Source organism: Nicotiana attenuata, unplaced genomic scaffold (genome assembly GCF_001879085.1).
Source record: "Nicotiana attenuata strain UT unplaced genomic scaffold, NIATTr2, whole genome shotgun sequence".
In the NCBI taxonomy this organism is placed as follows: Eukaryota; Viridiplantae; Streptophyta; class Magnoliopsida; order Solanales; family Solanaceae; genus Nicotiana; species Nicotiana attenuata.
The window spans coordinates 53,418-120,441 of record NW_017671434.1 but is presented as its reverse complement, the minus strand read 5'-3'; the positions used below and the strand labels follow the sequence as shown (position 1 = coordinate 120,441).

At 39.7% G+C, this 67,024-nt stretch overlaps 3 protein-coding genes across 4 annotated transcripts in view; 2 read left to right on the top strand and 1 right to left on the bottom strand.

Moving 5' to 3' along the window:
• The window catches only part of LOC109208269, a 9,976-nt gene extending 584 nt beyond the window's left edge, over positions 1-9,392 (top strand). Inside the window, exons 3-6 of one of the 2 annotated variants that reach the window (XM_019371350.1) lie at positions 1-117; positions 1,054-1,110; positions 2,236-2,311; positions 6,522-9,392. In XM_019371350.1, the coding sequence (XP_019226895.1) occupies positions 1-117; positions 1,054-1,110; positions 2,236-2,311; positions 6,522-8,623 (2,352 nt within the window). In that variant the 3' untranslated portion in view covers positions 8,624-9,392. The remainder of the gene's footprint in view (positions 118-1,053; positions 1,111-2,235; positions 2,312-6,521) is intronic. The other variant, XM_019371349.1, reaches the window with a different exon arrangement.
• A 28,912-nt stretch (positions 9,393-38,304) lies between these two features.
• On the top strand, positions 38,305-43,331 carry LOC109208268 (probable UDP-arabinose 4-epimerase 2). Its single transcript, XM_019371348.1, has 10 exons — positions 38,305-38,566; positions 40,134-40,258; positions 40,372-40,485; positions 40,564-40,671; positions 40,806-40,897; positions 41,125-41,266; positions 41,494-41,588; positions 42,001-42,130; positions 42,319-42,463; positions 42,772-43,331. Exons 1-10 carry the CDS (start codon positions 38,320-38,322, stop codon positions 42,987-42,989), a joined length of 1,416 nt encoding a protein of 471 aa, XP_019226893.1. The 5' UTR covers positions 38,305-38,319; the 3' UTR covers positions 42,990-43,331.
• A 1,403-nt stretch (positions 43,332-44,734) lies between these two features.
• Positions 44,735-53,861, bottom strand: LOC109208267 (heat shock 70 kDa protein 17). Its single transcript, XM_019371347.1, has 14 exons — positions 53,003-53,861; positions 52,333-52,565; positions 51,064-51,223; positions 50,420-50,665; positions 50,174-50,310; positions 49,763-50,099; positions 49,448-49,609; positions 48,821-48,892; positions 48,639-48,739; positions 48,492-48,561; positions 47,853-47,909; positions 47,679-47,740; positions 45,431-45,503; positions 44,735-45,305 (listed from the first exon to the last, which is right to left on the bottom strand). Exons 1-14 carry the CDS (start codon positions 53,756-53,758, stop codon positions 45,084-45,086), a joined length of 2,688 nt encoding a protein of 895 aa, XP_019226892.1. The 5' UTR covers positions 53,759-53,861; the 3' UTR covers positions 44,735-45,083.
• Positions 53,862-67,024: the final 13,163 nt, after the last annotated feature.

The window sequence follows — 67,024 nt, the reverse complement described above, 5'->3', positions numbered from 1 at the left end:
GGGGAAGACGTTGAATTGAGGGGTTTAGAGGAGGATGACAATAATGGTGTTCCTTTGTTGGGAGGTGGATTTGGTGATGATGAGTTACCGGAGTACCATCTGTTTGAGAAAGATGAGGTACATACTCCCTTCGTCCCAATTTGTGTTTCGCTGTTTGACTGGGCATGGAATCAAAAAAAGAAAGTAACTTTCGGAACTTGTGGTCTAAATCGTCTCAAAATGAGAAGTTTAAAATTAAATTGTTTCTAAATCTAGAAAGATGTCATTATTTCTGGGACAGACTAAAGAGGAATTAATGTCACATAAATTGGAATAGATGGAATATATGTTTTATAATTGTGGTAGGATATGGCCTCTCTACTCCTCCGGGGTAGGGGTAAGGTATGCTTAAGCTCTATCCTCCCCAGACTTCACTTGTGTGATTTTACTAGGTTGTTGTTGTTGTAATTGTAGTAGGATATGGACCCTCTTTTTAATATATGGTGAGTTATGTGTTATCAACTTGAGAAAGGAAAATACGAAAGAGATTTAACTTATATGCTAAAAGATTGAGTCTTTCTACCTAATTGTTGATCTTGTGATTAGAAAGATTTGGCATGTGAAAATCCACTGTATCGTCTATTTGGCTATAACACATATGAGTTGTTATTTTTCAATAAAACAGTAATTTGTGGGTCTTGTAAATGGCGAGAGAGTAGCCAGTAATATTTTCTTAACTACTCCTAGTTGCTAGTCAAACATTTTGGGCACTTTACAATCCTTATTTTGACTAGGCGTAATTGCGCATAGCACATTTGCCTTTCAATCAATTAAGAAACGAGGTTGGTGCATCTTTCTACTGGGGAGTCAATACGATAATGTGAAAATACTGCAGTTCCGCATCCCAGAACTTACCCTACTGTGCCTATTACCTTGATTTGATACTGTCTTATGAACTTGTACGTGCTCTTTTGAATATGATACTGTGCTTATTAGCTTGATAAGTTGCTGATAACTTGTAGAGCTTGTTATATAGTTTGCTACCACTAATTAATTCAATGCTTTTGTTTCCAGGGATCAGCTTTTGGGTCTTTATCTGACTTAGATGATCTAGCAACTACATTTTCAAAGGTCAGCCATGCTGCACTGGTTTGAGTGATGGTTATTATTCTCTATTACCGTCATATTTCTTATGTTTAGGGTTTGATGTTTATAACGTTCTCTAATTTTCTATCTTCCTAGCATTGTGGGTCTGTTTATTTTCATTCTACAAAGTAGGGAGATATCTTGCAGCGAGATCCCTAATAGATGAAATTTTTTTACATATTGTTTTTTTTGATAATGGTAACAAATTTTATAAATGAGTAAAATATTTACAAGAGATTTTGTGAGCCACAATCAGACCCCAAAAGATCACTGCCTAGCCTATTCTGTTCGATTACATTTCTTCTAGCAAATCTAGTAAAGAATGTACATCCTCTCTATAGCTCTCTTTGCACCAAAAATGAAATAACAAAAAACACTTAATTTTCTGGTAAGAGCTAGGCCTGTCTTCAAAAACTCTGGCATTCCTTTCCTTCCATATGACCCACCAAATGCAAGCAGGAACTACTTTCCACCATTTTTTCTCTTTAACTTCTTACATATTTTTTATTGTCTTCCATCAAAGGCTCCTGGAACTAGGGGTTCTAAACTATATGCCAGTATCTCTTTGTAAATTCTTCGAGATATTTTCTGTAATTTCAGGAGGTGCTTAGTACTAGTTCTCTCTGTCTCCCCATTTATTAGAGATAGTTTGCTTTTCTTAAGAAGTAACACCTGGGACTTTTAAGAGCATTCTATATGAATGCTTTCACAACATTCTGTGATTTCTGTAGTATGTCTGTTCAGTTGTATTCTCTAAATGTGCTTTTATCGTATTGGTACCTTCTGTGTTTATATGACTTCTTAGGATGAAACACTAACTCAATATAATTCATTCTTTTGATCTGTACCTCTCGTAAGAGACAACAGATCCTGATGTTACATGGGCTTACTGCTTTGGATTTACTTTTTTATCCTTTATATTATGCAGTTAAATGCAATTTAATTCTTGATCATCACTAATTAAAATAATACCATAACAACTTACTTGTACTCAATCAAAGAGAATGGTTGGTATTGAGATGCTCCCTTCTTCTTTTTTCCTGATAAGTAAGGGTATTGAGATGTTCTTTCTTGAGACTTACGTGAATGCTTTTCATTTGTCTCTTCTAGTTGAACAGAAATGTCACTGGGCCTAGGCATCCTGGAGTTATTGGCGACCGTGGATCAGGATCTTTTTCCCGGGAAAGTAAGTGCAGGCATTGATTCATCATTCCTAAATGTTTTAATTGTATTTGCTGAATCTATTTTGGGATTTTTTGGTGCATATATGTGAAAAGAGAATCCATATTGAATTAAGTTGTCCACAAAACATAGGAGGTTTCTTTTTTAGGAGTTTGTGCTACATGATAAAAAGAATTTAATCTTTCTGGATTCCTACTTATGGCCTCCGAATTATCAAAATTCCTGACTATGAATACCATCTTTAAGAATATTCTATATGCTTAACCTTGGGATATAATAAATTTAGTCCATTCAACATATAACTTAAATAATTCTCCTGACATTCAACAACGCCTCAAATTCAAAGAGGTAAAGCAATTTGAGTTTGTAAATTGAATTGGGAAGTCAAATCAAGTATGTAGGAGAATGTTACTGCTGAAGGAACAATGTGTATTTTCATCATAATAGTGTTGGGGAAATTTACTTGCCATTGCCAGGAGACAGAACTTATTGGGCCATGGTACTACAGTGAATGCATAGACATGGCTGATTTGAGGACATGCATGCTGCCAGCTTGACTTGATCTCTGGCAAAGCAAGCATGACCATCACAATCTTTCCCCTTGTCTTCCAAATTGGAGTTGGATACTCCAATTGAAAAGCAGAAGATGTCTCTGTATTGCAGCAAGCATGACCATCACAATCTTTCCCCTTGTCTTCCAAATTGGAGTTGGATACTCCAATTGAAAAGCAGAAGATGTCTCTGTATTGCATTGATGAGTGTGTTTACTTGTGGAAGTTCTTTCAATATTGATCTGTTTTTCCTCAATGCCACATTTCAACTTTATGTCCTTTTCTCTACACTGTTGCTGTCCAATACCTATACTGTCACTACCCTTCCCAGACCCCGCTTATCGGATTACACTGGATATGTTGTTGTTGTTGTTCACTAAAAGATCATTTTTGGAGAGGCTTGTTTGGCATAATTACCTCTGGAGAGATCCATGCGACACAACAGTTAGGTTTTAGAGTGGAAAATTGTTGTTGTTCTTTGACAAGCGAGCAACAGTTGTGGCAACTTGGCAAGACAACTCCACCTCTGACCAAGAGGTTGTGAATTCGAGTCTCCAAGGGAGCAAAGTGGGGAAGGGTCACTGTTGACCTCTAGGAAGGGGTCCTTTTTTCGGGGGAGGGGGGGGGGTAGGGGGGAGGGGGTAAGGATTTACCATATCCCTCACTGGCTGTCCAGCTAAACCCTATTCTGGAAAGAAATTGACCATAAAGCATAAAGTATCTTTTCCCTTTTGTCTTGGTCGTTATTTTATGTGGGATTGCTATACATTATGTGATCTAGCAGCATCTGAGCTGGGATCTTCTGAACATATATGTTGTTCACTCTGGGTATCTGGGCAAACCTGTAGTTTCTTCTTTACCAATTACAAATTATTTTTAGAAAAAAGTCTTTACCAATTAATTGTTTGATTTGATTGGTTTGTGGGGTTCAAAGGAGCTGTTGACTCGCGTTTGCCTTCAGCTCCCTACATCTTCCATGTTCTCGAGGCCCCTGTTTCTCCTTTTATCCATATCTTGTGTATTGAAACAATGATATATCACACATACAATGCACCTATGGATTTGCATGCTATTAGAGGGCGGCTTTAAGAGATCTGTGTATGTGAACATTCTTTTGGTTATCACTATCTCTTCGGAATGTTGACTAGATTAAATATTCTGTTCACAATAGTGTTAATAAAGGATCGCGTAATGCACGCTTAAGCTCTGAAGCTCAAGCTGTGCGCTTCCCCTCGCTTAGTTGGTGCTTTGGTTTAGGCGCCAAGGTGATAAGGGCGCACCTTTGTGATGATGGTCACTGACTTTAAGAGCATAATACTAGACAAATAAAGATAGTTGACAAAGTGATACATTAATTGTTAATAGAACATCATGACTGAACTTTTCAGCGATTAGATAACAACAACCAGTGTTATAAATAGCGCTCACCTCAGCGCTAATAGCGTGAGGCGAGGCGAGCAGCCTGCGCTATTTTGGCTCTGTTGCATTGCAATTGTAAAAGGCGAGCGTCTCTGCCTGTGTAGCGAGAGGCGCTGTGTAGCGGGAGGCTAGCTGTGGCGTCGCTTTTTGAAAAAAAAGAAAGAAAAAGGCACAGGCATTAAAAGAAAAGACCAGCGACTTAAAACATTAGGGCTTGCAGTAATTTCATGTTTCTTTCTTCTTCAACCTTCAAACAACAGAGCAGCCAAGTCCACCCAGCCCAGGTGAGCTTCACTTCTTTGATTTCCTTTCTTCTTCTTCCTCCTTTCTTCTTTCTTCTTTCTCCTTTCTTTCTTTCTTTCTTCCTTTTCCTTCTTTCTATTTTTTTGCCCTGTTTTTTGTCAAGCAACAGTGCAGAACAGAGAGTCTGTTGCTCTGTTTTTTTTTCTTTCGTTTTTCTACTCCTCCTTATCTTCTTCTTTCTATTTTTTTTTTTGCTCTGTTTTTTGTCGAGCAACAGTGCAGCAAAAAACCGAACAGAGAGTCTGTTTATGCTCTGTTTTTTTTTTCGTTTTTTTGTACTTCTTCTGATCTTTTTTTTTGTTGCTCTGTTTTTGATTGAGTAGCAGTACTGCACCCTGTTTTTGCAGAGGCAGAGACAGAGGCAGAGAACTTCAAAACTTCAAACCTGAAACTTCCTCCTTTTTCAGTTATAGAGTAGAATTAATTGCATATTGTGAATTGATATATTTATTAATATATTATTATTATTATTGAGTTTTTAGTTATACATATAATATTTTATTTTATTTTGGTATAATTTGTCGCTTCACATCAAAAAGGCGAGCGCTTCGCTGCGCGCCTCTTGCCTCAGTTAAGCGGACCCTCGTCGCTATTTGTCGCCGCACACTATCCAAAACACTGACAACAACAATAACAACCCTGTAGAGTCTCACAAGTGGGGTCTGGGGAGGGTAGTCAGTAGTGTGTACGCAGACCTTACCCCTATCCTGGGATAGAGAGGCTTTTTCCGATAGACCCTCTACTTAAGCAGATGAAAAGAAACAATAGAAACAAGCAGTAACAACAATAAAAGCCAGAAAGATAGTACCAACAACTTAAGCAACAACAAACCCAGTTTGATCCCATAAATGGGGTCTGGGAGTACCAACAACTTAAGAGCCAGAAAAATAGATGGAAGAAAACAATAGCAACAAGCAGTAACAACGGCGAGATACTAGGAAAGCGAAGCGGAAAATGTATGAAAATAACATGTAGTACTAGCAATCTAAGATAAGACGCTATTGGACTAGTCCTACACCCGGTACGGAATAGAAAAACGCTCGACTACCCACTAGATTTCAACCCTAATTCTCGACCTCCACATCTTCTTATCAAGGTCCATGTTCTCGGTAAGCTGAAGTTGCGCCATGTCCTGTCTTATCACCTCTTCCCCACCTCTTCTCATACCCGCCAAAGCTAACCGCTCACACTTCCTTACGGGGACATCTAGGCTTCTCCTTTGCACATGCCCGAACCATCTAAGCTTTCGCTTCCCCCATCTTGTCCTCCATGCGGGCCACACCCACCTTCGAATATTTACATTCCTAATCTTATCCAACTTAGTATGTCCGCCCATCCATCTCAACATCCTCGTTTCTGCTGCTTTCATCTTCTGGATATGGGAGTTCTTGAGCGCCCAACACTCTGCCCTATACAACATGGCTGGTCTAACCACCATCTATAGAACTTACTTTTAAGTTTTAGTGGCACATTCTTGTCACACGAGACACCGGATGCTAACCTCCATTTCATCCATCCCGCCCCTATACGGTTTGTGACATCCTCGTCAATCTTCCTGTCCCTTTGAAATTTAGGAATTAGGATTAAGAAAATTGAAACTTAGTATTAGAAGATTTGCCACTAAGAACTTAACATCTTTTCAGCTAAATTAGAAATTTAAAATGGTTTTTGAACTTAATTATAGCTTTTACCTCTCTTTTTTCCAAAATAATTATTGTTTGCTTTTATATTTACATTTTTTATATTATTTTTTAATTTTAAACTTTGCTTCATTAGCTTATTTTTCACCAAACCGCACACTTTAATTGCATTTTGTACTTGAAGCCTCAGCAGACTTTCATGGTATTTTCGCTTTTTGCTTTTTACCTCTCTGGTTCATGATTTTCATTCTTGTGATGGCTTGCCGTGCGTGTCTTTTTGATTGATGAAAGTTATTTGCAGGTTCATCTGCAGCTGAATGGACAAAGGAGGCAGATTTTCCTGATTGGTTTGGTCAGAATTTTTCTGACAGTGAATGTTACCAGGAAAGCAAAAGATGGTCTTCACAGCCACATCTCTCTGCTGTGCATCTTGCAGAGTCAAAACCATTGTATAGAACATCCTCATACCCTCAGCAACCCCAACAACTTCAGCACTTCTTAAGTGAACCCATTTTAGTACCAAAGTCATCGTTCAGTTCTTTTCCTCCTCCAGGTGGCCAGTCTCAACAATCCTCACCTTGCAGCCATTTACGTCAGCAAAACATATCATCTCTTGCTGCTGGACCTCAGTCTCACTATTTCACTGCTAATCTCTCTTCTTTGTCAAACTCTAATATGCATTTGGCAGGCTTGCCTCATGGGCTCCATTATGGTGGAAACATGTCACAGTTGCACACCACTGGCCTTTCACTTAATAACCGGCTGCAAAATCAGTGGACCAGTCATACAGGACTCATCCATGGGGACCATTCTAGTCTCTTAAACGGTATCTTACCACATCAGTTTCCTCATCAAAACGGGCTATTATCCCCTCAGATAATGTCCCCTCAGCAGCTGCAGCAGCAGAGACTGCATCTTGCAGTCCAGCCGTCTTTAGGTCATTTTTCAGCACTACAATCTCAATTATTTAATTCCTACCCTTCACCATCGCATCTGAGCAAATATGGATTGGCGGATTTCAGAAATCCAAGATCTAAGTCATCACATAAAGGTAGACAGAGTGAGTATTCATCCAAACAAGTTACTGACGGTAGTAACCACAAAAGGGAGACTAATGTGTCACAGTTCAGATCTAAGTACATGACTAGTGATGAAATAGAGAGCATTCTGAAAATGCAGCATTCTGCAACACATCGGAATGATCCATATGTAGACGATTATTATCACCAAGCTCGGCTTGCAAAGAAAGCAGCTGAGTCAAGATCAATGCGCCGGTTCTGTCCAAACAAGGAGCAATCTTCACGGTCGCGCAATAGCACAGAAACACAGCCTCATCTCCATGTTGATGCTCAGGGGCGGGTTTCATTTTCTTCTATCCGCAGGCCTCGTCCTCTTCTTGAATCTGATCCACCAGGCCTTGTTTCTAATGATGGAAGTGGTGAACAGAAGATATCTGAGAAACCTTTGGAGCAGGAACCAACATTTGCAGCTAGAATTACCATAGAAGATGGTTTCTATCTTCTGCTTGAGGTTGATGACATTGACCGGCTACTTCTGTTTAGTCAGCCCCAAGATGGTGGTGCTCAACTCAGGCGGAAACGGCAAATCCTGTTAGAAGGCATGGCGACCTCGCTTCAGCTTGTTGACCCTCTTGGAAAAAGTGGCAGTTCTGTAGGGCTTACCCCTAAAGATGACATTGTATTTTTATGGTTGGTATCTCTTCCTAAAGGCCGAAAGCTCATCTCGAGGTATCTTCAGCTTCTTATTCCTGGAGGTGAGCTTGCCAGAATAGTTTGTATGGCAATTTTTCGACATTTAAGGGTCTTGTTTGGTGGCCTTCCACCTGATGTGGAAGCAGCAGAGACCATTACCAATCTTGCAAAAACAGTCTCTGCATGCGTCAGTGGCATGGACCTCAATTCGCTCAGTGCTTGTCTAGCTGCTATTGTTTGTTCGTCAGAGCAGCCTCCTCTCCGCCCACTTGGAAGCCCTGCTGGAGATGGAGCAACTGTTATTCTGAAGTCTGTTCTTGATAGGGCAACTTATCTGTTAACAGATCCTCAGGCTGGTGGCAGCTTCTGCATGCCTAATCCTGCCCTTTGGCAGGCTTCTTTTGATGCCTTCTTTGGTCTACTTACCAAGTATTGTCTGAGTAAGTATGACAGTATAATGCAATCAATACTTGCACAGACTCCGTCAAACACAGAGATGATTGGTTCAGAGGTTGCAAGAGCCGTAAGTAGAGAAATGCCTGTCGAGCTTCTACGTGCAGGTCTTCCGCACACGAATGAGCAGCAGAGGAAACTGCTGTTCAATTTTGCTCAGCGGTCCATGCCTGTTACTGGATTTAATCCTCATGGTGGAAGTAGTGGACAAATAAATCCTGAATCCGTAAGCTGCTAAGATAGCAAATACAGTTGTACATTCGTAACTCTCGGGGTGGTCATCTAGATGCTCTTTGCCAGAAACATGGCATTCTGATCCAGAAGAAATAGAAGGCTGGAAGCAAGGGTATGCATATATATTAGGCATCGTTTTAAGGCCTGGAGTTCCTCTTCCTCCTCCATCTTGTGTTTTCTTTTTCTTATTTCCCACCTTCCTTTCCCTGTTTCTTTTTCGCTTCTCGTTCACTTTATTTTTTCAGCTTTCCTTGTTCGTTATTGAAGTAGAAGGTGGGGTTTCTTTTAACTTTTTCTTTCTGTTGTCTTACTAGCTGTGTATTATGTGCAAAGGTGAAGCATGTATTAGTTGTTCTTTTAAGTTTCTTTGTCTAGAGAGCTTATTTTTATGCTCTTTTGGTTAACTGGGATAAAGGCTGGAAAGGTAGAATGTCAGGTGGTTTATGGAGACTTTTGGCAACTCTTGGACTTGGGCGTTTCCCCTCGCTTCTTTCAACAAGGTAAAAAGACGTAAACTTTGATGGCTCGTAACAGAATAGGATTCTCCCCTGTAGTTTCAGGTGGAGACATTTGCTAGAATTGAAACTTTTATTGATTAAATCTGTATTAAGTAGATGTTCCTGTTCATTGACAATTACTCAATTACCTTCCCCAGAATTGCTTACAATGTTGCTCTGAAATGTCATCCCTATTGTAAATTGACGTATATGCGGGTGGCATAGAGGTGAACTACTGTTGATCACATTGTGTATATCAATAGTGCTTTGTCTTTATTGTTGCACTGCTAGAAGGGCAGCCTGTGGTGCATCAACACGGGCGCCCTTTCTCTGCTGTGTTTTGTGTATGATGATGCTATTGCCAGTTCAGTAGCTAGGATGAGTGTAGCAGTTTCTGTTGATAATAGATGCAAATGCTGATTTTTCTCCAGTTAAAGTAGGGGTAAGTAGGGGTAAGGTTTGCGTACACATTACCCTCCCCAGACCCCACTTGTGGATATTGGGTTTGTTGTTATTGTTGTAAAGTAGATACATGTCAAAGCAGTTCCTTTTGATAATTGGTGGAGGTTTCATGTCAATTTCATGCAATATATATTATTATTATCACTCTGACTCATGTATATAGCAACTTGCTCATGTTTTTGTCCTCTCTTGGCTGCATTGTCCTTGTGCTAGTTTGTTCTAAAAATCCCACCTACCCTCCAAGCACTGAAGTTTAGCTATTTCCAGCTCTAATTCCATCAATTGGCAATTTAGAGAGATTTAATTATTACCCCCCTCCGGTTCTCTTTAAGTGATTTTTTGGCTTTTCTTTTTATGGTCCACAATATATATTTGATTTTTTCGGATATCAAGAAGGAGTTAACTTCTTCTTTCCCAAGTGCCCTTGGAATAAAGAGCCTAGGAGTAGTTTGTGATATTTTCAATGAGCAAATTAAGGTTAATATGGTCAATTTTATTATTAATTAATGCTTAAAGGTGAATTTCTTAGTATGTGTGAAAAGAGCCAAATAATTACTTAAAGTGGACCGGAAGGAGTAAAGAATTTGAGTTATATATATATATCATCAATGTAATTTAATCTATTGTAGCAGGACATTTACTGTTTATCTTAAGTTGACAATCAGTGCTAATTAAACAGACTATTTGGCTAATGCATAAAAAGTGAAAAGGTGAATGGTCTATGTATTCTCATTCATTTCCTGAAAAAGAAGCATTATTTTACCCTTTGCTTGGTCTTTTTTTAATCTTTAAGCTTGCCCTTTTAAAGTTTTTTAATCCACACACGATATCGACTTTCTTTCCTTGTAACTTTTGATCATCTTAAGTTGTGTTGACTCAAAGCTTCACATAGTGCAAAAAGACACAAAATCATGTGTATTTTTTCATTTTAAAATACTTAGAAATGGTTGACTTGAACACTAAATTAAATATTAGCTTATAGTAGTAAGAGAAACTATCATGCATTATGCTGAAACTAGGTTGTAACGTGAGAAGTTGTATTGATAGAGATTGCACGTTCCTTCATGTTCTCATCTTTTCTTTTTATGTATGATACAAGTGATATCCAGCTAAGAAGAATTGAGAAGCAAGGAATTCTTTAATTGATCCCTAAGAAAATGCTTCAAAGTGGAAGAAAATTACTAGTACTATAATTTATAGGTTGGGCTACATATTGGCGTAAACACGTAACGGGCTAGCCAGTTTTCGGATTGGTCATTCAAAAATAGCCAGCATTTGCGAAGTCATTGAAAAATAGCCACTATTTTGCTGCAACAGGGACCTGTCCAGTATAATATACTGGAGATCGGTGCACCTGCGTATGAATTTCCAGCATATTATGCTGGAAATCCACCACCCGGAAAGTTCCAGCATAGCTGGATATTGGAGCACATGTGTATGAACTTCCAACATATTATACTGGACAGGTATATTATACTGGAACTCCAGTATATTATGCTGAAGTATTTTTCGGATTTTGAACAGTGTTTCGTTCAGATTTATCTTTACATAAAAGGTGGCTAAATTTTAATTACTTTTGAAACTGTGGCTATTTTTGAATGATCACTTGTAAATTTGGCTATTTTTGAATTTCTTCCCGTAAACACCTGTTGCGAGTAAGTTTTTACAGGTAAAAACAAATTAGCTCCTTATTCCCCCACACACATACCTGGTGCGAGTAAGTTTTTACTGACCATATAATTAAATATCGGGAAAATGACAATGTATAGCCGCTCTTAAAATAATAGCCGGAAAAAATATATATTTTGTGTATATATATATATATATATATATATATATATATATATATATATATATATATATAATACATAAATTACCCATCAAACTTGTCCGGAAAAATCATTTACACACCTTAACTTTACTGGCGACCTATGTCACCCCTATTCTTATTTGGGGTGAATTTAAGACCACCCTAAATGGTGACGTGGCAAAGAGAGTAGCTTCACTCTCCCAATCTCGCGTGTAAGAGGGAAAAAGTTTTTACTGTGTGGGTCCCTTTTCGTTTACTTCTTTTTTCTTATTTTTTTCTCTTTTTGTTTCTCTCTTCCACCTTTTCTTCTTCCTCTCACAATTGTAAAAATTATTTTTTTTAACAAAGTATTTTTTTGTAAAAACATATTTGTAAAAACTGATTTTTTTTTTTTGTAAAAACAGAAATTTTTTTTTCAGTTTTCAATAAAATATTTTCGTTTTTTAAGAACTGAGAAAAATATTTTCAACAAATTATTTTCGCTTTTTGAAAAAGTTTTTTTCTTCATTTTTTTCAGTTTTTTAAAGAATTTTTTTGCAAAAAATGGAAAACAAAAACTTGTAAAAACTATTTTTTTTTTGTAAAAAACAAATAAAAAATCATTTTTTTAACAAAATATCTTTGTTTTTAAAAACTGAAAAAATTATTTTCAACAAAATATTTTTCGTTTTGAAAAATATTATTTTATTTTTTCAGTTTTTTAAAAGAATTTTATTTTGTAAAAACTGGAAAAATAAATTTGTAAAAATAATTTTTATTTGAAAAACTGAAAAAAAATCGTTTTTAACAAAATATCTTTGTTTTTTAAAAACTGAAAAAATTATTTTCAACAAAAATATTTCGTTTTAAAAATATGTATTATTTTTATTTTTTCAGTTTTTGAAAAGAATTTTATTTTGTAAAAACTGGAAACAAATTTTTAAAAACTATTTTTTTTTTTGTAAAAACAGAAAAAAATCGTTTTTGAGCAGATATTGACACGTGGCGTACTACACACCCCACCACAAGACCGACTAAGTGTTACCAATGGGGGTATTAAATTCACCCCAAACAAGAATAGGGGGGACATAGGTCGCCCGTAAAGTTAAGGTGTGTAAGTGATTTTTCCGGACAAGTTTGATGGGTAATTTATGTATTATCTCTCTCTTTCTCTCTCTCTCTCTCTCTCTCTCTCTCTATATATATATATATATATATATATATATATATATATATATATACATTTTGTCTGTTATATACAAAAATTGTACAAATTTTATATACTTTTTCGGCTATCGAATATAAATTGTTTCTGACGCGAGCTAAAAGTGAAAAACACCCCACGTAAAAATCAAATTAGCTCCTTATCCCCACCCCCACCCCCCTCCAATTATTGCATCTCTTTTATTGACAGTTGTTATAATTTCTATGAATCATTCGTTGGTAGTTCATCAATTTTTATCATATTTATTTTACTTGGGCTATATAGTTATTAGTTAATAGACAGTCAAATTAGCTGCTTAAAAGTATATTTTTTTCTCTAGTTATAGCATCTCTTTTATTGACAGTTGTTAACCGTCAATTCAAAATTTCTATGAATCATTTGTTGATAGTTCATCGGTCTTTGTCATATTTAATTTACTTCCATTTAAATACTTGAAATGGTTTACATGTCAAATTTTCTTTTCTTTATTTACACCAACTTGATGCATAATATTAGACAAGCCAACCCTCAAAGAAGAGATAAGTTATTAGGTATGTCAGCTAATTAAAAATCCTTTAGCTTGTTCCCATCAACACATTTAGTCAAAATATGAGTTAGTCAACTTTGACAGCCTATTCGAATACTTCAACCCTAACTGAAAAAGGGAAACTATAGTAGTAGTAAATAATAATATTCACTTTTACGTAGAATTGAGACTCTCAGTAAAATTAAGCTCTTTATTGTTAGATGTAAGGTACCGTATACGGTCAAAATCGGGCCTATCCAATTTTGCTATTTGATCGAAGCAGAGGAGCTGCATCGAGTCCAAAGATCTCGAAGTCGAAGCATCGAGTCCAAAGATTGAAGTGTCCATCAAGACCAAGGCCGGCAGCAATCGAAACTAGGTATGACCGACTTCGAGTGAAATGCAATAACGGAAAGGCGAGATATCCGTAACCGGTCGGAGATCACGACGGAAATCTTGGAGGAGATCAAATCATGGGTGGTTATTTGTATCAATCATAGGATTCACTTCCGTAATTAGAATTGTACCACAATTAGGATTGCTCTAGTATATAAAGAGGGTCCCCATCATTTGTAAGGCACACATTCATACAAATCAAGGCAATATAATATTTCTTTCTTCTGCTCATCAGCTTACTGCTCTTTAACTATCGTTCTTCAACTGTTGTTCTTTAACTGTTCTTGCTTTACTACTCTCGAGGGTTCATCAGCTCGAGGATACTGTCCAAACATCGGTTTGTTTTATATTCTTGTCAATTTCATTACTTATCTCTAAATTAATCAATTGGTATTAAGTGAAATCACGTATCCTTAAAACCACATTACAAGTTTAATTGTTACTCGATTTTTAGGGTAAACAGTTTGGCGCCCACCGTGGGGCTAAGGATAATAGTGATTGCTTAATATTTTAGCCTTCATAATATACACTGCTTTTACACTTGTTCTTGTGAGTATTTTTATTTCATGAATCAACATGTCAAACTCTCAAGCAGTACCCACTCACACTGACACCGTCCTTGGTCTTCATGGCAAAAACGAGCACGTAGTCGCCCCTGAAAACGGAGTACCTCCAATCAATCCCGATGCACCACAGGCCGTGGATCCGGGTGATGTCAATTCTCATGTCGCTATTTGTGGAGATTTAGGCGCCGACCCTGAAAACAGCGTCTGCAGAGACACTCGAGCAGCCAATCGGAACACACAAAATGCTGAAGAAGGCGGAATTAGCCTTCGAATGATATTTGACATGCTACAAACTCAGCAGGCTGCAATAGCACAACTCCAGAATCGGGCACCAAGCAGAATCGAACTCGATACATCGGAGGAAGTTGTTCATAGGGTCGAACCAGTACAGGAGAAATTGAACGATAATGGATTTGGGACTGATCCCGCCGTTAAGAAGATGGTCGAGGAGCTCACGAAACGGATAGAATCAGGTAAAAAGGAAATCGAGGCTAATGACAAAAAAGTAGAAACGTACAACTCACGAGTTGATCAAATACCGGGGGCACCCCCGATCCTAAAGGGTTTGGATTCGAAAAAATTCATGCAAAAGCCTTTTCCTCAATGTGCGACTTCGAAGCCCATTCCTAAGAAGTTCTGTATGCCGGTGATCCCCAAGTACAACGGGACCACCGATCCTAATGAACACATCACTTCGTACACATGCGGGCTAAAGGGAAATGACTTAGAAGATGATGAGATTGAATCCGTTTTGCTGAAAAAATTTGGAGAAACTTTGTCGAAGGGGACAATGATATGGTACCACAATTTCCTGCCCAATCCCATCGATTCTTTCGCTATGCTCGCTGATTCATTCATAAAAGGCACACGCCGGAGCAATAAAGGTCACGACTAGGAAGTCGGACCTCTTCAAAATGAGACAAAGGGACAATGAAATGCTAAGGGAATTTGTATCCCGATTTCAGATGGAATGCATGGACCTACCCCCGGTTATCGATGATTGGGCTGTCCAAGCCTTTACTCAGGCTCTGAACAAGCGAAGTTTGGTAGCATCACGTCAACTGAAGCAAAATTTGATTGAATATCCAACGGTGACCTGGGCCGATGTGCATAATCGGTACCAGTCCAAAATCAGAATCGAGGATGATCAGTTAGGAGCCCTGTCCGATTCCGTTTATCTAAATAGATCTGAAGGCAGGATTCGAAGAGACATCGATAGAGAGCCCCGATCGAACAGAGATCGATATCAACCTTATAGCGCAGATCATAGGAACAACAGATCAGGACGTAATCCCGTTCGTAATGATCGAAGGAATAATCGAGGTCAAAATTCCCGAGGGCTTATGAGTAAGAGTGGCTTCGATAAACATGTCGAGTCTAAGGAAGCACCACGGTTATTAGAGTACAACTTCAGTGTCGATGCTTCAGGTATTGTTTCAGCCATTGGACGAATCAAAGATACTAGGTGGCCCTGACCCTTACAGACTGATCCATCTCAAAGAAATCCAAATCAAACATGCAAGTACCATAGAACCCATGGACACAGAACCGAAGACTACAAACAACTAAGGGAGGAGGTAGCTCGTTTATTCAACGAAGGTCATCTTCGAGAGTTATTGAGTGATCGGGCAAAAAATCACTTCAGAGACAGGGATGCAAATAGGAAGAACGAACAGAAGGATCCACAATACGTGATTCATATGATCGTTGGTGGGGTCGATATCCCTCAGGGTCCGATATTTAAACGCACCAAAGTCACAATCACAAGAGAGAAACATACCCAGGACTACATACCAGAAGATACCTTATCCTTCAACAACGAAGATGCAGAAGGGATCGAGCAACCTCACAACGACGCACTTGTAATTTCTATCCTTATGAATAAAATTCAAGTTAAACGTGTGTTGATTGATCCAAGTAGATCGGCGAATATTATTCGATCGAGGGTCGTGGAGCAACTCGGCCTTCAGGATCAGATTGTGTCTGCAGCTCGAGTGCTCAACAGTTTCAACATGGCGAATGAAACCACCAAAGAGGAAATCATGTTACTAGTAAACATGGACGGAACTATCCAAGAAACAAAGTTCCACGTAATCTAAGGAGATATGAGGTATAATGCACTGCTCGGAAGACCTTGGATCCATAATATGAGGGCAGTACCTTCAACACTTCATCAAGTCTTGAAATTTCCAACGCCGGAAGGAGTCAAAAAGGTGTACGGCGAGCAACCAGCAGCCAAAGAGATGTTTGCAATCGATGAGGTGATACCCGTGTCAACTCTAACATCAACAAAGGGACCAGAATCAAAGGAAAAATAGAAGGTCAAATAGCAACCACAGTCGCCGACTTCGACCAGATCGAAACAACAGGAAATTATCGAGGACGATGATTGCATAATACCTCGAACCTTCGTAATCCTCGATGATTCCGATGCCACGAAGTCAACGGTCGAAGAGCTGGAACAAGTCATACTGATCGAGCACCTGCCCGATCGAAAGGTATACCTGGGCACGGGGTTAACTCCCGAGCTCAGGGAAAAACTCATTAAATTCCTTATTCAAAATATGGATTGTTTTGCTTGGTCTCGCCTTGACATGACAGGGATCCCACCGGAGATCACCGCTCATCGACTGAGTTTGGACCCGAAGTTCAGACCGGTAAAGCAAAAGAGAAGGCCACAGTCCGAGGTAAAACACGCATTCATAAAGGACGAGGTAACTAAACTTCTCAAAATAGGGTCAATTCGGGAAGTGAAATATCCCGAATGGTTAGCCAATGTAGTCGTAGCTCCTAAAAAAGGGAACAAACTTAGGATGTGTGTAGATTATAAGGATTTAAACAAGGCATGTCCCAAAGATTCTTTTTCACTTCCTAACATCGATCACATGATCGACGCCACGGCCGGCCACGAGATCCTTAGTTTTCTCGATGCCTATCCGGGTACAACCAAATTCAAATGAACACGGAAGACCAAGAAAAGACTTTAGTTATTACTAAGTATGGAACATATTGTGATAATGTAATGCCCTTCGCGCTAAAAAACGCAGGAGCTACCTACCAACGCCTAGTAAATAAAATGTTCGAAGAAAAGATAGGTAAGACAATGGAATTATATATTGATGACATGCTAGTTAAATCCCTGCGCGTAGAGAACCATTTGACACATTTGCAGGAAACATTCGAGATACTGAGAAAATACAACATGAAGCTCAACCCCGAGAAATGCATTTTCGGAGTCGGTTCGGGCAAGTTCCTTGGCTTCATGGTGTCGAATCGGGGAATCGAGATCAACCCCAATAAAATCAAGGCTATCGAAGACATCACCGTCGTGGACAGAGTTAGAGCCGTGAAAACGCTAACAGGGTGAATAGCTGCTCTAGGACGATTCATCAAGATCGTCGGATCGGAGTCATAGATTCTTCTCTCTACTCAAAAAGAAGAACGATTTCACCTGGACCCCGAAATGCCAACAAGCGTTAGAAGAATTGAAGCGATACCTCTCGAGCCCACTATTGCTTCGTACTCCAAAGGCAGATGAAAAACTCTACTTGTACTTGGCAGTCTCGGAGATCGTGGTAAGTGGTATCCTGGTTCGGGAAGAGCAAGGTACGCAATTTCCTGTTTATTATGTAAGTCAAACTCTAGGAGAAGCAGAAACTAGATATCCACACTTAGAGAAATTGGCACTTGCACTGATAAGCGCCTCTAGAAAGCTAAAACCGTATTTTCAATGTCACCTCGTATGTGTATTAACCACTTACCCGCTTTGAAATATTTTGCATAAGCCCGAACTATCGGGCCGATTGGCAAATGGACCGTCGAACTCAGTGGGTATGATATCGAATATCAACCCCTAACGGCCATCAAGTCTCAAATTTTAGCAGACTTCGTGGACGATTTCACGCCAACCCTTGTACCCAAAGTCGAAAAGGAACTCTTGTTAAAATCAGGTACATCATTGGGGATTTGGACCCTTTTCACAGATGGCGCCGCGAATGTGAAAGGCTCCGGGCTAGGCATCATTTTGAAGCCGCCCATGGGCAATTAGACAATCCATCAAAACTTCTAAGTTGACTAACCATGAGGTCGAGTACGAGGCCATGATTGCAGGTCTCGAACTAGCTAAAAGCTTGGGGGCGGAAGTCATTGAGGCCAAATGTGACTCTTTGCTGGTAGTAAACCAAGTAAACAAAACCTTCGAGGTTCGAGAGAATAGAATGCAAAGGTATTTTGACAAGCTACAGGTGACTTTGCACCATTTTAAAGAATGGACCTTGCAGCACATACCTCGCGAGCAGAACAGCGAAGCCGATGCTCTTGCAAATTTGGGGTCATCAGTCGAGGAGGACGAAATCAGCTCGGGGACTGTCGTTCAACTCTCGAGATTCGTGATCAAAGAAGGTCACACTGAGATAAATTCCACAAGCTTAACTTAGGATTAGAGGAATAAATATATCGAGTACTTGAAAAACGGAAAGCTCCCATCGGACCCTAAAGGATCGAGGGCCCTACGAACAAAAGCTGCTCGATTCACATTGGCTGAAGATGGACATTATACAGAAGGACGTTCGACGGACCATTGGCAGTATGTTTGGGACCAGGGGACACCGATTATGTTCTACGAGAAATCCATGAAGGCACATGCGGGAACCATTCCGGCACCGAATCAGTAGTTCATAAAGTCATCAGAGCAGGATATTATTGGGACAGTATGGAAAAAGATACTCGAAAATGTGACAGATGCCAAAGGCATACGCCGATGATCCACCAACCCGGAGAGCAACTTCATTCAGTCCTATCCCCGTGGCCATTCATGAAATGGGGGATGGACATCGTAGGTCCTCTGCCATCGACCCCAGGTAAAGCTAAGTTCATTTTATTTTTGACTACTATTTCTCTAAATGGGTTGAGGCACAAGCTTTCGGGAAAGTCAGAGAGAAGGAAGTTATAGACTTCATCTGCGATCCCATCGTATGCCAATTCGGTATACCCGTCGAGATAGTGTGCGACAATGAAATACAATTTATCTGCAGCAAAGTAACAAAGTTCCTCGAGGATCGCAAAATAAAAAGGATATTATCAACGGCATATCATCCTAGTGCGAACGGACAAGCCTAATCAACGAACAAGACCATCATTCAAAACCTAAAGAAAAGGTTGAACGGTGCTAAGGGGAAATGGAGAGAAGTTTTGCCCGAAGTCCTTTGGGCATATCGGACAACGACAAAATCCAGTACGGGGGCAATGCTGTTCTCCTTAGTATATGGCACCGAAGCTCTGATCCTGGTCGAAGTCGGGGAACCAAGCGTCAGGTTTTGATACACAGCGAAAGAATCAAATCACGAGGCTGTGAGCACAATCCTCGAATTGTTAGACGAAAAATGGGAAGCCGCCCTCATGCGAATGGCCGCCTAGAAACAGCGAGTCGAAAGATATTATAATCGAAGAACCAATCTTCGACACTTCAAAATAGGGGACTTAGTTTTGAGGAAAGTCACCCTCGATACTAGAGACTCGAATGAAGGGAAACTCGACCCAAATTGGGAAGGGCCATATCAAGTCCTCGGTGTCATCGGAAAGGGATCTTACAAACTTGGCACAATTGAGGGCGAACAATTGCCAAACAATTGGAACATATCACTCCTCAAATGATATTATTGCTAAGGTATGACTTTCTCCCTTTTTATTTCTATCTGGTGCTAACTTCTTGCAGGTGTTCGATCGAAGACATCGAGAAGCTCTTCAACTCGAAGACCTTAGGTTTTAAAGTACACGTTGCACTCTTTTCCCCTTAGATCGGTTTTTATCCCAAATGGGTTTTTCCGGCGAGGTTTTTAACGAGGCAACAATAATATGTGCTACCTGGGGAAAATTCAATAGTATCTGAGGCTTCTTTACAATCACCCTCGAATACTGGGGGGCATCAACCTCGGATGTTATGTTTTCAAAGAAGATGCTCCGTATCAACAGGGTCTCGATAGGAAAATTTTGTAAAGGGTCAAACGGTCAAACGAACTGTGCCCATGTAGATTTCCCGAGCCCTAATGAAAAAACATGTACGCATGAGTGATATATTGAAAGAAGCACTTTTTCCTTGTCAGATGTTCCATGCCTTAGTGAAATTTCTACTTTACAATTCCGTACTTATAAGATTTCACGGAAATCGGCTCAAGAGCCAATCGCAACTAAAGCTCAAGCAATTAACCCCGTACTCGGGGACTGTTGTCCGAAAATAGACATGCTCAAATTGTACTTAAGACCTTAAAAAGGCAATCCTCAATTTTATAGGCCACGGCCACCCCACTCGGAGACTGATACTTCGAACAAGTTTGAAGTACAATCGAGAAACAAGCCTAATCGGCAAATATCAAGTTAAAGGCTACGGCCAAACTATCACGGTTCGGAGACGTCTGAATTCCGTAATTAAACAGGCCTTCAAACATTTTCACAAAATAGGTTAAACAAGGCTACCCTTGGCAAAATTACAAAAAGGGTTTCGATAACATCAACCCTCGAAAACCTTAAGGGGTACTAAATTGTTCGAACTCTCGAGTGATTTTATGCTAAGGCATAACAAAGTTTTTTGACAACACTAACTCCTAATGGTTACAGATTTATCTCATGCTAAGGCATAACAAATTAAACTTTTAAGCCGAAAAAAGGGAAAAAACCACTATTTTGAGGCCGTATCGGTCCGATTAAAGAGCCTAAGAGCCATTACATTATTGAGCTCGAGGGCTCGCCTTCGCTTAACCAAAACCCAAGGGTTTTTACCGCTCCGAGTTCGAGCAGGCACTCACTCGATTATAGAAATTATAACAATCCGATTTCAACGAAATCTTCACGAGGCAACAAGGTGAGTTAAATTCCTCACAAGGCCTAAAGTATGTCGGAATTATCATATAGCGAAGACAAAACAAAGTTTTCAAAACAAAGATTAGAGACATATCAGAAAAGGATCTTTCATATATACGAGAGTATTTACAAATACCACTCAGGGTCTTACACAAAAAAACCAAAAAGAAGAAAAAAGTTCTAAGTGCGTAATCTTCCACGGGAGCTTCATGTTCATCTTCTCCGCTCTCGGACCCGCTCGCACTCCCGGAGTCATCATCATCAGAGAGCAAAGCTTCGGCTTTGGCTTCTAGCACTTTCGCATCCTCGATATCAGCCGTGAGATCAAAGCCAAGAGCGTGAATCTCCTCGAAGGTCTCTCTCCAAGACTGGCGCTCATGATCGACAACGCAGGATAATCGAACCTCAGCAGCGTCAGAAATTTCCTTTGCTCGAGCATTAGAAGCTTCAGCATTGGCCTGATAGACGGCCACAACCGCCTCTGCCCCGGCCTTCACTTTCTCCGCCTCGAATATGGCTTTTGCAAGCTCAGCGGCCAATCGAGTCTCGAACTCTTCTATTTTCTTAGCTCGGGCCAGGCTCTCCTCCTTCACGCTTTGGAGTTGACGTTCAACCGAAGACAACTGGGCTTGGGTCGTATCTTTCTCTGAGGCGAGGCGATCCATGTTCTGCTTCCACCCCAAAGTCTCTGCCTCCTCGCGAAGCTGCTCGATCTTCTCGGCCTTCTGCTGAACCTGCAGGATCTAATTGTTAGTCACCAATATCAAATTGATATGTCAAGCTCCTAAAAATTTGGATTACCTGCTCGATGAGATCGGTCTGCTTTTTATGGGCTGTTGCCAATTCAGCTCAGAGGTCCCTGATCTCCTCTTCTTTCTGCACATAGAGGCGTTTGAGGGCGTCTCTCTCCTTCGTGAGCCTTTTGAGATCTGCCTCACACCGGTCCAGCTCAGCATGGGATTTGGAAAACGCTTCCCGATGAAGCGCCGCAGCCTGTGGAAAAAGGAAGAAAATAAGACAAAAGGAAATAAAAACAAACATAAACCTATTAATTAGAGCTGAAATTTACCTGGTTCGGGAACCACTAAGACTCATAAAAAATGATCGTTGCATCCAGGTCGGAAATGTCATCGACCCCCGTAAAGCAGCCATGAAATATGTCGTCTCCTTCGTGGGCAGTTCCTGCAACGGGGGTCTCCATAGACCGAGCCTCCAAAAATTTCCCTTCAGAAAATATGGGGTCGGGCGGGCGAATCATCAATATTGATTGCCCCAAGCAAGTCACTTGGGGTACTCTCTCCCTTTTGAAGGGCCTCGGAACCGGACCCATCGGGCACACCCGCCGATTGTTCGTCACGACGGGAGGCATCTTCAGCCTCCGATGACTCGAGGACTCTGCTCGAGGCATCTTCCAAGCCCCACTCAGCCTGAGGCTGAACTTCTTCAATTATAGCCGGCTCAGCGGCCTTTGGGACCTCGACGCTTTTTTTTCGAGCCACTAGTTTGAAGGCGCCATCCTCACCCTCCCCCTCTTCTTTATTTTGTAGCTTTTGGGCTACGTCAGCACATAGAGCGGCGGAATCATCCTTCGATTCATGAGCCTTGCTCTTCTTAGGCTTCGGAGTATCGAAGGCGAGGCCATTCTCCTTTTCTTATCCTTAGCCGATTTCGGGGCCTCCTCTTCCCAGGCGAAGCCGGCCTCATTTCAGCAACATCCCTGAGACCTGCATAAAAAGGAATCAAGTGTAAATAAAAAGAAATGTTTTAGAAAAAGGCATCAAAGGCGTATAGGATAAGCTTACCATGATTCTTGGCCTCCTAACAGCCCCTCGCTAAATCGCGCCACGAGCGCTCAACATATGTGGAAGTCGAAGCCAGCTTTCGAACCCAACTTTCGAGGTCCAGTATTGCATCGGGCACCCAGGGAACCGCTACATCATAAGAAAAGACATGGGTGAGAAAATATGTGGGTAAAGAAAGATAAAAGAAACAAAGCAATCAACATAAGACTTTGATGGGTTTACTTACGCTTCAAGTTCCATTCCTCAGGGAATGGCATTTTGACCCATCCATGCTCGAGAACAATACCTTTTTGGCTCGGCGATGGAGCCTTATTAATCCACCCCGATAGAGACGGGGGGCTATACAGTCTCATGAGGTGGTCGAGGGTAAATGGCATCCCTTCGACCTTGCTCACGAAGAATCGAAGCAAGATAACAATGCGCCAAAAGGAGGGGTGTATCTGGCCAAGAGTTATTCGTTATTGGCGGCAAAAGTCGATAATAACGGGATCGACGGGACCCAGCGTGAAAGGGTAAGTGTAAACACTTAAAAACCCTTTCACGAGTAATATCCTCCTCGGGGGTAGGTGATAACTGTGATTTTAACACGTTTTATGCCCATACTTGCCTATGCCTTATGTATGAATTGTCATGAAATAGACCCAGAATGCTTACAAAGTGTGCTTGATTGCAGGTTTGAGTGACAAGATGACGAAAGTCAAGAATCAGCTCGAAATGGAGTGAAACCTGCTCAAGTATCAAAAATCATTGAAGTAGGGACAAGAGGACCTAGCGCGGACCGCACTGATTTGTTGCGCGGGCGCGCTAGGAGATTCAGAGAGCACCCATTTCAGGAGTCTCCAAGCGCGGTCAGCGCTGGTGTCTACGCGGTCGCGCTTCAGTGTTGTGCGGTCCGCGCTCATTAGCCTGTGCGGCCGCGCTACTTCTTTGTGCGGTCCGCGTCCCCAGTTCCAGAAGTGAATGATAGAAGGCCAAGACCCCTACGCGGCCGCGCTGCATTTATGCGCGGTCCGTGCCAGCCCCGCAGGGGTATTTTTGTCCGATTTTTCAGATAGCAACAGCACTCGTGAGATTCAAGTTTTAGCCTATTTTGGGCATTTTAATCTTGTTTTAACGTGGATTCGTGTAGATTAACTTCTTAGTCTATTATTATGTTGATTTTATCTACTTCTTCTTCAATTTCTGTTGCTGTTATGGCTAGCTAAACCCATCAGCTAGGGTTGTGGCTCAACCCTAGTGTGGGTAATTAATGGGTGTGATTGTTTAGTGCTTGAATGATGTTGGGTGTTTGATATTTGGGTTGATTTTATGTTTTAACTAGGATTTGGTGGTTGCAAACACTAAGTCTAGCTTAGTGAGTCTTGACTCTTCTTGAGAAAGAGTGTCTATGACTCCAAAGTTAACCCAACAAGGAATTGGGATGGACCCATGAGTATGGTAGTCCCAATTAACGGGTAAGACCTCGAGAGAGTGATTACCCAACTTGAACCCTAAGTTGCTTGGTTTGTTAGCCTACCCAATTGGTCTCGAGAGAGTCAATTGGGCAAAATCACTCTTTCTACCGAGAGGTGTGAGAGTGAGTGCTATCGTGCAACGGTTATATCATAAGCCCCATAATCATCATTCTCGTATTAGGAATCTCTACCCGTTAGTTGACCACCTAGGTAAATGCCATGACCTTAGTGCCTTTCTCTATCTTGCATACAATCTAGATTAAATCTCTTCGCATAATTTAGTTATAATTAGTAGTTGTTAAATTGTAGTTGATAATCACAAAAACCCAAAAATGATAGAAGATCAATTAGAAGCAAACACGCAATTCTAGGCTAAACAAATATCCAACTCCCTTTCTAGCTCCCTGTGGAAATTGACCCCGATACCACTATTGGGTAAAAGTATTAGCACCCACTCTTCATAAGGTTGAGTCCGCTGCGACCTAATCAGTAGGAACTACCACCACTGCGTTTTCCTAATAGCAGACTTTTTTTACCTGCTCGAGATCGTCTTCAGTTATCGAGCATATATGCTTCTCTTTCCTTCTTTTTACTAATTTTTTTTGTGTTGATCCATCAGGTACACATGGCTCTAAATGGAAATGACCCTCTTGGCAATGCCTTGGCGGGGGAGGAGGTTGAAGATGTTGAGCAAGATGAGCTTCCGGTACCTCAAGTACCACGGCGAGATCTAAATGCCAATGCTAATGTACATGACAACAATCCTATTCCAGACCCTCCTCCGCCACCGCCAAGAGCGGTCCCAAGAGTTCTTCCTAATCAAGGGTACACAAGTGCCATCGTTCCTCCCCGAATCCGGGCGGGGAACTTTCAAATCACAAATGTCATGTTGACTTTGCTCGAGCAAGGGGGTAGATTTTACGGGCGCCTCCGACCAAATAGCATACAGCACTTGAAGGGTTCGTANACCACATGGGATGAATTGGCGGACAAATTTATTGCCAAGTTCTTTTCTCCAAGTCATATGGCAGCTCTTCGGGATGAGATTCTAGCCTTTAAGCAAATGCCAACGGAACCATTGCATGAGATCTGGGAGCGATATAGAACAATGGTGAAGGAATGCCCTAACAACGACATGACTGAGGCGATGATCCAACAGACTTTCTATAGGGGCATCAACACCACAAATCAATGCATTGTGAACCAATTGGCCGGTGGGAACTTTATGAAACTTTCTTATCAAGAGGCATGTGATGTACTTGATGAAATGGCGGACACCTCTTCGGCATGGCAAAGCCGAGCGAATGTACCCCAAGGTGACCCCACGGTCATCCATTTGCATAAGGAGTTGAGTGATCACGGCCAAGCTATAGCCGAACTTACAACAACAATGAATCAGTTGGCGAAGGCACAATTGCAACAAGTACAAAACCCGCGCCAAGTCAATGCAATGGAGAATGTTTCTATGCTAAAAAGGAGGCAAAGAGGGCAACAACAACCTCAAGGTAGCGGTGACCAATTTGACAACAACAACGATGGTGGTGGATATTCGAATGAGTGTTTTGATGATCAAAGTGAGGAGTGCCAATATGTCAATAACTACAAAGGACATAGAGGAAATCAAGGAAATCAACAATGGCGCCCTCAAGGCAATTGGGGAAATCAACAAGGAGGCGGCAATTGGAACAACAATACTCAACAACAAGGTGGCAACAATTGGAACAATGGCAATCAAAACAACAATTGGGGTAATCAAGGCAATAACCAAGGCAATTGAAATGGGAACAACAACAATTGGAACAACAACAATGGCAATCAAGGAGGGTGGAATAATGGTGGTAGGGGGCAAGGCTTTCAAAGGCCCCCCATGTTCCAACAACCAAACAATCCACCCCCCATTCAGTCACAAGGGCCTAGTTCTTCTGGAAGTGATATGGGACGGATAGAAATGATGTTCGAGCAGATGATGAAAAAGAACCAAGATTCAGATGCACAATTGGCTTCGCATAACACATCTATCCGGAACCTAGAGGTGCAAATAGGACAAATCTCTCAAGCTCTAAATACCCGCCCAAAAGGTGCGCTACCAAGTGATACGGTAGTGAACCCGAAGGGGGGTAACAATCATGTGATAGCGGTTACAAATAGGAGTGGAAGAGGCTGTGATGTGCATGCCTCGGTTGAGAATCAAGTTGTGAATGATGAAGTTGAGTTACATGATGATGAAGCACCTTTGAATGTTAACAATATGGTTGAACCAGCAGTGACAAATGATGTGCGGATTGATATTGATGATGAGGCCGGGGTAGAGACTCAAGAGACCGTGAACCCGTCTAGGGAACACATCATTGATAGACCCGAGCCGGCGGTGCCCAAGGTAAAGGCACCCTTGCCTAGACCACCTCCACCATATCCTCAGCGGTTAGCAAAGCAAAAGAGCGATAATCAGTTCAAGAAATTCATAGACATGATGAAGACCCTTACAATCAATGTCCCTTTAGTGGAGGCAATTGAACAAATGCCTGGGTATGCAAAATTTATGAAGGATTTAGTCACCAAGAAGCGTTCTATGGAGTGTGAAACAATAAAGATGACGCACCAAGTTAGTGCGATTGTGCATTCTATGGCCCCGAAACTTGAGGACCCTGGAGCTTTCACTATTCCTTGCACTATCGGAAGTGCGGACTTTGCTAAGGCCCTATGTGACTTTGGGGGCCTAGTCAGTTAATCTCGATGTCGTACTCAGTCTTACAAGACTTTGGGAATTGGGCAACCTAGGCCAATCTCAATGAGACTTCAAATGGCGCACCGGTACGATGTAAGAGGCCTTTAGGTATAATCGACGATGTGCTTGTCCGGGTGGACAATTNCTCCCTCCCCCTACTTCTGTCAAAGGGGTGAGGAGTTTTCTTGGTCATGCCGGGTTCTACCGGCGGTTCATTAAAGATTTTTCCAAAATTGTGAACCCGCTTTGCAAGTTGTTAGAGAAGGATGTCAAGTTTATTTTTGATGAGAAGTGCATGGAGTCTTTTGATCTACTGAAACACAAGTTGACAACAACCCCTATAATCACTGCTCCTAATTGGGACTTGCCTTTTGAACTTATGTGCGATGCGAGTGATGTAGCGGTTGGGGCGGTGCTAGGCCAAAGAATCAACAAAATGTTCCATCCTGTGTATTATGCTACCAAGACTATGAATGAGGCCCAGAGAAACTACACAGTGACAGAAAAGGAGCTCTTGGCTATTGTGTTCGCGATGGAGAAGTTTAGACCTTACCTTATGGGGGCAAAGGTGATCATACACACGGACCATGCAGCCCTTCGGTATTTGATGACTAAGAAGGATTCGAAAGCAAGATTAATGAGATGGGTGCTACTCCTTCAGGAATTTGATTTAGAGATTGTGGATAGAAAGGGAAGCGAGAATCAAGTTGCCGACCATTTGTCCCGATTAGATGAAGATGGGAGACCAAGTGATGGTATTGAGATCAATGATAGGTTCCCTGACGAGCAGCTTCTTTCCGTTTCTATGTGTGAGATGCCATGGTTCGCGGACATCGCCAACTTCATTGTGACTGGTAACATCCCGTGCGAGCTCTCTTCCAACCAAAAGAAGAAACTCAAGCGGGATAGTTTGGATTTTTATTGGGATGATCCGTATTTGTTTAAAATTTGCACGGATGGAGTGATAAGGAGATGTGTGCCGGAAAGTGAACAAATAAGCATATTGGAGGCTTGTCACTCCTCTCCCTATAGTGGTCATCACGGGGGGGTGAGGACAGCCTCAAAAGTTTTGAGTTGTGTTTCTATTGGCCCACATTGTTCAAGGATGCTAGTGAACTAGTGAAGAGTTGTGATGCTTGTCAAAGAGCCGGCGGTATTTCCAAGAAGGATGAGATGCCCCTCAATACAATTCCTGAGGTGGATATTTTTGATGTTTGAGGCATCGATTTCATGGGTCCGTTCGTGAGCTCCTGTGGTAATACTTACATTCTCGTGGCGGTAGACTATGTTTCAAAATGGGTGGAAGCCGTGGCTCATCCCAACAATGAAGCCCGAAGTGTTGTAGCATTTTTGAAGAAGAGTATCTTTACGAGATTTGGTACTCCCCGGGCCATTATTAGTGATGGGGGGTCCCATTTTTGCAACAAGGCTTTTGATTCATTGCTTGCTAAGTATGGAGTTAATCACAAAGTGACCACCCCTTATCATCCACAAGCTAGTGGACAAGTGGAAGTCTCAAATCGGGAGATAAAGAGTATTCTGTCCAAAACGGTGAATGCTAATAGGACCGATTGGTCAAAGAAATTGGATGATGCTCTTTGGGCTTATCGGACGGCTTACAAGACTCCAATTGGTATGTCTCCGTATCAGTTGGATTTTGGTAAAGCTTGCCATCTTCCAGTGGAACTTGAACACAAGGCTATGTGGGCATTGAGGAAGTTGAACTTGGAATGGGATGTTGCAGCAAATCTCCGAGTAGAGCAATTGAATGAGCTTGATGAGTTTAGATTTCATGCTTACTCCAGCTCGTCTTTGTACAAGGACAAGATGAAGTACCTCCATGACAAGTATGCTCGAGGTAAAGAGTTCAAGGTGGGTTGTATGGTTCTTCTCTTCAACTCCCGGTTGAGGTTATTCCCGGGAAATCTCAAGTCTAGGTGGAGTGGTCCATTTGAAGTTGTTGGGGTGACCCCATTTGGTGCTATTGATCTAAAGAAACAAAAATGGTGAAGTTTTCCGAGTCAATGGGCATCGTGTGAAGCATTACTTGGGGAAGATTGATGACAGCCACGTGGTGGCGCTCCTTCATTTGAAGTGATATTGTGGTAAAATGCGTCGTGCCGCGACGTTAAATCAGGCGCTTCTTGGGAGGCAACCCATGTCTTCTTCTTTCTTTTTACTTTTCCGTTGTAGATTAGGATTTTTCAAATCATGGCTTGTGAGATGTTGCAGGGTTAAGGTTGGACCAGTGCAGGGCAAAAGTAGCAAAAATCATAAGGTCTCTGAAGTTTGCCTACGCGGCCGCGCACCAAAATAGTGCGGTCCGCGCAGGCTGGTGCAATGGAAGTTGAGTCTCTGAAGTTCTCTGCGCGGTCCGTGTGACATTTTTGTTCGGTCCGCGCGTGAGAAGGCCAAAATGCATACTCTCTGAAGTTTCCCACGCGACCGCGCACCAAAACAGTGCGGTCCACGTGGGTTGTTCAGGCAACTAAGAGTGCTGGAAATCCAACGCGGTCCGCGGCCATTTCTGCGCGGCCGCGCTGGTGGGTAAGTGTTGGGGCCCAGATTGTTTTCTATAAATAGAGACCCTAGGCTTCATTTTAACCTTTTCGCCAATTTTCTACCTGAGCTCTCAATTTTTCACTATGCACCAAAACAACAACGTGCTTCAAGTAGTTAAAATTCTCACAATACCTGGTAACATTCCTCACTAATCTCATTCATAGTTTAGTTTAGTTTATTTTATTTTGCTTCTTGGTAGTATAACTTCTTATTTTCTTCTTTCTCTTTTAGTTTTACCTGTTAGGGTAGATTTTGTGTGTTTATGTGAAACAATGGGTATGATTTCTTATTTAGTAACTGAGTAGGGACAACTAGGAGCCATAATTTGAGCAAATAAATTGTACTTGCATGAAAATCCCTGTCCTCAGTTCCGTTTTTGCCCTACGCGGCCACGCATCAGTTCTACGCGGTCCGCGCCAGTCTAGCGCGGCCGTGCACCAAAACAGTGCGGACCGCGTCAGTGAGATTCAGAGAGTGGTGTCTCTGGTGCATATTGACCGCGGTCCGCGCTCCAGTTTTACGCGGTCCGTGCCAGTCCAGCGCGTCCGCGTGACTCTTTTGCGCGGTCCGCGCCTCTTCTATTCTGCATTCCTGTTGTTCACCCATGCTTTCAACTGTACCATACAATTCACTGCATATGCCTCAACTAACAATGTTAGACTTTCCTTTGCAGATCATGGTAAAGCAGCAAGGGGGAAAAGAACAACAACCTGGGAGGGGTGGCTCCTCCCGAGGGGGAAAAGGGAAGCGGGTTGTTAAACTCACTCCCCAAACTCGGGAGAATATCAAAAAGACCCGCAAGATAATACGGGAAGCTGATAGAGCTACCTCCCATTCTTCGGGGAGTGAGTACGCCCCATCCCGGAGTATTACTTCTGAATCTGCTCCAACTCACATGTCTCTTTTGCTTCAATTGCATGACTCTCCCTCAACTTCACCTACCTCCAAGGGATCAACTGATAAAAGCCTCAAGAAACCGGTGAATGTAGTTTTGGACTCGTCTGATGAGTCCGAGGATAGAAGTGAGGCACAATACTCCACCTCCCCCACAGCTTCATTGTCTGGGGAGAGTGCAGGATACGGCAAGGGGGGTGAACCCCAAGTTGGTGGTATTGAGAGAACAAGAAAACCGGAAGCATGGGCTGATAGATTTGTCAGTGAAATAGCCTTCCACAGATTTCGAGAGTGGTGGCCCAAAAGAAAGTTGATTCCGGAGAGGCAATTTATTGATTCTGATCTTCTTCCTCTAAACCCACATGTGCAAGCACAATTCCGAACTAGAGAGGGTTGGGGGTTCTTCAAGGAATGTTGCATAGTTGCAAATGAACATATGGTGAAAGAGTTTTACTGTAATGTCTATCATGTGGTGAGAGATTCAAAGGTGACAAAAGTGAGGGACAAGGTGGTGATGTTTGATGGGAAGTCTCTGAACGAATTTTTGGGGTTCAATGAAGAAGACGAAACCCAATACTTAGAAAAGCTGGCAATGAAAGAAGAGGTTCGCCCGTGGTTGGCCCAGCACTTGGCAGCTCCGGGCACTGTCCCAGTTTGGTTGAAGGCAGGAGAGAAAATTCTGAGAAACACGTTCAGTTTTGAAGCAAAGGGGTGGTTGACCTTCGTGTGTAGTAGGCTTGATCCTTCAACTCATGATCACATAGTTCCTATTCTTCGTGCAGTGTTAGTAGCTTCCATTATGGCTGGTTTTCCTCTGAATGTGGGAAACTCATGTCAAGAGTGATTTCTACGGTAGGGCAGGAGACAAACACAAACTACCCCTTCCCAAACACTCTTTCCCTGTACTTCAGAGAGTTCAAGGTAAAGAAGAAGAAATTTTATGTTTTGGTAGATCCAGTGGCCCACTACTCATGGTACAGTCAGTTGGGTCCCGACAACCCAAAGAGGTCCAAAAAGCCTCAGACATCCACTTCCACCGCACCTGGCCAGTCTGAGGAGCCAGCGGTTATTCAGCAGTCCACTGAGCCTTCCACTATCCCAGCTACCAGTGAGACATTGCCTCAGGGTCCTTCTTCTAGTGTTGGTCCATCTACTGCAGCAGACCAGGATGTCCCTTCCTCGAAGACCCACAGGTTCACTGCCCACCAGCTTGCTCAGTCTCTAGCCAGTTTGATTAACTGGATGTCAGCTGCGACATCCAAGTTGTCAAACTTGGCCACTGTAGTTCAGACACAGTCAACCCCTTCCACAGTTGAGATCCCTCCTTCTATTGAGGAGACACTGAAGAAGATCCTGGCCAATCAGGAAAAGATGATGGAGACACAGAATGCCTTGGCTAAGGCAATTGGAGCACAAAACACAGCACTGGGTAAACTTGCTAGGGAGTCAGTGATGAAGTTGAGGGAGGATGTGGATAAGCTTTTGGCGGATCAGATGCCACTTGACTTGCTTTTCGGGGAGCCAACTGTTGATCCAGCAGCAGTTCAGCCACAGCAGGAGGAGACCCCCAGGCCGAGGAAGAAGAGGAAACTCCCTAGCACTGAGGGAGTTGTGATAGAGGTGGCCCAGGTTCATGAGGGTACATCCAGTGTCCCACCGGTGATTCAGCCTGTTCTTGATCCACCTCATGTCCCAGCAGCACAGCAGCAGCAGGTAGGAGACCAGTCTGAGGTCCCGGCTACTACAGAGGATCCAGGGACGACAGGAGACCCCACGCATGTGGACTAGGCTTGAGGGGCCTCTCTATATCCTTTTACTATGTTTTTGAGCTATCTTGGTAGTTGGCATTGGGGACAATGCTAGCTTTTATTCGTGGGGGTGTGCCCTACCATTTTGATTCTGATACATTGGATGACTGTATATATTTATTTCATTTCTAGTCTATGTTTTTGGTTTTTAAATAGTTGGCATGTATATAACTTTTAACTTTAGCTACTTTTAGACTCCTATGTATATATTCATACCGTTGTATATTCTACTCCCCATTGTACATATTCATTCGGTTTTTTCTAATTTTCGTTTAAATTTTGTTGTTTTTCGTAGCCTAGTAGTGAGGCTCGTAGCCTTTTATTTCGGTTTTAGTGTTTTCAATAAGCCCTTGGTTTTCTTAATGCCACGGTTCTTTCCAAGGGTAGTATGTTGTGCGAACCGGGTGGCTCTTTCTAGTGATAGATGGCGTGACAACCTTCTTAAGGGTTTGAGTCCGTTTTTGATTTTTCTTCTTTTGATTTTCAAAATTTTGTAGTTAAGAGGACCTCAGGCAAGCTTCACTTGGGCCTAACACATTTGCCTTTGATCCCTTGGTCAAGGACATAATGTTGTGTTTAGGATGGTGAAGAGTGTGGCCTTGAGACTCTTGTGTTGACCAAACAATCATCATATGGTCGTGTGGGGCCATTGTGCGCTTGAATTGGAACTAAGGTCGTTGTGGGCTCTCAACTCGATATCTTTAGCAAACCTTTAGTGTGTGTGTGGTGAAAAGTTGAATTATGAGTCTAAGCTCCAAGCCAGCAGTCTAGAACTTGCCCTGAATGTTTGTTGAGGCGAAATCATAGGCGAAACTTGACTTGAGAAGTGAATATAGGCCCTCATTGATCCGAACTTCCAAATTCGAACAATTTCCACAACCTACCAATGAAATGATTCCTAGTTCAACCCTTTTGAGCCTCAACCTTCTTCTTTCATGAACCAAAGTTACAAACCTATACCCGTTCTCAATGAGACCCTCTCTTGGCACCCAAATCTTCCCTTGAGCGATGGCAAATACCTAAGTTTGGGGGGGTTGAGACAAGAAAGGATTCAATGCGGTAAAGAGGCACAAAAGCAAAAGAAAAGGAAGGCAATGAAAAAGAGAAAAAGACAAAAAGAAATGCAAAAGTGAATAAGAACCGGAAAAGGGGATTCAAAGAAAACAAAGTGAAAAAGGTTGTGTAAAAGTAGAAAAGGGAGAAAGGTTTAAAGTGCAAAAGAAAGAGTGATAATGTGTCTCTCTAACCCCTTGAAAGAATTGAAAGAAGTGAAATACTCAAATGAGTCAAAAAGTATGCCATAATAAACCAAAAGAAGTGCTAAAGGGAAGATTGAACCTAGATGAACAAAAACATAGCCTACCTTCACCCAAAAGCCTTCACAAAGACTCCTCAAAAGCCCTATATGATCTTGAGTTGAGGGAAGCCTACATTAGTGGATACTTACATAAGGGCAAGCATATGGTACCTAAGGCTGGACTTATGACCTTCTTTGTGAGAGAAATGAGTGAAAACAAAAATCCATCAATCTCAGGTTGTGTGTCATTACTCTAAAAAAGTGAGGTTCGCTTAGGGAGAGTTGAGGATGTGTCAGTTTGGATTCCACAAAGACCAAGGTATTTGAGAAAAGCGCCTTGATGAAATGAGTCAACCCTTGATGCTCTCGTGTCGCATTCGATCCATAGTTCTTAAAAGACTAAAAATGTGTAAATGATGCATTCGTATTGAGGGCAATTGTTAGTCCCAATTGATGCGTGATGAGACTTCCTTAGGATAAGCTGGAATTACTTGGATGTTTCCTTTTTAGGGGTGGGTCTTCTTCTATTTGCTTGAGGACAAGCAAAGGTCTAAGTTTGGGGGAGTTGATAACTGTGATTTGAACACGTTTTATGCCCATAGTTACCAATGCCTTATGTATGAATTGTCATGAAATAGACCCAGAATGCTTACAAAGTGCGCTTGATTGCAGGTTTGAGCGACAAGATGACGAAAGTCAAGAATCAGCTCGAAAACGGAGTGAAACCTGCTCAAGTATCAAAAATCATTGAAGTAGGGACAGGAGGACCTAGCGCGGACCGCACTGATTTGTTGTGCGGCCGCGCTAGGAGATTCAGAGAGCACCCATTTCAGGAGTCTCCAAGCGCGGCCAGCGCTCATTTCTACGCGGTCAGTGCTGGTGTCTACGCGGTCGCGCTTCAGTGTTGTGCGGTCCGCGCTCATTAGCCTGTGCGGCCGCGCTACTTCTTTGTGCGATCCGCGTCCCCAGTTCCAGAAGTGAATGATAAAAGGCCAAGACCCCTACGCGGCCGCGCTGCATTTAAGCGCGGTCCGCGCCAGCCCCGCAGGGGTATTTTTGTCCGATTTTTCTGGCATAGTATAAATAGAATATTTTATTATTTCTAGGAAAAGTTTCAGACATCAGATAGCAGCAGCACTCGTGAGATTCAAGTTTTAGCCTATTTTGGGCTTTTTAACCTTGTTTTAACGTGGATTCGTGTAGATTAACTTCCTAGTTAATTATTATGTTGATTTTATCTACTTCTTCTTTAATTTCTGTTGCTATTACGGCTAGCTAAACCCATCAGCTAGGGTTGTGGCTCAACCCTAGTGTGGGTAATTAATGGGTGTGATTGTTTAGTGCTTGAATGATGTTGGGTGTTTGATATTTGGGTTGAATTTATGTTTTAACTAGGATTTGGTGGTTGCAAACACTAAGTCTAGCTTAGTGAGTCTTGACTCTTCTTGAGAAAGAGTGTCTATGACTCCAAAGTTAACCCAACAAGGAATTGGGATGGACCCATGAGAATGGTAGTCCCAATTAACGGGTAAAACCTCGAGAGAGTGATTACCCAACTTGAACCCTAAGTTGCTTGGTTTGTTAGCCTACCCAATTGGTCTCGAGAGAGTCAATTGGGCAAAATCACTCTTTCTACCGAGAGGTGTGAGAGTGAGTGCTATCGTGCAACGGTTATATCATAAGCCCCATAATCATCATTCTCGTATTAGGAATCTCTACCCGTTAGTTGACCACCTAGGTAAATGCCATGACCTTAGTGCCTTTCTCTATCTTACATACAATCTAGATTAAATCTCTTCGCATAATTTAGTTATAATTAGTAGTTGTTAAATTGTATTTGATAATCACAAAAACCCAAAAATGATAGAAGATCAATTAGAAGCAAACACGCAATTCTAGGCTAAACAAATATCCAACTCCCTTTCTAGCTCCCTGTGGAAATTGACCCCGATACCACTATTGGGTAAAAGTATTAGCACCCACTCTTCATAAGGTTGAGTCCGCTGCGACCTAATCAGTAGGAACTACCACCACTGCGTTTTCCTAATAGCAGACTTTTTTTACCTGCTCGAGATCGTCTTCAGTTATCGAGCATATATATCTCGACATGGGCTCACATCGGCCAGGGACCGAAGAGGGTTTTTCAATTTTGAAATCAGAAGAAAGGTCGTGTGACCAGGGAACACACTCTTCGATGCGTGGCTCCACCGACATTTTATCACCGGCCGGCCGCGAAGAAGAGGCTTTATCCTTTTTGGAAACGGATTTAGATGTTTTCGCTATGTCTATGTGAGTTCAGAAAAAAAAAAGATGAAGTTTGTTGTTTTAAGAAGGGATTGGCGAACGGGATGTGGATAGTTTGCGGAATTGAGGAACTTGAAGGAAGCAGGGGAGCTTTGAAGATTAAGAAAAGTTTTGAAAGTAAAGTTTGAAAAATTTATGAGGAGGGTCTATTTATAATGTTGGCCATGACGGTTCAAAGGCATCAGTGATCAACCATCAACTGGCACTAATTAATTATCTTGGGAACTGTGCAGACGCGACGCTTCATTCGCCTCCATCGCTTACGTCAAGAGGGTGACATCATGATTGGTAGGTGCAGAATCGAAGGCTCAGTTCATTTCTTCTCATTACACTCCAAGAAACGAGGGGACTATCTGTATACGATCAAAATCGAGCCTACCCGATTTTGCTATTTGATCGAAGCAGAGAAACTGCATCGAGTCCAAAGATTGAAGTGTCCATCAAGACCAAGGCCGGCAGCAATCGAAACTAGGTATGACCGACTTCGAGTGAAATGCAATAACGGAAATGCGAGATATCCGTAACTGGTCGGAGATCACGGGGGGAATCTCGGAGGAGATCAAATCATGGGCGGTTATTTGTATCAATCATGGATTCACTTCCGTAATTAGAATTGTACCACAATTAGGATTTCTCTAGTATATAAAGAGGGTCTCTATCATTTGTAAGGCACACATTCATACAGACCAAGGGAATATAATATTTTCTTCTTCTGCTCATCATCTTACTGCTCTTTAACTATCATTCTTCAACTGTTGTTCTTTAACTGTTCTTGCTTTACTACTCTCGAGGGTTCATCAGCTCGAGGATACTGTCCAAACATTGGTTTGTTTTATATTCTTGTCAATTTAATCACTTATCTCTAAATTAATCAATTGGTATTAAGTGAAATCACGTATCCTTAAAATTACATTACAAGTTTAATTATTACTCGATGTTTAAGGTAAACAGGTACGTAATTTACATAATTAATCTCCCCCCCCCCTCTCTCTCTCTCACTCTCCCTCTTTATCTCACACACATAATTGTCTTTGTTGCATGAGGTAGAGTCAGAATTTCAGCTTTATAAATTCAGAATTTTAAAATAACGATGTCAAGTGCTAATAACTGAGTTCTAAACTTAATATATGTACACATTTAATGAATTTCTTAACATAAATATATTATTTAAGCAAAAATAACTGGATTTGACTGAATACGTAACTGGACTTCTAGCTTCGCCCCGTTTGTTGCTTCATATTTATCCTCCACGAACCTTCTTATTGTCTTACTTTCTTTTAAGATATTTTCATACAAGATTGTAAAGGGTTGGCGTGTAGGGGTATAATTCGGCATCTAAAACTTTAACCTACAACTAATCAAAGTATGCTATCCTTTGTCCATGAATCTTCACAAATGTAAGAGATTATTACCAACAAGGGTTGTGGTGGAATGGTAAGTATTCCTTCATCCTTAACCAGAGGTCTGGAGTTCGAGCCCCTGGGTATGGAGTCGCCTTTGTTAGGGAGCGCTTTACCCCCCAATGTGGAACTTCCCGGCGCGAATCCAGATTAGTCGGGCCCCAATGTGGGTACCGGATACCGGGTGAGAGATCAAAAAAAAGTAACAGATTATTGAATCATTTAATCATGCATGTATTATGTTAAATTCGTACAGTAAGCCATATTAAGTATAATATAGTTCTAATAATAATCTAAATATAATATAACTTTATATGCAAAGGAACAAAAAAAAAATATGTTTAGTAAAACACAAGAAATAAGAGGTAATTAATTTAAAGTATTCACCTTCTTTTGTACTCCGATGGTTGTTACCTATTGTATGTATCATATTGTTACTTTAAATATAATATTTGTTTTGATTGTTACTTAAATTTTATTGTATCGTATCGTTAAATCGGTCGTTACGTAACGACGAAAAGTGCAACTTTATGTAACGACGGATTTAGTATGGTGGCGTTGTTACCTTTTTTTTAACTTTAAATTTGCCCTTCTTTAATTATTAAAAAATCATATTTTATCATTTACCCTACTCTACTCCGATCCGTATCCTAATTTTTTAGTAGTGTTACAAGTTTATTTTTCATATTTTGGTGCTTAATAACATCATGAAACGTCGTCAAATGATACAATCCATCCAAACGATATATTCTTCAAACAATATAATACAATACGATACATTATCAAACGACATGTAACAACAATCCAAATTAAAAAGGGAATTAGCATAGGCTTTCGAGTTATACTCAATAATAAATCCTATTGCATGAGATGATAATTATAAAATCTAAAAAAAAAAAAGTCCAACAAATAGGAAAATGACATTTTCCCCCTCTCTCTCACACACACAGTCCCCAATAGACCAGGACTCTCTTCCACCAATGTCTTCCTTTCTTTCTCTCACACACACACACTTAGCAGAAGAAAAAGGAGAGTCATCAATAGAAAAACGACTAATGGCAGTTTTACGTGTAACACAATTTTTAATATATTTATAATTAATTATAATCCATTAGTTTAATTTTGAGGCTGCTTTGAGTTTATTATTAGTCTCAAGAACATGGTCCACTTTTCTTCCACTGCAATATATTGTCTTTTCGGATTTTCTAAATCTACTTATCTTTATTATTTGACTTCTTCTTCTTCTTCTTCTTATATACTACAAAACTTCTTTGGTCTTTGTCTTTATATTCACTCTCTCTCTCTCTCTCTCTCTCTCTCTCTACCTATTAATACTAATAACATTATTATACATATATCAGTTTTGGTTAAAGAACAAATCTCTTCCGTTTCCTCTTTGGTTTCAGGTAAACAATCTTTAATATCATTCTTTGTCTATATTCATCATCTGGGATTTTTTTACGTAGTTTTTTTGTTTATTATAGAGAATTAGATTTTGCATGTGATTTATACGTTGTGATAAATTTTTGGCGATCATCTTCTGAGGCTATAGACGTTTTTTTTATAAAAAAAATAATTAATTGTTTGGTGAATTATATTCTTGGTTCCTCCGCTTTTAAGGTCGTTGCAAAGTATTGACTTTTTGTTTTTATTTTTGTGTCATCTTTCTATACATATTATTATTACACATTCACAGGTTTTCTGGATTTTACTAATTTATCTGTTGGCAAAATTAGCTTTACTTATTTAATTTGCATCTATAATTTCGTGATATACATTCTCTTAAGTCATTCTTTGAAATGTAAGGAAGAATTTTATTTGTCTTTCTATGTGATGTTCAAATAAACTTCTGATTGATTAGTCTTTTATTAAAAAGGGAGATAAGTTCTGCATTCCGCATCATGATCTTTGATTTCAAAGTGCAAACTACTAATTTTACAACAACAACAACAACCACCTATGTTGCGCCGACTCTCCAAAATGGTGCCGCACCCGTGTCGGATCCTCCAAAAATGCGCTATTTTTGAAGGATCCGACACGCACCCACTGATATTTTTGGAGAGTCCGAGCAACATAGACAACAACAACAACGGCCCAGTAAAATCCCACTAATGGGTCTGGGGAGGGTAGTGTGTACGCAGACCTTACCCCTACCCCGAAGAAGTAGGGAAAAACTACTAATTTTACAGTGTGGTGTAAATTAGCATCTAAATTTATTTAGATATAGGATAGTTTTTTAGGTTGGAGGTAGGTGCTTTTATGAAGTATTGATTGAATTGAAAATTTGGATTATATCCCTATTGGAAAATAAAAATGTCAGTTTTATTTGTGTCCTAGTTGATCCAAATTCGACATTAAAAAGTATATTGACTTCCTAAATAATCGAATGCTTTTGTCTGTAAATCATGTTCATGAGATTGATGATCTTTTAGTAGTTAGGCTTATATATGGGGAAGTTTTAATGGCTGGAATTCTATAAATGGCGGCTCAACGCCAATAGCTGATGGATTCTCTGAAAGCAATTTTTTAGAAACTGCAATGGTATTTGTTTGGACAAAATTCTTGTTAGTTAGATTCAGTAGCTGAAGGATAATGTTGTTATAAATTATTAAGTTGCCATCAGTGTTGAGCAGAGGCGGACCAAGATTTTAACGCAAATGGGCACCAATTTTCTGCTTAACCACTGCCCCTAAAGGCTTTTAGCGTTCAGGGTGCCAAGTTATTTAAATTAGCCATTTCCACTGTATGCGCATATACATATACAAGATTTTTGTCGAAGTTGACGGGGACTGGTGACCCCTCAACGTTATAGATAGGTCCGCCTCTGGTGTTAAGTATGTTGAATTGTTACATGGTAAGATGTGGAAGAAGTTAAATGTTCATGGGAGAAATGAATTGATATACTAATAACTAAAAAATTTAAGGAGAATATACTTTGAAAAGAGCTAAATATATTTTCACATTAACTTTCAGGCATGGATTTTGTGGAGTTAAAGAGAAGGAGCAGCACTTCCAGGAAACTGCTCTTGCTTGCTGGCATTGCTGCAATTTGTTTTCTTATATTCAGAAATTCATCCGGTTTTAGTACCTCCGTCAAGGTGATTGTCTGACTCATAATTAGATCATATGTCGTACGTATTTACAGTCCAGACTTACAATGTATGTTATAAGAATCTGTTGGTAATCGGCAATCAAAATTTTTAATTTTCAGTTTTCTCAACACGAACCTGGTGTAACTCATGTATTAGTGACTGGAGGTGCTGGCTACATAGGTTCTCATGCTGTCCTTAGACTCCTAAAAGATTCATATCGTGTAACTATTGTGGTATGTCCCTCTTCGTTTCAAAGTAACTTAATGAATCAAGTTTTCGTGTATGTCATAATTATGAGATTTTTCTGACAGGACAACCTTTCGCGTGGAAATATGGGTGCTGTTAAAGCTCTCCAGGAACTATTTCCCGAGCCAGGGCGACTTCAGTTTATTTATGCTGATTTGGGAGATGGTGCTGCTGTATCCTGGATAATTTCTTTTCGTTCATGCTTTAGCTTCACGAGTTATCTTCACTTTCAGTTCTCTATATAGTAACATCTTTGTTACAGCTTCAAATATTGTCACGATTTTTTATCCTTAACCAACAACCTCAGGTTAACAAGATTTTCTCACAAAATGCATTTGATGCTGTGATGCATTTTGCAGCTGTTGCATATGTTGGTGAAAGTACTCAAGAACCGCTTAGGTACCTGAGAATGTTAACTTTTTGATAAAGAAATTATATCGGAAACAACTTCTCTGCCCTCCCCTCCCAGGGTAGGGGTAAGGCTGCGTACATCCTGCCCTCCCCAGACACCACTTGTGGGAATCCACTGTGTTGTTGTTGTTGGACAACTGAGACAGAAAATAAACTATTTTTCTTTTGTTTTTCTCCTTTTTTTTATCTGTCTTGTAATCTCTTGTACTGTGCAGGTATTATCATAACATCACATCAAACACTCTGCTTCTAGTTAAGGCAATGGCGGCCCATGGTGTAAAGACGCTAATCTATTCAAGTACCTGTGCAACATATGGAGAGCCTGAGAAAATGCCTATTACAGAAGAGACGCCACAAGTCAGTAACCAATTTCCACTTCATTAGAAACTTTTTAGTCTTACTGATGGTTTCATCTCTAAAGTCATATGTCAATAAGAAAAACACCGTCCTGTCAAACCAGAACGAGTTTGCTCCATTAGGCGTTTTCACGTTTGCCAATGTCTGGAATATTTGTTTGTTATTGTAAATATCAGTACTGATTCCAATGTTTCCAAACTAACTGATGTAACTGTGAATACAAACAGGCCCCAATAAATCCATATGGAAAAGCAAAGAAAATGGCTGAAGATATCATACTGGACTACTCAAAGACTTCAGATATGGCTATCATGATATTAAGGTTCGTGTTTTACGATTCAAGATCTTGAAAAGGGATGGTAAGATGATCCTTATTAAGGAAGCGCCTTTCTGCGATTGAATTAAGTGCATTATCAATATAGGAATCGTTTACTTCACCAACTCGAACAATATTCAAGCCACCTTGCATAATAATGCTAAATACATTTATGTGATGAATAGTAGTATTTGCACAGTATTTGCTCCTAGGAAAACCTGTTATAAATATGCACCCATATTAGTTTTTGAGTGATCCTAGGTCTTTTTCATCACCAACCTGGAAAAGACTCTTTTTTTCCAACTCCTTGAAGCTTGATAAAGTTGTCGATAAGAATCTGAAGTCGGTGCAAGTGTAACGTTTCGTACATAAACATTTCTCAAAGCAAGTATCTGATGGTCTTCAATGCACTAATCAGGTACTTCAATGTGATTGGCTCGGACCCTGAAGGAAGGTTAGGAGAAGCTCCACGACCAGAATTACGTGAGCAAGGTCGGATATCTGGTGCTTGTTTTGATGCAGCCAGGGGTATAATTCCAGGATTGAAGGTAACTTTAATAAGTGCATTACTGAACGTTGCACTTTCTTTTTTTGCATTTTCCCATGTTATTAGTATTATAACATGATTGTTCTGTTTTCTTAGTTATCTCGTTGTCTCCTTTTCCAAAACAGGCTTGCTTGTTTATGTCTAAACAGCATGTAAAACTTAAATCTTTATCCTATCTGGTAATTACAGATAAGAGGAGTAGATTACAACACACCTGATGGCACTTGTGTAAGAGACTATATCGATGTGACTGACCTAATTGACGCTCATGTTAAAGCTCTCGAGCATGCAAAACCTAGCAAAGTTGGCATCTACAATGTCGGGACTGGAAAAGGTTACTTCCTACTACTTATAAATTAATTTTGATCATTTGGTTCGTTGCAAACTTATATATTCATATTGGCAGAAGCAGATGTAGCCTAAAGGCTATGAGTTCATCTGAACCTATAACTTTCAACACGGAGTATAGATATAGATGTAAAAACCTACTAAAATCTCAATAAATGTTAGATCTGAACCCATAATTTTAACCGTACAATGAATTCAGTGCAAGTTTGAACACATTAAAGTTAAATCCTTGATCCGCCTCTGCGTATTGGTTCACCAGAAGTCATTTTGATGGTCAAGTCCTTGTCGTTACAGGTAGTTCAGTGAAACAATTTGTGGAAGCTTGTAAAAGGGCAACAGGAGTGGACATAAAGATTGATTACCTCAGTAGACGTCCAGGAGACTACGCTGAAGTCTACAGCGATCCTTCTAAAATTAGGCGCGAACTAAACTGGATAGCAAGATATTCACTTGAGGAGAGTTTAGCCATAGCATGGAGATGGCAAAAGGTACACAGAAATGGTTACAACTAAAGTAACTCAGTTTTGCTAACCAGGTTCCGCAGAGAACCATAATGCCTCGACGACACAGTATTAGCTTTTGCAATTCAGATTCTTATCGATATCAGATATCAGTCCCATTTTGTTATAGCTTTACATTTTACTACATGTATATCAGCCTTTACATATTCTTTGTTTATCAATAGGTAATGTTAAAACCCAAGTGATTTGGATTACATAGTGTATACATGAGATATAAAGTGACAAGAAGATAGCTGGAAAAATGGAAATATCCACAGCTGATTCTATAGCATCTTAGTTTTGTTTTGTAATTCTAAGATCAATAAATTTTGTGCTGCTTCATTTAATCTTTCATGATTCATCTTGTCAAAGTATTTATCAATCAATCAACTCTCCTCAATCTTTATTTGTATACATTTAACTCTAGTCGGACTAAGTTTATTCCAATATTAGATAGTTAAGTTTTCTAAGGCAAAATGGATTCTTTAAACTGACATGCCTCAAATTAGTGGTGGCAAAATGGTGAAAAGAAAACAGTTAATCATCCATACTATCCACTGAAAAATGAGTTGGATAATGAACTTTTTAAAAACGGGTCAAATAGGAATAAGAACCGTATAATCCATTTAGAAAATGGATAACCAATAGATAACTAATGGGTTTAACTTTTACCGTTGTAAAGCTTCAAACTGGGGTTCCTCAAGTTTGCGAGACTAGGAATTTTTCCAAAAGTGATCATATTCAAGATGTCATGGATAATATGGTTACCCATATTATCCGCCGGTTAACCCGTTTTTTATCCGTATTAAATATGAGTCGGATCGGATAATTTATCCGTTTTTCATTACTTGCTTTCGACCCGTCCCATATCCTACCCCACCCACCCGGCCACCCCAAACTACATGGACTCCTAACAAACACTGGACCTAGTGGATTCCGAAATATTAGTTTGAAATGATTGGGTCTTTAATTTCAGTGAGGACCATGATTGATTCTGCAAGCACTTTAGTACAAACGAAGAAATTTCGAACAAAAAGATTGAAAATCGCTGATAGGATAGGGAAGAGAAAAACAAAGCAATGCCATGAGTAAAACAACTATTCTTCACTTGAAAAAAAAAACTTAGAGTGAAAATCATAAATCAAGCCACATTAAGGAAATTCCATTTGTTTAGATATATGACGAAAGCATAAATGATACTCCCTCTCTTTCAATTTAAGTGTCTTACTTTTTTATTTTGGGTCTATTTAAAAAAATGTCTCTTTTGATATTTAATAATTCTTTAACTTCATCATTCCATGTGGCATAATTAAAACCACAAGATTCATGTGCATTTGAGTACATTACACACATCTTTTGTTCAAAATCACAAGATTCAATTAAACTCCGTGTCTAATCAAACTAAGACACGCAAAATGAGACGGAGAGAGTAATATTTGTACATAATGACGGCCCGATATATAACGAGCTAAACTTCCACGTCCAAGAAAAAATTTGACTTGACTATCTGTTATATAATGATTGCACAATACATCACCTATTATCATCTAATTGATAAGTAGTGAGACCTGGATCCTAAATCAAAATTCTGAAATGTGTTTGTGGGTTATGTTTTTTTAAGATTCACATCAGTTCCCTACCCCTTGTTTTCAAAAATGGCTGACCCATTAAAAGGTGGAAAGCAAGGTATATGACTTTGCGAACAGAAGGGCAACTTAGCACACCCAGACAATAGTGGCATAACTTAACGATACAAGTATTTCAAAATTTATATACTCTATATATTAAATACGCATCCATTGTAAGAAAGAGTTCATAGGAGGGGAGAGCTAACAAAATTCCATTCTGCAGCCAAAACGGCGCATGAATAATGTTCCCACTGTTCTACATTAATATTGTGTTGCAGCTACCGGTGGATTAAGTGTAAGATCTCTTAGCATGTACTATTTGAACCCATATTTGCCTGGAGACCGAGGACTCCCAAAGCATGGCAAGAAAAAGCATTCCATGAAAAAGATGGGTTTGACTCGGTGTATACTCTACAACTCAAGTTGCTATCTCTTCCTCTTTGTAATTTGCAGATATCTAGCCTTTGGTAGGTAATAATCATAACTCATCATGGTCTGATTCATGATCTTTAGACTGGGCATCGACTTTTCCATCGGTGGATGGCTTCTCTGCATCTGAGGCTGTTTGTTCTTTCTGGGAGGTACCCTCCTCGGAAGAGGAGTTGGTAGCATCTGCTTTCTCCCCGCTGCTTTCAGTTTCATTTTTCACAGGCTTCTCAATCTTTGGTTTCGGTTTCGGTATTCTATTTACCTTGGTAACCTGATCCACAAAGAAGAGAAAGGCAGAATCAAACGGTGAAAGCTTCATATGGTGAAGAAGTTGACTACCTAATGCTTGGTCAGCTCTATCACTAGAGCAGATTAACGATGATTTAGATCAAGTACCTTGTCTTGCAGATCGAGAACCTTTTCATATACTTCTTCAGAAGTAAATGCAGGCTTGTTGAATCCAGGAGTGCTGTAGGAAAAATTAAAAAGGCATTAAACACACAAAGTATGAGAAAAGGGATAAAAAGATTAGGAACAATAAGATAAAAATTTCTCAGAACTATGTTTATAGAGAGTTGTTTCTTTTAGAAGGCAAGTATAGAGAGTTGTGACTTCCTCAAACTGGCAAGTGGGACCACTGAGATACATGGGTCACAATTTATGGAGAACCAGCTCAGCCCAAGGATATTTTATATATTCTTCCACCAGAAATATAACTTAGGCTTACCCACTTTAGAACCAAATTATTTTGTTTAACTTTTTGCTGTCAAACTCAAGAACTGACTTGAAGCACATATGAAAATTCAGGGAATACAGAGAATCAGTTTTTGTGCTATCCTTTTTTCGTTCTTTTTCCTTTTGCTTTTTCTTTTTTAATATTGAAGATGTCCCATGTGGGCTTTTGGCCCAATTCCAGTCGGTGAAAAGGTTCAGAGCTCCGGGGTGTATGGGCTCGCTGCTCTAACCCTCTATCCAACCTAACTTAGTACATGGCAGGGTTAGAGCCTATCAAATGCTAACCACACATCACGTGATGCATCCTTGTTACTGAACCAGAGCCCTGAGGACAAACATTCTTATAGCACCCATTTTCTTCTCTTTTCAAGTCTACCAGTACAATCCTCCTCCGATCCCCTATTGAATAAGGGCAATATGAAAGATTAGGAGTTCCACCTTTTTCCCTCTTAATTTGGTTGAATGAAATACAAAACCAAATAAGAAATGTAACCTAGTAACCTACTACAGACTCTGTAGTAGGTTAGCACTATGAAGAAATTTTTCACTGGCTGTAGTGGGCTAGTATTGAATAAAAATAAAAAGACGTTTTTCACTTGCTATACCACATCACTTTTATCTTTCCTTCTTTTCCCTTGTTCTACAAAAGTGATGTGGTACAGCTTGTGAAAATGTTAAAAAGTAGCAAAAATGCTGAGAAGCATTTCAGAGGATCAACTTTTTTCCAAAGAGGTTTGCTCTCTTGGAAGGTATTTGTATGGGACTTGCACCCTCTTCTTCTTAGCTTATCCTTATGCTTCACTCTTTCAGTTTTTCTTTTGATTAACAGACATAGAAGAAAAGGGAAAAAAGGAGAAAAAGGAGGATGACTTGGAGCCCGTTTGGATTGGCTTAAAAAAAGAGGCTTTTAAGCCAAAAAGCAATAAGTTGGGGTTTTCCAGCTTATTGCTTTTGGATTTGTTTTAAGCAGCTTTTAACTTATTTAAAGCACTTTTTAAACTTTGCTAAACACTGAAAAAAAGCTAAGAAGAGCTTAAAAGCTGATTTGACCAGCTTAAAAGTCAATATGAACACCCTCTTGATCGCAAAAAGAAATGGAGACAAGATACTTCGTAGGCTAGGAAAGAAGGAAAAAGGAGAGGGGGTAGAGGAAAAGAGGAAGGGGAGGAGTTTACCAAAGGAAAGAAATGGAGAGGAGATCGCTAAAGAAAGGAATAGACAAGAGCAATTGCGGGGAAAAGAAGGCGAGGAAGAATTGCCCGTGAAGAGGAAAAAATAGAGATGGCATGGTTGATTTGGAGGAGAGATGTTCTTTTTTTGTGCTTGGATATTTTGTTGGAAAGACAAAAAAGTCCCTGCTATTAATAAGATAGTAATGTGTTTTCGAAGGGTAAATGAAGGAAATGTAAATTGAGTTGTAGTAGGTTAGCAAGACGCATATATATACATGTATGTGTATGTAATATATGAGCGCATTGCTCGAATCAAAGAGTATATGCTTTGATGCACTGATCGACTAGATTTATTCTTTACAGAGAGAATATTTCAGTAATCACTTTCAGGAGTTCAGTGGCACGACAGTTTAATGAACAAGATGATACAACAGAAAAAAGGCATGCTACGTTCACTGACAAAATCAAAAGGTGGTAAGCAAGCCGAAGGCGATCCCCATAACTACAGGTGATGGGGATCGTCTGCCATAACGCTCTAACGCACATTGTTATGGCGCTTTGGAACACTGCCGATCGCCACCTCTTTGGCGACTCTCTCTCAACACAAAGGAAGAAGAGATGAAAGGATGGGAAACAAGCAGAGAAGTATGGGGAAAAAAGGGAGAGAGGCAAAACTATGTATGGAAATAGGAAAAAGATAAAAGTTGAAAGACATGAGCAGGAAAAAGGAAACTTACTCTTTCTGTTCAGCCTCCTTCTGATTTAACCAATTCTTCACTTTCTCAGCTTCTTTTAAAACCTGCAAACAGGACGTTTTTTAACTTCCCCAGGTTGAACATTACAGAAGAGATTTCTAGCTTCTATTGTATCAACAACAGAAAAATGCCAAACACAACAGCTGAAAAGAGCACCTCATCTATTCTTCCCTTAGGAAGCCAAGATTTGTTTGTTTCCCATCCGCGCACAATCTGAAATATCCAAGAAAGAAACAAAAGGTGAATTGCAAAAGTCAAAGGAAGAAAAAGATGGAAAAGCTTTCCTAGCTGGCTCACAGCTTTAAAAATCACAGAGTATGGCAAAGCAATATGGATAGTAAGGTCAGTATCAACAATGTAACTGAAATTTCTACTTATACCACGACGACAGTTACGGCACCAAATGTAAAATCGCTGAAATGCACATGCAAGTTAATATCAATTTCATCAGTACATCATCTACACTTCACATCTGGAAGATACCCATGGCTATTATCACCTCAAACAGTTCCTCAGAGTATACAGCTTATTTTCCAACATCCCCACTAGAAAAACTTCAGTACGGACTTTCAGATTGATGTGCCAGTGCAACCTTAGTAATTTTTCAAAACCTTTACTAATTTCTCCATTTGCCTTTCGGAAACAAATAAATAGGTACTGTTTTTTGTCCTACTAGATACAGATACTATCATAACGCACTTACTCTTTCAAGCTTACATTCTACACTTCATGATCCAAACAATCTTTAACCAAACAGAAAAGAACATGAATAGAAGAAGAAATCAAATTTCCTACCTGTTGCACTTCATTAAGGTATTTTCGAGCATGATCAGATGCAGCAGGGCGTGCAGTAAGTTCATTATGTCTGCACCAAAAATTTACATTGAGCATAGCTACTTAAAGTAGTACTAAAAGAAACTATTCTTCAGTGTTTGAGCAGACCGAAAAAATATGGGATCACCAATAGCTTTCAACTCATCTAAACGTTTTTGAAACTGGGTGGCAGAAGCATCTTCACCATCAGTATACAACCATTCTTGTACCTGATAAATGTGCAGCAACTTCATTTAGTACTTACAATATATACATATATGACCGAACATGGATAAAGGAAGTAGGCAAACCTCATCAAGTTTCTCAATAAATGATTGACGCTCTTGACTGGTCGAAATTTTTGCAAAATCTTCAGATTCAAGCTGGTAAATGAGCACATGCAAAAATAACAAAGAGAGGTGTTTTATTATCAGTTTCATGTGATCAACGAATAAATTTTTTAGCACGAAACAGATAGTGACTGAGGGCCACTGGAAGCCAACTGATAAAAAGTGCATTGCAAGAAAATAAAAGTTGAGAAGCTAAAAATGATCAACAAGGTGACAACATCAAACACACAACAGAGAAACAGAGTGCATGTGTACGTGTCTGTGTTCTGTGTCTCTATGGAAGTTTCACTTAAGGACACAAAAGCAGACCAGTGTAACAAAATGATGTATCAGGAGGATCTTAGTGCATGGATGTGTTAGAAAACTCTTGCAGAAAGATTTATCTAGCTGCAAAGCCTTTACCATGCTAGAGAAAAAACTAATATAAATCAATAGGGAGAACAGGCGAATGCAATTGGAACGTGAAATGGGAAAATCAACAATACAGATAGATAGGGCTTCAAGTTCCTGGAGCTGAATGGATCAGGAGTCAAGATAATCACAAGCATCCACAAGTGTTACAGATACTAAAAATATAAGCGCTCAAACCTTGTCTCTTGTGTCATATATGTATCCTTCCAAGCTATTCTTCAATTCTGCAGTTCTTCTTCTTTCTTCATCTTTTTTGTCCAGTGCTTCTAGTTTGCTTTTGGCTTCATTAAAAGACTCTTTCGAAAGAGATGCTCCTGGCCCAGCAGTCTTCTCGTCAATCTATACGAACAAAGAAGTCACAAGGATAAGACTGGTTAAGAACTTCAAAACATAAAGGTATTTCTAAAATGACATTTTCCCTGACACCCAATGGAAATTAATGAAGAAGGGGATGCAAAATAGATCCCCTGCAAATGGATAAGTTCAGATAACCTTAAGTGGAACTCGGAAAGTCCGTTTCTTCAGCTTCTTCTCTGTGCTAAGACTTGTGGTGCTAGAATCGTCCGCACTAGGATCGGAGTTATTACTGTTACCATCGTCTGAATTCACTTTTTCACTGCTTTCCTCTGTATTACTGGGGCTACTTTCAGTTGATGTATTTGTTGAAGCAGAGGTTGAGTTGTCCACTGTCAGATTCTTTCGTGGTACTTCTACCCATTCAGTTATTTCAATAACAGCATCAGCTCGATCTAATGAAAATATTCCACTTCTACTAAGGGAGAAATGTAGATTAGCCTTGATGGGGGCAGAAAGATTCCGCGATGCATACCTAAAAGAAAAAGCACAAAGCTCAGAATAACAGATCACGATACACCATTTGATTCATATATTGCTGATTCTTACTTTTCGCTGGCATCAGCAAGACCTGACACTGCATACTGAGCAAATGTAAGTGAAGGAGTCCCAGGTGGCAAGAAGTCATCACTTTCATACGCTAGTGAAACTTCAAAATCCTTGTTATGAACAATGGATCTGAACATCTGCAGTTAGACCACACAATGGGACATAAAACTGATGTACTATTATGCTTTTTAATAAGCTGCTGTCATTTCCCCAACAATATACAGTCAAAACAAATTTCTGATATACCTTGCTGGGCAGTTTCTTCATACGTGGTATGATCAACTGTTTGGTGCTTTCATCTTTGGGAAGATCTGGACCATCTACTTCAATCACATATCCATACGGAGAACCATCAATCATCCCCAATTTACGATTCAATTTGATTCCATCACTTATATTTGCAGCATGCAACGAGGCACCAAGTGCAATTGCTTCATCAGAGTCCAAATGTCTGTCCAGTTCTTTCCTTCCAAGAAATTCTTGAAGCTTAGCCTGCAATGGAGGAATGTAATTTATTTTCAAGAAAACAATCAGTGTTTTGAAAAATCCATAAATCAATCATGCTACAAACAATGATATCTTATTTACATGACTATTACATATTGTGTCTGCTGCAGATAAAGATGACGCTGACAGATAAAGTGGCAAGAAACTCCAACAGCCAGCAACGCAACATTTATTTTATCCTATATATATATATATATATATATATATATATATATATATATATATATATGTGTGTGTGTGTGTGTGTGTGTGTGTGTGTGTGTGTCATCGGCAATCAAAAATCTTTCTTGGGTTTATTAGTATATGGAAACAACTAATATGTGTATTCAATAACTGTAGTTGATAGACCTCAACTTTTTTAAGAAAAGAGCAGAGACACAGACCTGCAATTTTGGCACCCTGGTGGCGCCTCCAATCAACTCCACTGCATAAATATCTTCCACTTTCAAACCAGAATGTGTAAGAACTTCCTTTAAAGGTATAAGAGCTTTTTCCCACAAATCTTCACATAACTCTTCAAACTTCTCACGAGTTATTGAGCTCCTACGAGAAAATAAAGTTCTGATGAGTGAAAAAAATTAAAAAACAAGTGAAAATTTACTAGTAGAACATCGCTCTTCCCTCTTCCAAATGTGAAAGCATGGCACTAGATTCACCTAGGTCACGCACAAGAAGAAGAGTGGGTACTGGCTCCTGGCTCCTATATGTCTTAGATAGCAACCTATTCATGGGGGAGTAGAACTTCTTTATCTAATACGGAATTGCGAATTTGATCATGTCAACTAGAGATGTACATAATCCGCTATGTCATATTAACTAAAATATTATGAAGAAAAAATTGTAAACACGACAAACAGTGAAAGAGCAACAAACAATGCAATGCACTCCAGTTAATGTGTATACCTAGAGAATCAGTTCCAGATTAATCACATAAGCTCTATACCACAAAATCATAGCAAGTGCGACTGCGTTGATTTTTGACTTTTAACTAAGCATCGCCCCATGCTCTACTTCACCTTCCGCATATGCCATTGCACATCAGAAAGAAAGTATTTTTCCGTTCTAGTTTTCTCCTTTTCACTTGTTTGAAGATCTCTAGGATTGCTTACTTAGACAAAATTGATATTGGTCCTGGCCTGGTCCAAATATCTAGGTGAAAAAAGAAGGGACCCTTTGTTCCCAGTAATAACCCATTTCACGGTACATGGACTTCTCAAATGATACCAATTTTGTGAAAGCTTTAAAAAAACCAATAGAAACAGTAAGGTTTAAAATTGAAAATAAGAATTACAGCAAGAGCCTATTCCTTTTTGATAAAAAAAAAAAATAGCTCCATCATATCTTGAGCACATCGAGCCGAATCACTTAAAGGGTTCATCACGAGCAGCACGTGAAATACTGTAGCCAGCGCATGCGCATATGGTACTACGTCAGCCTGATGCAGCATAAAGTTTCTCCAAGCGTTTCATATCATAGACAGGACTTATTGACCACCATTCTCTAGATAATGTGACATCATTCACTAACTAACAGCACACTTGGGAACTAAAAGATAAATTTCAGAACTAAAATTTCCCAGAAGTAGTGAAGAACGAGAAAACAAGAAAGAAGGCAAATTCATGTACATTAAAATCAATGGACCACAAACTCACCTAAAATCCCGATCGTCATAAATAGATTCAACTGATATTGGAGCAGCTGTGTTTGCACTAAGAATTTCCTTTGTTCGCTTAACTTGTTTCTTTAGCTTTGCCATTGCCTTTGGGGATTTCCTTATGTCAACCCCATTTCCAAGCTGTTTATTGAACTCATCTGCAAAGTACTCCACCAATCTTAATTCCATATGTTCCCCTCCCAGCTCCGCATCCCATCTAACATCCTTGACCTGCAACACTCATCTGTCAATCTAGCTGTCTAACATTCAAGGAAAAAAGATTAATAAAAGTACCTATACTATGATTTAAATTTGTGGGTTCGGGATGTCAGTGAGCCCACCGACCATTTGAGTTATTGGGTTAATATTTATACACAATTAGTAGATTTCTTAGCACATATTCAAGGTCTGAGCCAAAGCTACTGGGTTTGGCTGAACCCACAGCTTATACAGTCCATCCACCCTATATACAAACAATGCTACAATCTTTTGCACTGATATAATAAACCTAACAAAATAACTTCAACAGAAGCATTCTCTACAATAACTATATAAAGCATCAGAACTGCAATGTTGCACTTAAATATATCTAGCATTCTATTCATACAAATCAGCAAATAATATTCTGAACTCAAAATCAATGAATCTCAACGTTTACTCAATTTTACCTGAAATTGGTTAGCTGATACAGTCTTCCCAAACTCCTTAGTATTATAAGCAGAGAAGTAGACCAAGGCAGCATAGGTACTACCCGCACCCATATCATAGAATATCACATGCCTTGACCCATTCGAAAAATCTTTATCAATCCCATACTGCAATGCTGCACCAGAATGTTCATTCACAAGCGCCAACACATTGATTCCAGCCAATTCTGCCGCAACAAGCAGCCCTTTCCTCTCCGCCACTCCCATATATGGTGGCACAGTCACCACCGCATCCTTCACAGGCATTCCCCGCGTATGCGCCTCCGCCAATCCGAGGGCATACTTCAACAACATCGCCACAAGCTCCTCCGCCGTGAAATCACCATTCTCCGTCTTAAAAACTGCCACATTTCTCGATTCCTCGGGGGAAATATCATAACTTAAGTAGAGAGATTCTAGGGTTTTGGACACGTGCGGGAAGGTTTTTGATATTAGATCACGGAGATGGGAGTAAACCTTGTTGGGATAACGAGCGACGATTCCAGAAGCTTCTTCGCCGATGAGGCGACTGCCGGCGTGAAATGCGACGAGCGACGGAGTTTTCCGTTTGGACATTTCGTTAATCGCGATTGAAATAGGTGGTTGACCGGGTTTTAAGTTGACCACGGCGACTTTGAACCATTCGGATCCCAGATCTATGCTTGAGACTGCGGATTGACATGGAATTGGAGTGAGCAGCAAAAACAAGGATAGGATTATCCCTATACGGAATAACATATTCGCCGCCGGCGTTAGGAAATCGGAGTTTAATCGGAAAAAAAGATCTCCGGTGAAGTTTATTACTTAATTGGGAAGAGGAAATTTCAGTAACAGGAGGGAGAGTAGGGTATATATACCATTGGGGTTACAGGTGGAAAGTGAAGTGTCTAACCAATAAGGATTTGACATTTGGCATAATGTCCACGTGGCATGTTATGTGACGCCCGGTGTGTTGGTTTTGCTGTTGGCTTGAATCTTACTTCACATTTCACACCCCCGTCGTAATTTTGAAGCTTCTGGGCAGTTCCAATAATTCCCATTGTTAACAATTCTTTTTCTTTATTTTAGCTTTTTTTCACGTTTATTAAAACAATACTAATATATATGAGATATAATTTATTAAATTATTTCGATTAAATAATTTTTGAGAATTAAGCAACATTAAAAAAAACTATTTACTTCTTTAATATTAAGAGTAGAGTTGGAAACAAATAACAATTCAATCTCAAATTCCTAAAGTAACAATATTTTTGGGACAATTTTTTGAGCTAAAAGTGATTGTTAAATTAGAACGGAGTAAGTAAGTTTTAGTTTGAAAAACCGCACATGCTTTGTTTTTAATTCTGAAATTCTTAAAGCAATGTTTTCCTTATTTTTTATATTTTTTCCAATATTTCACACAGTTTGGTTTTTTTGAATTAAATGACTAAATACTTAAATTTTTTTTAACTTCGTCAATCAAAATCATTTAGAAAGTTCTACTTTAAAATAATTAACATATAAGAAACAAGTATGAGAGTATAGTGTCTTTCGTATTTTGCGAGGCCTACATCAAAGAAAGAGCTCTTTAACATTTTATGTAAAAAAGACGCGTAGTCGCTTATAAATACATTGGCACAATTAATGTAAATTTGAGGAGAGAGAAACTCTGAGTGCGCATGTTAAGCGAAGGATAGCTAACGTGTGCCATCTATGGCACACCAGAAGAAGAAGCAGATTCCGGCGTCGGTGGTCGACACCAATCTTTCCTCAACCAAAGATGATCCTTCTAAATTAGTTACACCAGAGACGAGAGTTCCACAAAACTTAGCCCCAATTCAATTAGAGCAATGGATGATGGGTATGGGTAGTGCTCCAATGATATTACAAGCCCAAAATCGAGATCAACTGGAGATTCCAGAAAAGATACAGGTGAAGATAGAAGACCAGCAACTAGGAGCTAACACTTCAGCAAGGAAACTGTTAGTAAACTGTGTTCGATACTAGAAAATCAGAGAACAAAAGAGATGTTAGTTCAATAAAAGAGAACATAAATAATTTCTGAGCCCACAAGTTGCTTGTGTGTCCATAAGGAATTTAATCCTCTCACTGTTGCCCAAGGTTATGGATTACTTCCTCCTAGGATAGAACGGAAAAACTATTCTGTAATACTAGCAATCGAAATTACAGAACTTCAGCGAACTCAACAAACGGAGCAAATCACACTTGACACTTATGTTTATTTAAAAAATAATGCAACAATGTAGAAAAGAGGGGATATGATTTCAGATTTTTCATGTCTCAAAAATGAGGCCAAGCCTCTAAATTTATAGACAAAAGAAGGGTGATATGGAGAGGGGCGATCCAAAAGGTACCTCTTCTATTTCTCATTCACACCCTTTAAAGAAAAAAATGCAACAACCCCCCACATGAATGGGGAATGGACATATGTGTAAAATCGTAAACGAAAATACTGTGTGATTCACAAATAAGGATTAATCGCATCTGGATTAGTAGGTTTCCTTTTGAACTTTCCGAAGTGAACTTATTTCGGATATACTCGGTCAATCGGTAGATTTGATATCTTTGAACCGTCGAACTTTGACATATACCTAGATAACCATAAGTCACACAATCAACCCTTAACCGTATTTGGTTCTCATTGTTGTGTCCGTTTCGGCTACGAACACCACCTGGTTCATAAGTGCGTAGAGAACTGGCCTTAAAGAATTCTCCTTGAAGCGGCTTACACTCACACTTACATAGGTGATTCCTAAACGTGTTATCTCGTAGATACACTATTTGATATACCCCGTATCAAACATAGAAACCATTAAAAAGCCTTAACGTTTTATCCTTGGTACTGAACATTGTCTCATCACGAGAATGGATCAAGAAAAAATATTTGACAATGTTGAACCGTCATTAATGACTTTGTTTGAGCTCCTTGAACCTAGATCTTGGGATCTCCAGTCTTCTAGGTAGAGTTACCGCCACAATGACTTGTCCTCGGCCATAGTCTCATTCCCCTCGGTGATCTCTCAACTACCTCTCTAGTTAGGCCTTTTGTAAGTGGATCCGACACATTATCGCTTGATTTGACGTAGTCAATTATGATAATTCCCCTAGAGAATAGTTTCCTAACAGTTTTATGCCTTCGTCGTATATGACGATATTTTTCGTTATACATAATGCTCCTAGCCCTTCCTATTGCTGCTTGACTATCGCAATATATGCATATATGTGTTACACCCCATATTTTCGTACATGGAAGTACGCCATAAGTAAATTGATATAAGCTCGAAAATGAGATGTTACATTCTGCATTTTCGTACGTTAAGGTTTCGTCGTAAGTTAATCGACGTAAGTTCGAGAATGAGATTTATTTGGGATTATAAGTATTACGCTATTTCAAACAAGTGATAAGCTAACTCGCAAAGGTGAGAGGATAAGCGAATCAAAGAAAATGAGTTCCGTCGAAGTTTGGCAATTTGGGGATAAAATACGGTCCAAGCTATAATACCCTGTATTCATGGATTAGTGTCATACAAGGTACCACATGACCATGATAGTAAGGTATATAAAGTGTGTTAAAGGTTAGTAGTATTTTAAGTAATTTGAGATAATTCTTAATTATGTGAGCAATTAATTAATTATTGGATTAGTGGGGGATTAATAAGTTGATTAAGGTGAAAATTTGGATAAGTTTAAGTATAGTAACATGGAAGCATGTGCCATTCCACCAAATGACTCATTGGGGCCCACATCATAAGGCATCTTAAGACTTAAGAAGTCATTCAATAGTAACGTTATTCTTCAAATTCAACTCAAGCATAAGACTTCTCTAACCTGGTAACGTGGGGAAGTTTAGCATCTTCAACAAAATTCAAATGATTTCATGGCAATTCAACAAAATTTCATAGCATCTTAAGCAACGTGAGATTTTACAATTATAAGGGAGTACAGTGCAATCTTTCTCAAGAATATCATACGGATTTTTCTCTACTCCAATATTGTTGTCACGTGTTTTGTAGCAATTAACGTGTGTTAGAGGGATTGTCAAGAGAATTGACTCGGGTATGTTAAGGCTATCCCTTCTTTCTTTTTGGCACGATCCATACGATACAAGCGAAATGAGCAAATGCACAACTTCCATAAAATGACTCTATTCATAAAAATGCTAGAAATGCTTATGTTCTTGATTCCCTATGTGTCCTATTATTTTATCATCTGTTCATGGGTCTCAGAAAATACGTAAGTTGATAAGGTTTATTTCATGATATTAATCAGAGGCATAATGGTCTTATGACGTTCTGAAAGATTTTATTGACGTACTTTCTCATACATTGCATTCATTTATACATGTACATTGATCCATGACAAGATGGCGTTATATACGCGTATATATGTATATTATATGTATATGGGATATGGAAAACGGTTACCTCGTTATATACGCACCACCACCTGATCAGTTGGTATACGTTGATGATTTTGCCCATAGTGGCCTAGATGATATGATGGGATGCCCTCAGAGGCTTGATGATATTATGAACACATGTACCTATGCACGACATGACATTCATACGCATATGCATGACACTATAAGTATTTAATGATTTACAGAGTTATTCGGACTTACATGTCAATTCTTTTACTCCATGTTTCTCTCATGTCTATTATTTACTGATTTTTATTCCTTACATACTCGGTACATTATTTGTACTGACGTCCCTTTTGCCTGGGGACATTGTGTTTCATGCCCGCAGGTCCCGATAGACAGGTTATGAGCCCTCCAAGTAAGCTATCAGCTCAGCGAAAGGTGTTGGTGCGCTCCATTTGCTCCGGAGTTGCCTATTTGGTCAGTATGATTAGTACATGTATTAATTGGTATGGCGGGGTCCTGTCCCGGCCTTTATGATATTATGTATTCATATAGGCTTGTAGATAGATATCATGTATACGGATACTTGTATGGCCTTATCGGCCTATGTTTTGAGTATATAAAGGATCATGCCGGCCTTATAGGCCCGTACGTCATATGTATAAGTTTGGATTACATGCTGGGTCATCCAATGTCGAGTATTTTTCCCATGTTTTATTCTACTTATCTCACAACAGCCTCTCTGGCTCATTTACCTATGATAGTATGATATGAAAGATACGTTATGTAGGTACTCGGTTGAGTAAGGTACCGGGTGCCCGTCGCGGCCCATCGGTTTGGGTCGTGACAAAAGTGGTATCAGAGCAGTTCTGTCCTAGGGAATCTACAAGCCGTGTCTAGTAGAGTCTTGTTTGTGGGTGTGTCGTGCACCACACTTATAAGCAGGAGGTTACAGGGCATTCAGGACTGTCACTCTCTCTTCTTACTCTAAATCGTATGGTAGAGCTCAGTTGTAAGAACTCAATTTCCTAAACTCTATCTTATTCGTAATACAACGATGCCTACATTCAGAAAGACGGTTGGCAAGAGATATAGCTGTGGAAGTGTTGAGTTAGAGGAACTCGATGTTGCATCATGCTTACAATGAGTAAATGTAGGGTCTTCGGCAGATCGTGTGTTTACTAAAAGGTGTAAGCTTCTTGATAAGAAGCCCTAAGGCATGAATATCTATCCACCCATGTGGTAAAAAGAAACGAGAGAATCAGAAGGTACATGTTTCAACAAGTACAAGAAACAAGGTGAAAAAGGGTACGAGTACCCAGTTAGTAAGGATGAATATCTATAATTCGGGAAGAGAGATATAAGCATTTTGAGTTATCTTCAACAACAATAGAGGTATGTACATCGGCCACACCCATCTCAGTCATGCCCTATGGGAGTTGACGGATATGGTTTAAGATAAGGACAGGATATCAGGATCCGGCTGGGGTTAGAGTAACCCAAAATGATGGATGAATGATCTACGTTAGTTGACATTTCCGAAGGATATTACAAAGGTGCTAATAGACCTCCTTGTGGGACACCTAGATGTTGCACTCTAAAATAGTACAGCTAGATATGAGTGCTATAAAGAAAGGCACTAGAAGCCTGAAAAGGATAAATATTATCTTAGTATGGCTCCCGTCCCTAGTAGAGAAATAATGCTAGGCAATCCGAAGAGCCAGTGGATGGAGCAAAGGGGAGCTAAAAGCAAAAGAATATCTTGTTGAAGTTTTCAGAATAAAGTGAGACAGAAATATTAGCAGAAAATAAGAAGAGAGCTAATGAAGCATTAAGAGTAAGTTGTGATACATGGATGACAATGGTAGGTCAAAAAGATAATAATATTATAGAGTCTATAGTCAATTGAAGGAAAAAATGAGAGGTGACAGGCCTTGAGACAACAAAAGAGTATAGGCCATAAAGTCATATCCTCACTTCAAAAAATAAGTTCGTGACTCCAACGCAACTACCGGAAGGAAAAGTTAGACCCCAGAATAATAGAAAACAGTATGGGCTGGTGAATAAGATAAACTAAACGTGAATTAGAGACTGAGTGATTGGATAATAGTCGGCATCATGAGAGTTTCAGATTTCATTCCGGCAATAATAGAAGGGACAACGGAAGAATATTCATGAGAAATTCAGAGAATGGTCATTCAGGAAGACGCTTCCCTAAAGCAAGCAATGTGAGCAAAGTTAAGCTTAAGGGACTATGTGTGCCAGTTACAATAAGTGCCACCCTCGTGAGTAAGGAATTTTGTTATCCTTGGTACATAAGGATTACCACAAGGCGAGTAAGGGTCATCGATAATGTAAGAATACACCAATGATGAAGAGGTAAAACATCTATAGGTAGATCGTTGTAGCGCTAAATATTAGTACTTCCCTAAAGGGGGAATATGGAATGATGTGGCATTAAGTTAGAATTAAGTGGTTCTAGTAATTATGGAATGGTAAAGGAAGAATGCGATAAAATGAAAAAAGGATGAGATTGCACTTATTCAAAGCCTACAGATATGCTACGATACCAGTGCATTATGCAAACACGACATCAAGGAGAGGAAGTAAGGGTTCCTGTCCAAGATGTTATTGATTAATAAGGAGTTAGTGCGAGAGATAAGTTAAGACAAAGGAAATAACCCAAGAAAGATTATGCGGAATATTGATACGGGAATGGGCCAACAAGTAGTTAGTAGTTGATTCAGGAAGATCCTAGCTATGGATAGACAAGAGGATACAGACAAATCAATAGATCGTGCAAGATAAACATAGGGAACCCCAATATGGGGAATTCAGCCTCGCAGTTATGACATCGTGATCCTTGAGAAATATTCGGATAGGAGTTGGGGTAGATAAAGATACCATATGAGTGTTACGAAAATAAAAGAGAGTACCACTGGGAAGTCAGTGAAAATATTAGTTCAGAAGTAACCCTACAAGCACAAGGGCGTGGAGATAAGTAACTACATGTAATTATAGGCGAGGAAGAACATCAAAAATTCCGTCAGTCATACGATGTGATAAGCTCGCAGCCTTACAAGAGTCAGAGGATCCCCCCCCCCCCCCTAAGTACTACAATGAAAGACTAGCTGAGGAAATAAGGAAGAAGGCTTCAACCAAAGCACAGTGACCTAAAGAGGAAATGGTTGTGTAATAACAGTCTTACTACAAAATTATATGCACTCCAAAAGAAAGTGGCACCTACCATGGCTAATGAGCGGGGAGTAAAACCAAAAGTAATATTTGAGACCATATGAGTTGCACAAAAATTTTGGCATGCGTGAAAACTCAGATAAGCTAAGTAGGCACGCAACAAAGGGCAAAAAGACCAGGAAAAGCAATTGCTTACGTTTGAAGAAAGCTGAAATAGAACGAAAGGATTTATTCGATTAATGATCAACCGAGAAGACTCCGGTATAAGTTAAAAGAAGGAATTGGGTCCAGGTCATAGACAAAGGATTGAATCATTAGAAGATTGTATCATGGTTTTACATAGCGTCCATGAAAGGCTAAAGTAATAACTAAATGCCAGGAGTCGCAGATCGGAAGATAGCTTAAGCCTACATAAAGGCTGATCAGTAGGAAGAGGAAACTAAAGATTACATCAACTAAGTAAATTAGGAATCTGCTTATTGGACCCAGGAAGTTATAGACATCATGATTGATAATATTGCAGAATCACTCTTAATATCAGAGGTACAAGAGAGATATTACGGTAGCCATATTCTATAACGGTTCTACGATAAAGCCAGTTAGAAGTGTCCCAACCTCATAAGAAGATAGTATGAAGCTATCACGAGGTTGTGTAAAGAGGTGCATGTATTATAATAGAAGTTCAAGACGTGGATGTGAATTATACCTATGTGGAGGGGAGGTCATGAAAGAGATAGAAGATGTGATATGAGACTTTAAGGTAAGTAAGGTAAAGGTGAACAACATACGAGATACTCAAAAGCAAAAGGTTGAGAATAGTCCATACTTCGGATAGAAGGCTAGAAGCGGGGGATTCAATATCCAAGAATGATAGCGGCGTCATTAGTGGCATATCTTCCAGCCTATGGTTTCTAGGTACCGAGAGATCTAGCCAAGAGAGTAAAGAAGAGTTAGAGACGATGTGATATCTCGCTTCATGTTCTAGAATAACATAAGGGAATCTATGGTGCAAGCAAGTTGAAGGAAGGTTGCGAATAGTATAAATAGATACGTAGAGGTCGCAAGCTAAAGTATAGTAAAGCGACGAGGTTTTATGATAGGAGTAAGGACGAGAAAGGGCAAGTAAGAAGGTGACGAGAATGGATAAGTCCTCGAGATTAAGCCCATGAAAACAAGAGGCTAATAGTTTCTCTAAGTTATAGAAAGTTCAGTATAACCTGAATGAACTCAAAGGAATCTAAGACTAATAGCATCTAGAGTGGAATGAGGGTGTGATTGTGATAGATAAAGGATGACGATTGGGCCTTCGATTGAGTAATGACTTGAAGAGGATTTCATGAATTGTACATGATTAAATACCCATGTAAGGTGAGTCATATTGAGATGCTATAAAAATACCGTTATGGAAGTACAATATCTCCCCTAGGTGGATCAATCTAATTACTCCAGATATCCCTGATGAGACGTGAGCCCTAGCGGCAGTATTACATAAGAGATCAAGTTATAAATGGTAGATGATAGATCAACATTAAGGTGAATCAACAGTGGATGGACAAAAGTCACAAAGTAAGAGGTGAGATTAAGCCGCCATTCTTAAGATGAACAAGTAATGAGGAAGTATTAAAGGACTTAGATTTATACACATGGGATAAGCAACGAAAGTAACCTGGAGTTCGGTAGCATACCTCAGTAATGATAAATCGAAGTAAGAGTTATGGTATAGTATGACCTACCTAGATGCAGTAAAGTCATACGAATGGATAAGCGGATCTATGAAATAAGGTATAACATTATTCGTAAGTTCGACAAAGTACCGAGAGAAGAACTTCAGTATACCTACAGATGCCCAGGGGGACATTTTATCAAGCTCTGTATATGTTCCCAAAGTGAGACCTAGAGATTGGCACACATACAAGGAAAAAATCGTACATGTTGTATAACCGAAGGTAGCAACAATTACGAGATTGAAAGGATTCCGACCAGAAGTCATAGTGTGAGAAAGAGACCTAAAGGGGGGAATGCCTTGGCCTTTGGATTTATTCAAAGAACAGTTGCCTAAATGGCAAGAAGAGTATTAAAATTATTCGCAAGAGCTATGAGTTGTGAGAATGATAAGTGCATCAGTCAACATTCAAGGACGAATGTTCCAAAGGGGGGAATGATGTTACACCCCATGTTTTCGAACATGGAAGTACGCCATAAGTAAATTGATATAAGCTCGGAAATGAGATGTTAGATTCCGCATTTTCGTACGTTAAGGTTTTGTCGTAAGTTAATCGACGTAAGTTCGGGAATAAGATTTATTTTGGAGTTATGAGCCTGTTTGGATGGCTTAACTTCTGGAAGTGTTTGGCAACCAAAAAAAGGGCTTAAAAAAAGTTAAAATCTGCTTAAAAAAAGCCAAAACAAATTGGGTAAACCCAACTTTTTCGAAATTGGCTTAAAAGCCATATTGCTTTAACCAAGGATATTACTTTCTTGTCCATTATAAGTTTTCATAATAACAAAATTACCCTCAGTCAAATAAAATCTGAAAACCTCGTATTTCTCCTCTTTTCTCCACTTTCGAAGACAGCAGTCATCTTCTTTCCTCTTCCTCTCTGCATTTTTGGTAAAGTGTTCATGCCAAAATCTACTCTAAATCAGAAAGTTAACTCAAAAACACAGATAAATCTTTGGAAAAGAAAGAGCAAGATCCGTAAATTTTAAAAGAGAACATATGCAAAAAGAAGAAAAAACAAAACATAATAGCAAACCCTTTGAATTTGACAACATCGTTGCTACTAGCTGCTGCTAGATTCTCTAAAGAGTTACTTAGGTTTTGAGGTTGGCCAATCAAGCCTAAACCTGAGTAAAAATTATCTAAATTAATCAATTAAATTAAAATATAAATTATTTTTTTATTTGGATTAATTTATAATTAAATAAATTGTAGTAATCAACTACTTTAGAATGTTAACAACTTTAAGGATATTTCTGTCTTTTTAACAGAAGAAGTGCTTACCAACCACTTCAACAACTTTTTTTAAACTTCAGTACTTTTATCCCAACAGGTAACTGCTTATTTATAAAATAAGCTCCAGCACTTAAAAGCTGCTTTTAAGCACTTTGCTTAAAAGCTACTTTTTTCCGGCTAATCCCAACGGGCTCTAAGTATTACGCTATTTCAAACAAGTGATAAGCTAATTCGCAAAGGTGAGAGGGTAAGCGAATTGAAGAAAATAATTTCCGTCGAAATTTGGCAATTTGGGGATAAAATACGGTCCAAGCTATAATACCCTGTATTCATGGACTTGTGCCATACAAGGTACCACATGATCATGATAGTAAGATATATAAAGTGTGTTAAAAGTGAGTAGTATTTTAAGTAATTTAAGATAATTCTTAATTATGTGGGTAATTGGTTAATTATTGAATTAGTGAAGGATTAATAAGTTGATTAAGGAGAAGGGGTGAAAATTTGGATAAGTTTAAGTATAGTAACGTGGCAGCATGTGCCATTCCACCAAATGACTCATTAGTCTTTATAATTGGTGGCATGTTAGGAGAATTTTTGGATAAAATAATTCCTAAAGTGGGGCCCATATCATAAGGCATCTTAAGACTTAAGAAGTCATTCAATAGTAATGTTATTCTTCAAATTCAACTCAAACATAAGACTTATCTAACCTGGTAATGTGGGGAAGTTTAGCATATTCAGCAAATTCAAATGATTTCATGGCAATTCAACAAAATTTCATAGCATCTTAAGCAACGTGAGATTTTGCAATTATAAGGGACTACAGTGCAATCTTTCTTAAGAATATCATACGGATTTTTCCCTACTCCGATATTGTCGTCACGTATTTTGTCGCAATTAACGTGTGTTAGAGGGATTGTCAAGAGAATCGACTCAGGTATGTTAAGGCTATCCCTTCTTTCTTTTTGGCATAATCCATACGATACAAGCGAAATGAGTAAATTCACAACTTCCATAAAATGACTCTATTCATAGAAATGCTAGAAATGCTTATGTTCTTAATTTCCCATGTGTCTTATTATTTTATCATCTGTTCATGGGTTTCAGAAAATACGTAAGTTGATAAGTGATGTTCTAAACGTCAATACCACACAAGAGGGGGGGTGATTTGTGTGGTACCCAATTTTCGATCTAGAAGAACCAGGTTCTTCTAAATGATCTAACTACTACTATTTGCGGAATTAAAAGTACATAAAATAAAGAACATAGAGATTTTTACGTGGAAAACACCTGGCTCAAAAGGTGAAAAAACCACGACCTACTACTTAGTAGTATTTTCCCAAACTTTCACTAAAATCACTGAGCCAAAACAGCATTTACAAAAACTCTTTGTAAACCTAAGCATTAATTCTAACCCCTTTGTAGCACACTGCCTCAACTGTTGCGACAACTTCAAGTTAGCATATAACTTGAATACTCAAAGTACCTATTACAATTGCTTCTATAAAAGCTGAAAGGTACAACTTTAATCCACCTACTACAATTGAACTAGAATAAGAAAAAACATAATAGAACTGGTTCTTCTATTTTGTTCAAGTAGCTTCAGGAGTGCACACTTAAATCTCACATAAATTGCTCGCAAAATCGCCTTGCTCTTTTGCTCTCAATTTAGTGTTACTTCTGCGTATGTGCAACAACTACAAAAGAGAACAATCACTGTTATTTAATGAGTTAGTAATTAGAGTTTGATAAAGACTCAATTGCTGATCTTCCATCGAAGTTGAGTCCTTGAACAACACCAACTCTAACCCTATCTTTTATCCGGATTGTATTCTCTTCTCATAAGGAGACTTTCTCTCCTTATCCCATATGTAACCTTTTCGATCAGTTCAGGAGATATTGCTGCTTGATCAATGGGACTTATCTCCTTCACGTGCATCTCACATGTATAGGTCGACAAACATTGTGCTTCACATGATGGACCTGGTCCATGACTGACTTAATTTATCATTCTTCAAAACTTCACCTCTTCTTGGGCTAACAAATTCCCCCTTTTTGATGACGACAAACTCTGTGCTTTTTACTGATCAAAGAACCTGTAAGAACTCAGCTTAACCAACAACACTTAACTTAGAAATTTCACTTATCATTAAGGACCAGGTTAATTAGGTTATAAATATCACTTAATCAGAATGATGAGTAAAGCACAATATCTCTTCCCCCTTTTGGCATCATCGAAAAGTTACATACACAGTGTGAATCCCAGATTTTAATAAGTACTCATGGCCACTGGGGCAACTGCAAGTGAAATCATTGTGCAATTATCAATAATCAACAAACATATTTAAACTATCAAGATCAGAATCATCAGTGAACAAGAGAAAACAGCAGTTGTCATTGATAGAGATATGCTTCCACAAACAGACCACAAAAAGAAAGAAAAACTTTCAAAACATGAGCAAAAGTAAACAGAAACATCCCTAATCTGGGTCACTGGGGGTACTAGACTGGTTCAGAAGACAAATTCTAGGAGACCTAAGGCTTGGAAGAACTAGAGAGTTGAGATTGGAGAAGGTTCAGCTTATTCCGAAGCATTCCATCACTCTTCTCCTTTTCTTTGGCTAGCTCAGTTCTAAGGCCATCTCTCTCAGTTTCCAATTCAGCCACACGAGCCTTGAGCCTAGTAATTTCATCATCCTTAGTGCCACATTCCTGAACCAAAGCCCTAACCTTGCTGTTGATGGGTGTCCTCAGAGATGAACCGGGTTCAACTGGGATGGCATTGACTGGATAGTCACAAGCCAGCAGGGTCTTAACACCAAAATGTTCCTTGCTTGATGCCATTTCCCATTTCTTCAAAGGCACATTCAGCCTGTCCAGAACTGTAGTCAGTATGAACCCATATGGAGTGGCATGAGCCTTGGAGCCATTGATGACCCTGTCTAGCAATTTGACAGTGAAAGCAGGCCAGTTGATTTGCATTCCTCTCACCAGGCACTCCATAAGAACTAGGTCCATGTAATTTGCAGTCCGCCTTCTCTCCTGTCTGGGCAATAGGCACTTGTTGACAAACTCAAACAAGACCTTGTGCTCAGGCCTCATTTCACTTTTCTGCACAAATCTGGCTTCAGGCACATCTCTAGAGTCACAGAACCTTCTAGTGATTTCAAGAGCAGTAGGGAGAGAATCCAGGCATGGCCACCTTTTCCTTGTATAGTCATCATACCCTTCAGTAGGTATGTCCAGGATCTCACCTAGTTTGAGTGCATCAAACTTCACTTTGACTCCTTTCACCAGGCTGGTGACTACTCCATCCTTCACAGCAACATTGGCCATAAATTCAGTCAGTTCATTCCTGGCCAGCCTCCCATCCATTTCAAGGACCATGTCCTTCCAACCTTGTGCAACTAAAGCATCCACCAGTCTCTTCATCCCTGGTTCTTCCAGGTCCTTCACAGTCTACCTTTCAAGATTTTCTTCTGTCCAA

Coding starts and splice junctions, on each gene's coding strand:
- LOC109208267 (XM_019371347.1), bottom strand. CDS start 53,758: ATGTTATTCCGTATAGGGATAATCCTATCCTTGTTTTTGCTGCTCACT. Junction 50,100..50,173: donor CTTGCTGATGCCAGCGAAAA/GTAAGAATCAGC, acceptor TTTTTCTTTTAG/GTATGCATCGCGGAATCTTT. Junction 47,910..48,491: donor ACCTTAATGAAGTGCAACAG/GTAGGAAATTTG, acceptor TGGATATTTCAG/ATTGTGCGCGGATGGGAAAC.
- LOC109208268 (XM_019371348.1), top strand. CDS start 38,320: ATGGTCCACTTTTCTTCCACTGCAATATATTGTCTTTTCGGATTTTCT. Junction 40,898..41,124: donor AGTACTCAAGAACCGCTTAG/GTACCTGAGAAT, acceptor TGTACTGTGCAG/GTATTATCATAACATCACAT. Junction 42,464..42,771: donor CAATGTCGGGACTGGAAAAG/GTTACTTCCTAC, acceptor TTGTCGTTACAG/GTAGTTCAGTGAAACAATTT.